General features: G+C 41.0%; 1 protein-coding gene across 2 annotated transcripts; it reads right to left on the bottom strand.

The window, feature by feature from the left end:
* Positions 1–29609: 29609 nt before the first annotated feature.
* On the bottom strand, positions 29610–67495 carry ATP6V1C1 (ATPase H+ transporting V1 subunit C1). 2 transcript variants are annotated; one of them, XM_061171361.1, is made up of 14 exons: positions 67319–67495; positions 66277–66452; positions 53817–53987; positions 52469–52536; positions 47226–47311; positions 44536–44630; positions 42896–42987; positions 41620–41718; positions 39662–39730; positions 35349–35441; positions 35168–35261; positions 33421–33518; positions 32088–32214; positions 29610–30351 (listed from the first exon to the last, which is right to left on the bottom strand). In XM_061171361.1, exons 3-14 carry the CDS (start codon positions 53946–53948, stop codon positions 30256–30258), a joined length of 1149 nt encoding a protein of 382 aa, XP_061027344.1. In that variant the 5' UTR covers positions 53949–53987; positions 66277–66452; positions 67319–67495; the 3' UTR covers positions 29610–30255. The 2 variants fall into 2 exon arrangements, with proteins under 2 accessions (XP_061027344.1, XP_061027343.1); XM_061171360.1 differs by lacking the exon at positions 66277–66452.
* Between the last annotated feature and the right edge of the window lie 4594 nt (positions 67496–72089).

Here is a 72089-nt window from a genome sequence, read left to right as displayed (position 1 = left end):
CAGTCACCAGCTCCCCTCCTCATAGACAACCAATGTCATTAGATGATGTGTGATATTCCCAAGATATTTTATGGATTTCATTTTGCTATATAAGCAATAGATTATACACACTGTTCTGAACCTCACACTTTTCCCTTGGGAACACGTCCTGTGGACCCGTCCACGGCGGTACGTAAAGCACTTCCTTGCTCTGTTTCCAGCTGCAGGGTTTACTGCTGTGTGGAGGAACCATGGCCCTGTTTACAGTCTGCTGCAATAGACTTAACCACGTTTCCATTCGTGGAGTAGCCAAAAAGCCGATGCACTTTATTCTGAGCAAATTCCACTCCCTCAGGACGGATCTTGAGGCCCACCCGTGACAGTTAGGCTCCTTTAGCTGCAAGACACATCAGCACTCTCAGGCTGCCTTGACCCGTGGGGATTTATTGTAAAGACACTAGCAAGAAAGGAAACGGAAACAGCTGGAGAAGCAGGAGGCAGAGCAGCCCCGCCCAGGCACCTTTGCCCCCTCTGCTGGGAGGTGCGCCAGGAGCTACCCTTCCTCTGCCTCCCAGCCCTCGGCATCATTGGGCTCCCTCTGGTGCACCTGGGTCCAGACCTCCACACGGGAGAGGGCAGGGTCTCCAGCGCCTGGCCCCCGGGGCAGGCTTGGGGAGCTGCTGGCCAGTCAGCTGCCCCAGGAGCACAGCGCACCCCTAGCCCCCCCAGGTGTAGCCAGGCTGACGGGGTCAAGTGGGAGAGCATGAGTAGCCAGTGCATAAGGATCCATTTCCTCAGAATGGGCTTGGGACCCCTTACTCAGAGCAAAAGAGACTCCTTGGTGGCACCCCCTGCCTGGGAATCCCAGAAGTGCTCAGGAGGAATTTGCGTGGGCTGCAATTCCTGTTGAGCGAGTGAGGCCAGAGTCACAGAGTCCCTCTTGAAGTTACCTCGTTTTGAGGCCCAGGCTGATTCAGTCTACGGGGAAAAAACTGATCATATGGAACCACTTATCAGGCTTTCTAGCTTAAAAAACAATTTGACGAACCTTAACTCACCAAAGTCTCCTGAGGTAGGCATTATCGGTAGCATTCCCATTTTACAGATAAGAAAACTGAGGCTTAGAGAGGTTGCCCAAGATTGCACAGCCAGTAAACGAGACAGAGCTGAGACTCAAACCCAGGTCTTCTGACTCCAGTTTGCCTCCTTCTGATTCCTCCTTCTGATTCCTCAAGACAAGCCTTTTTGCCGGCTCTCCTTCCCCTGCTCACCTCCTGAATGTCGACACTCCCACGGTTCTCTCTCAGGCCTTCCATTTCTCCCATTTCTCCATATGCTCTCAGGTTATTCTCATTTACTTCCTTCCCTTGGTCTAATTCCAAAAGCTTGATGGCCCCCGGTTTCTCTCTCCAGCCCAGACCTTTCTCCTGAGTTCCATACCTTTATATCTACTATCCTACCAGACACCCACACGTGGCTGCCCAAGTTACCTCCGCTGCAGTGTTTCTAAAATGAAACTCACTTTCTCTTTCAATGGCTCCTCCTTCTGTGTTCGCTGTCTCAGGAGCAGTAGCTTCTACTTCTTAAGCATTGACCATGTGCCAGTCACTTTATACTGCCAAGATAGTATCATCCCACTTCACAGGTGAAGAAACCAAGGCTGAAAGGTATGAGCTTACTTGCACAAACTGTAATACTAAGTAGTTGACAGAGCCAGGATGCAAACTGAGCTCTATTCTGCATTGCTCTCACTGGGCTAGGCTGTCAGGTAACTGTAGGGCCACAGCTGTTCACTCTGTTAAACAAGCCAGAAGTCATGGGTCATCTTCCCACCTGCCCCAACCCCAGCTTCTCACCCTCACAGCTGCTCCAGAGCCAAGTCCATCCCCAGTTCTACGTCCTAAATGTTTCTCAGGTTGTCATGCCTTCCCTCCATTCCTCCATGACCACTCCACTCCCGTAAGTCAGCCCCTAAATGATTTCTCCCCCATTACTGAAATAGTTTGCTAGTTTGTCTAGCTAGTAACTAGTTTGTCTAGCTAGTAACTAGTTTGTCTAGCTAGTAACTAGTTTGTCTCTACCAACACCCCCCACTTCAAATCCCCTCTCCCTGAGAACGGGTTTTCTAAAATACACCTGATTATTGCCCCTAAGAGCCTCCAAAGGCTTCCTATTACCTTGAGGATGAAACCCCAACTCCCCGTTCCTGCCACAGCCTGTCCATTCTGGGTCTCTGCAAATGCCCATGGCATCATTAGTAAAAATGGCTTTATCTCTTGCAGGTTTCCACTAAGCCAATATGCATACACCCTCATCACACATTGCACTGAACCCCGCCATCTATACTGTATGCCAATGAACTACAGAATAATGCTGCGTGAGAGCCATTTGTATGCAAAACTGAGAAAGGCTGAAATATGCAGGAACTATTGACAAGTCTACAGTAATCCATCATGCTATTATTTGCAATAGAGTGTGTTTATGTTGTCTTGGGTACCATGTAATTTGGTTTTATGAGTGTAGCCAATTAGACCCAGGATGGCAGGATGTGAGTGTTGCTGAATGATTTATTACTCCACACCTCAGGGAGAAGTGCACTTCATAAACTATCCAAAACTGTTCAAGAGAGAGCATGATTTGTGCTCTGCAGGCAAAGCATTCTGTTGTATGCACACTAACATATTAAAGGCTCAGAAAAACCCAGCAATGGAGAAAGTAGAGCAATTTTGTTCTCAGGAATTTTGTTCACAGTTTTCTCTCTGCGCATCTATCTAGTAATATCTCCTGAAAGCATTTTCCCTCCACAGATGTTTGGGGGAAGCACTGGAATGGAATGCAGAGGCCCTCAAGGCTTCTGGAATTTCACCTACTCTGATGTCAGGATGCAAGTGCAGACCTGCCACTCTCTGCCTGCAACAGCTCTGGTTAACTCCTGCTGGTCCTTCAAGGTTTGGTTCAGGTGTCACCTCCTCCTAGAAGCCATCAGACACACAGACATACACACACATTTGTGACATGTAATCATACGTGATCCCATAACACCCCTCTCTCATAACGCTTCTCTGTATTTTCTATTGGTTGATAGAAAATTCAGCTCAGACTAGAACCTGAGGAGAACGTACAGGCTCAGGCATCCTGACCGCAGCAGCTTCTACCTCAACCCCTTGGGTTCAAGTTCAGCAGGAAAGCAGACTCCCTCAGCGGGCCCACCTCATCAGTCACATGTCCACTCACTGTGTGTGGGGAAATTAGTTCAGGATTGTTAATACCTGTGGCCTGGACCACAGGTGCCACCTCTGAAGTTGAGAGGAAGCAGCCTCTCAGGTACGGGATGGTTTCCAAGAGAAAAGGTGGGGAAGGGAGGATATGAGATGGCCCTGAACTACCAGTGCACAGCCCAGAGCAAACACAGCCAGAGTTCTGTTTACTTACCGATCTCCCCTGGCTGACTGAACTCCGGGAAGGTGGACCAGGTCTCAACTCCATATCCAGCCCCAGCACCTTACCTGGCATATGTTGTTTGGAACGAATGATAAAATGGGGACACAAAATGTTCAAAGCAAGACTCCTAGCTTGAAAGAGTTTATGGTCTAGTCCAAGAGTTAGTATTCGTACAGTAAAAATCAATGAACCATGACAGGATGACAGGATATAAGTGCCAAATGAGTGATTGGGGTATTGTCAGACAGAGCACAGAGGAAGGGGACCACAGAAACCTGCCACCGAAGCCCTACTCTCACTAGCCCCCAGGCCTCAGGAGGAGATTCAGGCAAGCTACCCCTGCAGGGGCCTGCATCCAGGTGGCTGGCTTGCCCCTGGGAACCGGGTTTTCCAACCTGTTTTTGAAATTCTTGGCTTTGAAATCTGAAACCCTAGGCCTCTCCTCTTGCTAACTTAAGATTCAACCTAAATAAAATTAATGAAAGAGAACAATGGTTTCTAGCGCCCCGTATTTAATAATTGTTTAAAACATGTCCCTATGTGAATATGTGTTTAGCCACAATAAAGAGAGTGGGCTCTGTTGATCCTTTTATTTCCAGGAAAGGAGGCTCTAAGGTTAATCTATCTAACTATAAGCTCTTTGTTAAGAGAGTAAAATTCAGTATGGTATGAACAGAAAAACATCTTGATTCTGACCACTGCTTCTTTAAGCAACTGCTGTCAGGTTGTTCTTCCCTGTCCCTGGATGAATTCCAAGAAAAGTCCCATAGATTTTCCAGTCATTCTATTTATTAATGAATAGTCTCCTTTTTCGAGTATTGGAAAGTCCAGTTCAGTCTACCTCAAAGCTATAACCCCACATCCAGTTTACAATTCAGGCCTGACTCAGGCTAAGAAACTCAAAATAAAGGAGGAGGAACACGGTGGACTTCTCCCCAGTGCCTCACCTTGCTCAAATCCTCTTCTGATCCCTCCAGACTTGGAGCAGAGAAGGGGGACAGGGAATGCCAGGAGAGTGCTTGATCAGTGCAGCTGTCTGGAACCAGTGCCTGGGTATGTCCTGCCCGGACGCTTACTCGTTCCCATGGGGAGCTTCTGCAGGTCCCTCGGAGATCCCGCTGTGAGGACGTACTGGACACAGGTGCTGCTCCTCAAGCTGCCCACTTACAACGGCTCCCAGCCCTGGCTTCTGCCACCCACCCCACCCCGAGTCACTCTCTTGGGGTCACCTTGCCTTGCAGATGGTCCTTTGGGGCAGAGTCCCTTTCAAGGCAACTCAGCACCAGCTCTCTTTTGAGGGTCCTCCCGCCGCCATGGAAACTCCCTCCTGAGCCCTGCGGTCCTGCGTGCAGCTCACTGCAACGCATCCCTTTCCTCGGCCCGCCACCCTAGGCCACTCCAACCAGGCTCTGTATCAGTGGCTCAAGTATCAGTCCCTTTGTCCCTCCAACTCTGGAGGGTACCTGTCGAGCTCTCTGTGGGCGTTTTGAAGCCTCCGAGTTTCACTAGGCTTCTTGTGGGGACCGGGGGTGGGCGGGGCTGGAGACAGGGGTGTGAGGGGAGAAGCACCTGCCCCATTCCTGCACAGCTCTCACTCTGGAGAACTCCTCCCTGCCTGTCTCTTGCTGGGTCCCCCAGCCTCATCTTACTTAGTCTCCAGGCAGGTGATGGGCTAGCGGTCTCAACACTGATCTCATAATCTCTTAGTGAGGCCTAGATAAGCAGCTTCCTATTTGTTTTTCTTTTTCTTTGGGGGTCTCTGCTGAAACTCTGAACCAACAGGACTAGTTAGTTGCATCTAACACCCTGGTGCAGGATTCACAGCAGGCTTTCAAACGTTTCTGCTGCTCCTCGCTGGCACCCCAAGAGATGGACAGGCCAAGCTCGTCATGAAGATCCTCCGGTGTGACAGATGAGGAAAGTGGAAATGTGAGTTACACAGCTACAAGCAGAGGGACGGGGAGGCTGAACCCAGCTCCTGTGACTCAACCTGCACGCTCTTTCCGTGGCAAGAGGCCAGCGTGTGGGGCTGGAAGGATCCCCCAGTGGCCACCTGGGGGCAGTCACCAGCATGCTGGTCACTGCAGCCCACAGCCCAGGCAGGGGGGGGACTATGGAGGCCCTCTCCTCACTCATCACCTCCGGCCATGTCGGCCTTCTGACCTTTCTCCAGACACACCAAGCTCTTTCTCCTGCTAGGGCTACCAGAGCAAAGTACCACAAACTGGGTGCTAAAACAACCGAAATGTATTCTCTCGTGGTTCTGGAGGCTAGAAGTCGGAAATTAGGTGCTGGCAGGATTGGTTTGTTCTGATGCTCTGAGGCTGAACCTGTTGCATGCCTCTCTCCTCTCCGGTGATGGCCAGAAATCCTTGGTGTTCCTTGGTTTATAGATGCATCACTCAAATCTCTGCTCCATTACTTTCTTCCCCCACACCCTCATGGAAGCCCACACTAAAGACAGATGGAAATCTGATGAATGTACAAAGGCCTCTAAAAATCTCTCTAGGCTCCCAATCTGATATCTGCCGGCTCCATGATGTCTATTTTGAAACACTGAATTACAATTCAGACCCATCTTCCTCTGCCTGACCCTTAATTGAGGGTGGTAACCCGGTCAGGGAAGGGCGATGTCCCTGCCTTCGCCTAGCAGGAGCGATGGCTCATGTGACCGAGAGAGAGGCGTGTTTTCTCTCTACATTAAGTAAACACCGACAAGAGTTAGGTGATCTTCCTACACCCTGCACTGCCTTGTTCGGAGGAAGGATTTGACTTAACCAAATACAAAACCTGACAGGTGTTTCTCCCAAATGAATCAGTGGGGAGGAGCTGAAGTGACTTTTCTTTTTATTTAAAGAAATGTAATATTTAAAGAGAGAGTTCTATTCCCCCTCCTTAGGGAAGGGAGCCCTTAATTTTCCCATCAACTCTGACACGTGTGAATCACAGCCCTTTCCTTCTTACAAAAGCATCATGATTCCTCACCAACCCTGCTAGCTGTGGGCTGCGCTTTATTCTTCTGACAGGGCAGGCTTTCCCCAGAGAAGAACGCTGGGAATACACCACTCCCAGCTGCGTGTTATTACGAGCCAGGCCCCTGTTTACTTCTTCTCAGAGATCACGGACGGACTAGGATAACCTTAGCGCCCGTTTGAGCTTGTGACGTATTCAGAGGGCTCTGCAGAAGGGCTATGCTCCCATCATCATACGAACCAGGTCACCTTGGATGAGAAAGCAAACTGCATTTTTTTATTTCAAATTTTGTGCGTGAAGAAAAACATGATTAGTTCTTGAATTAACTTTACTGAAGTATACATTATATACAATTAACTACACCCATTTTATGTATACAGGTTGTTCTGATAAATGGATACACCTGTGCAACCTCCAGCCTAATCAAGACATAGAACATCTCCACCATCCCCCAAAGTTCCCACGTGCCCATCCGCAGTCAGTCTCACCCACTTCCACCCCAGGAAACCATGGAGCTGCTTTCTATCACCATAGATTAGTTTGGCTTATTATAGAATTGCATCTAAGTGGAATCACGTAGTATATACACTTTTGTGTCTGGCTTCTCTAGCTCAGTATGATGTTTTTCAGACTCACTAAGGTTTTTGCATGTATCATCCATTTAGTTATTCTAATGACTGAGTAGTGTTCCACCGTATGGATAGATCACAGTTGTCTTATCTACTCACCTGTTGATAGGCGTTTGAGTTCTTTCCAGGTTTTGGCTATCGTGAATAAAACTGCTATGAACATGAATGTACAAGTCATTCTGTGGAAATATGCACTCATCTCTCTCACACACCTACTTAGAAGTGGATCAAACTGCTTTTCTAAGAATTCATCAAATGTGATGAAGCAGACCATGATGAGGAATTTGGGGGAAATCTGAACATTGTAAGTGATTTATAAAAGAAATTATAATAGTGTAATACAGTGAAAATCCAAATGATGTGGGCTCCTGTAGGATGGGTGATATGACAGCAGGTACGGAGAGTCCTGGAGTCCAGGGATTTAACAATCCCTTGTTTTTCTCCAGTCTGCATGAGCTTGGAGAAGTCCCTTACCTTCTGGAACCATCACAAAATGAATATCTGATCCTTCAGTGAGCTTTAAGATCATCTATTGGAAAATGTTGGATCCTCTGAGAGAACTTTAGCTATAAAAAGCCAAGGTGGTGTACACTGTACTTACAAATATGGACTTAATGCAGGAGGTCAGGCACAGAACAGATATATGGTGGGTACTATTGCGAAAATATAACTAAAAACAAAATCTTCTCCCAACCCAGAAATTCTCTCCACAAAGGTAGTGGAGAACAAAATCCGTTTTGTTATTGAATAAGCATTAAACCAGAAGGTGATGCACGGCACAGGCAATCCATCAAGGATTACAGAGGCAGAAAGAAATCTCACCCTTTTAGAGAGCCACACAGATACAACCCATGACATACATGTTCTCAGGATAAACCATCACTGGTCCTCAAGTCAGAGGACTTGACAGCACCATTGGTCACACACAGTTCATCCTAACTTTACCTGGTAATTGGGGTGACCAGTTAGTTAGCTAACTGACTTTATCCAGAGGAAAAACAAACTTCTCCTGCTTCATGACAGGAGGTTGTTTTGCAATTTAGAGGGAGGGAGGCTCCTGGCCTCCCACCTAAGCTGGAAGACAGGGGCCATCTCCCTTGGTGTTTGCATTTCAAAGAGGTGCCCGAGGAAGACGTCCCTGGGTCATAAAAGGGACAAGATGCCAATCTAGTCTTTAAAAGGACTTATATATCTCTCAAAGAAGGAAGAAAGTACTTACAATGACAAGCTTTCTGAAGTCAGTACTCAAAGAAAAAGGAGGAAAGGGAAATCTCTTCCTTTATCTTCAACAGGGAAGATCGAACCTCTTGTTTTTAATTTGCTTTTGTCCTGACAGTACACAGTGAATGTTCCTTACAGTCATGCATCTCCCAATCTGGGGCCTCGGGGTTTGGGGTGAGCCACCCCAAGGCTCCTACCCCTGCAACCCGACTCACACAATGGCCTCTGTGCTTAGTGTTCTCTTCCGATCTCATCTTTTCCATCTCTAACTCATTTTTATTCATGAGCTCTCTTCTCCTAAGAAACCACCCTCCTTTTTCCTCCCACTGCTAGCTCAAGGGTCCCTGCAATCCTTCTGAAGCCCCAGAAAAATCCCTGATTGGCCCCTCACCTCCGGAGGCCCCCGGGTCAAGGGCGACATAAGCGTCGCAGGGACCCTGGGGCCGGGCACTGTTTCAGTTCCATGAGTCAGTCTCTGTGAGGGTCGCAGAGAAACTCACTAGCTCCAAACCCGGCCATGACCTGCACACCCTCTTTCCTGAGCCGATTCCCCTATCGTTCTGTCTGAAAAGAGACATCTGTGAGCTGCCTGATCCAATTATGGCAGTTGCTTTCTCTCTAAAATGCCACCAATTTCTAAATGGTTTTAACTGAAATTGGGTGACTTCCCTTTCTAATTAACTCAAGTGGCCTCTTCGCTGACGGTGACGGCTATAATTACACCTCACTTCACTCTGAAAGGACTGTTCAAATCTGGGGAATGTGCAAGGTGACCTTTTTATCACCCCTTGTTTATCTGGGCTTGGTTGTGGGGAAGAGAAGGAAGGACACTACTGGGCAGATGTGGTTTTACCCCCTTGGCTGTGAGGGCTGCGTTGTGACCTACGTGCGTAGTTCCATGCATTTCCAGCCCGCAGAGACTAGCTGACTCGGTGGGTGCAGAGCCAGAGAGTTTGTGTTTGGTGGTGTGTGACACTGCGGGAAGAGGAAGGCGGTTGATACTGTCATTATTTAAAATCACTTCCACCCACTGGGCTGAGTCACTAGAACGTCACTGCCTGGGATTTTGCATCAGTCTCAAAAATATACCTCTGCAGAGCTTTCCACGCTCAGAAGCATGCCCGTTCTCTCACTCAGGCCCCCTCAAAAGGAAGCTGCATGGATCTCGCGCACAGCTACTCCCTGTCAAGTGCCTCACCTCTCCCTCTGCATCTTCCTGACAACAGTGATGCCGCATGTCTGTGCACACTTGACGTGCCAACCTGAGCTCTGAGGGAGGTGGTGCTATCCCCCCACTTCCACACGCAAGAAAACGAAGATTACAGGAGCCAGAGAGCAGCCGGGGCTGGAATCCGGGTTTCCTGCCTCCTGGTCTGATTCTGAACCAATAAGAGAGGTAAAGGGAACTTTGGGTCTGAAAACATGGACCCTCCCTGCAACACACACATACACAAAACGGACCTGCAGTGGCCAAATGAAAAGAGACGAAAATCCACTTCGGCTGAAATGATTTGAACACTTGACATTTAGTTTCAGATTTCAAAACAAATGAGACCATTTCCTGTTTTTCCTTCTACCCCACACTATGATAAATATTCTCTCCCTCCAAGCCCAGAACAAGAGCCTTCCTATAAAAGCTTGGCTGGTTTCCAGGATACTTGTGACTATTCACAAGGAAAAGAAGGATTTCCCAGCAGTAAGTTCTAGTGGTTCAAAGAAAGCAAGCTTGGGGAGAGCACTGTGTGACTTTGGGCAGTTGACCATGACTCTGTCTCTGGTTACCTACAGTTATTATTATCCCAGGGTTGTTATGAGAATTAAATGAGATAACGAATGTAAACCACTTAGTACAGACACTTATTAAGCCTTCTATAAGTGTTGATGATAATGATATTATAAATTTTCAATAATTATCTCATGCTACATATCTGACAGATACTAGATACTGTGAATGACGGCTCTGGTCTTACTTTTTCTGAGCACCTTCTATAATGACAGCCCTTTAAGATATCCTCTGTAAAAGATATTTAAGCATGTATCTTAAACTCTACTTCCAATAACGCTACCAAGGGACTTCCCTGGTGGCGCAGTGGTTAACAATCTGCCTGCCAATGCAGGGGACACAGGTTCGAGCCCTGGTCCAGGAAGATCCCACATGCCGCGGAGCAATTAAGCCCGTGCGCCACAACTATTGAGCCTGCGCTCTAGAGCCCGCGAGCCACAACTACTGAGCCCGTGTGCCACAACTACTGAAGCCTGTGCCCCTAGAGCCCGTGCTCCGCAACAGGAGAAGCCACCGCAATGAGAAGCCCGCCCATGGCAACGAAGAGTAGCCCCCACTTGCCGCAACTAGAGAAAGCCCGCGTGCAGCAACGAAGACCCAACGCAGCCAAAAATAAAAAATAAAATAAAATAAATTAAAAAAAAAAAAAAAACGCTACCAAAACAAATCTCCTACAATGCAAACATTTATTTTATGTTTGTCCTATGGGTAACTGGAGCCCCCTACTGTCAGGGGAGCCCTAACTACCTGGTTTTGGGGTTTTTTCCCATTCAATTCTCAAACTCCTAGGAACCTTCTAGGAGTCCTGGAAAGGCTCAGGAGGATTGGTTAACCATGACAACATGTCCCACACTGCTAAGAACATGAGAAAACCAGCCCTCTCCATAGTAACAGGGCATGCTCTCTAAGAGTGCGGTAAGGTGGGATTTCTTGATGCTTCTTGAGTACTCTAGAGCTTCCCCCCCCAGATAAAAGCCTCCATCCTCCTCATCTCCTCCCAAAGAGCTGAGCCCCCTCTTGCTGCCCTTCTGTACCTGAGGTGTCTTGGGGGCTCTTTGCTGCATGGATACCAACCAGAACTACCCACGGCAGACACCTCATTGTCCCCACTCTGCCCTGCTCTGAGGAAGGGATGGAGCCCGGGAGCCTCCCTCGGCCTCCTACCCTTTAGAACAGCGGTCCCCAACCTTTTTGGCACCAGGGACCAGTTTCGTGGAAGACAATTTTTCTACGGACTGGGGTGGTGGGGATGGTTTCGGGATGATTCAAGCACGTTACATTTATTGTGCACTTTATTTCTATTATTATTACATTTCAATATATAATGAAATAATTATACAACTCACCATAATGCAGAATCAGCGGGAGCCCTGAGCTTGTTTTCACTTGCCACTCACTGATAGGGTTTTGACATGAGTCTGCAAGCAACTGATTTATTATGGTCTCTGTACAGTCAAACCTCTCTGCTATGATAATCTGTATTTACAGCCGCTCCCCAGTGCTAGCATCACCGCCTCAGCTCCACCTCAGATCATCAGGCATTAGATTCTCATAAGGAGGTCACAACCTAGATCCCTCGCATGTGCAGTTCACAGTGGGGTTCTCGTACCTATGAGAATCTAAATGCCAGGACTTCCCTGGTGGCGCAGTGGATAAGATTCCAAACTCCCAATGCAGGGGACCTGGGTTTGATCCCTGGTCAGGGAACTAGATCCCACATGCATGCCGCAACTAACGGTTCACATGCCACAACTAAGGAGCCCGTGAGCTGCAACTAAGGAGCCTGCCTGCCACAACTAAGACCCGGCTCAACCAAATAAATAATGTTTAAGAAAAAGAAGAATCTAATGCCGCTGATGGGGAGCGGCTGTAAATACAGTTGAAGCTTTGCTCGATCGCCCACTGCTCACCTCCTGCTGTGCGGCCCTATTTCTATCAGGCCACCGACCAGTACCGGTCCGTGGCCTGGGGCTTGGGGACCCCTGCTTTAGAAAGTGAGGTCTAAAATAGGCAGTGGAGGGATCCAGTCACATGACATTGGCAAGGGCTGGAGTAGAGACGTGCCATCTGCACAAAATTCAGACCAGCACTCCCACTGCTGATGAGTGGCTACTCAAATGAAAAGTCCAGGTCCATCTGTTTGGTCATCTGGGAACTATAATAATAACATAACAACAGACAGACAGACGTATACAGCACTCTGTGCCAGGCGTGGTTCCAAGCACATTACGTGTATTAACTCTTCAGTCCTCTCCTCAGGCCCCAGGATGGGGAGAGTCTGAATTCCTTCCAGGTCCTGGGGTAAGGAAGCATGGCAGGTAAGAGGAGGAAGGAAATGAGCGAGCTTTCTCTTTTCTGGAACATCTGCGGACTTGGAACCCCTCCCTACCTGCTCTGAGATGTTCTGGCTTGACAGCGATTCAGCCGATCTTGTACTTCAGAACTGCAGCATCTCCACGTATTTTCCTCCGGCGATGCCTCGTGTCCGTCCCAGCACCATCACCAGACCACCAGGTGACCCCGAGGTTGCACTTGCCTTCTCTGAGTCTCAGTTTCCCAGGTCATCGTCAGCGCCCTAACCTAAGCGGCTGCCTCCATGTCCTCTGGACCCAGAAGAATGAAAGACCCTCTATCCACAAGGAAAGGTCCAAAATGGACCCCTGAGCTGCAAAGTAAATAATATTTTGAGTCCTTTCAACATTGCCAAAGGAAAAAAACAAACAAACCCATGAGTTTTTCCAGAGTCAGAATTTTTTCTTTTGCTTTGTATCTCCTACAGCTAACAGTGACCAACACACAGTAGCCACTCAGCAAATGTCTACCCTGGAAATGAATGAATGATCTATTTGTCCCACTGAGCACACTCCAAACTCCATTCAAGACTATCAAGGTTCAGTGCGTAGTTGATGAGGAGCTGGTTGTGGGCATTTCTAACCAGAACACGGTACCAATACGTGAGTGCAGAGACTGTGGAAAAGAAATACGTTGACATTGTGGAATTATAAGATCCCTTGTTCACCTGCCAAAAACAGTTTGAGGGCAGATGTGTTGATGATGAGGGCAGAAACAGGCTGTCTTTTAGAAGCCCTGTCAGTTCAAGGATTTCCCACCAGGTCAAAATTTCAGAGAGATTCCTTAAGCGGTCAGTAATGGATGCTGGGAGAAGAAATGAAGCTCTAGCTGCTCTCAGTGCTGTCAAACCTACAGGATTCCCCAGAATGAGCCCCCAGCTGACACCAACATGCCCAAGAGAAAGACCCACAGAGATAAAATGCGGAAGGAGAGATGAACAGGTTGAGAGCTAAATCTGTTCCTGTGAAAGGTGGAGAGAAAAGTTACCCAAAGGGAAACTCATGGAGATCGTGCAGAGGCCTTATGAACGCATAGAGGGTTGAGGGCACTGAAGAGGCCAAGCAAAGAGGTGCACTTTTAAAATAACCGATGATAACTGTATGTCGTTTTGATTAAATATTATTATTTTACCAAGTTTTTTCAAATGCAAATTTTGGTTTCCTGTGTTTTGCAACAGCAAAACAATATTCACTGTCATATAGTCAATGTTACTGTAGCCTTTGAGGAAGAGGAAATGTACCAGAAGCTGAGTTCAAATGAATCCAAAGAAAATTCCATTGCCCAGTATCTGTGGCAATGCCTTTTGAATTTTCAAGATTTTCCGGAAATCCATACACATCAGGTGCTTAATGGGCAAGCAGTTAGCTTTAAAAGCAGGCTTCTGCTTTGCTGTCTACCATAGATAGCATCAAATAAGCCAAGAGGCAGGTTGGGACCCCCTACAATCAATTCTACTGGACACAGCATCAGCCAGTCGGGCTTCTGGAAGGGCATCAATGAAAAGGCATTTTTCTAAGCTCCCCTGGTCCAAAGCAGGGCCCTCCCCAGTCTGGCTCCCAACTAGCTCTGGAAACTGGTCTCCTCCTAGTTTGCCCGTCGCTCATTCCATTCCAGCCACACTGACATAAACTGTATTTATCCATGCCCAGCGATCTCCTGCCTCAGGGAAATTTGCACTTGCTGTTCCCTCTGCTGGGATGCTCCCACCCCATGTATCTATATGGCTCCCTCCTTCATCTCCCTTGTTCAAATCTCTCACTTTCTCAGGAACCCTGATATCCCATTTATAACTACACCCTTCCCCCCACATCTCCAGCTTTATTTCTCTGCATTGCACTTGTCATCTTCTTACATTCTGTTTTACTTGATTTGTTGGTTGTCTGTCTTCCCCTTCTAGAAAGTAAAGTCCTTAAGGGCAGGGATTTCTTTCTGCTTTGTACACTGCTATAACCCTAGCACCTAGATCCTGGCACACAGTAGGCTCTGAAAATATTTCTTAAATGGATGAAGCAAATGAAGAGTATTTATTGGATTTGAAAGTGACTTTACCTTTTTGACAGATCGCAAAGGGGCAAAGCTTAAAAAATTTTAAATGTTATTTGTGATTTTTACCCATGTCCTCCTCAAAATATTAATATTATGAATGTTTACCACAAGCATCTCTAAAAAGGCTACAGTTTTTAAAATGGATACAAGGCTTAAAATAGTAAATGATACTGTTTTCTTTCCTTCTTCTTCAATCTGCCTCATCCTCTCCACCATCACCATCAGCTTCCCCCACCCCACCCGTGCCCTCCACTACAACATATACATCCTCTTGGATGTTTCCCCACTTAAGCATCTAGACTATTTTGTAAATTGAAAAATACCATGATGGAAGGAGAAAAAAAAAGAGTCTGTTTTTAGTTTTAAAAGCCTAGGCCCTGAGAAAATTCAGAGCACAGAAAAATCATGAGTATGGGCCAGATATTTATACCCTCAGACCAGAAAAAGATTGTCCAGGCTATTGGGGGCAGAGACTGGGAGGACAACAGGAATGAGGGGGGAAATGGAGAGGTCAGCAGAGCCCGAGACAAGGGGCCCTTATACATGAAAGGGTCTCTGGTTGAGGAGCTAAGTCAGCATCCTCAGCCTCCATCCACCCTTTTGGTTGCAAGCAACATATCTGTCTAAAGATAGCTTAACAACGGAAACACTCAGTCATCTTATATGAAGTCGTTTTTTTTCTGGCTGCGCTGCGTGACATGTGGGATCTTAGTTCCCTGACTAGGGATCGAACCTGCATCCCCTGCAGTGGAAGTGCAGAGTCTTAACCACTGGACTGCCGAGGAAGTCCCTGAAGTTTTAAGAAAGAATTCTTCAGGTTGGTTTGGCAGCTTAATGTCATCAAGGACCCAGGCTCTCTCTTCTGCTATCTCAGAGGATTGGGGTTTTTCTTAGGATTGTCAACTCGTGGAGGCAACATGGCTGCCATGGCGCCAGGCATTACATCCTCATATAACTGCATCCAAAGAAGAATGAAAGGAGATGGGAGAGAAGAGTTCTTCTTGTGCATATTTCTTTAGCAGGGAGGAAAATCTTTCCTAGACACTTTTCAGCAGTCTTCTATTTACATCTTATTGATGAGGACTGGGTCACCTGCCCTCCCCAAGCTGCAGTGGAGGCTGGGAATGTCTGGCATATTCAGTCTCCATTGTGGGAGGTGAGTTCTTCCAACAGGGTATGAAGGGAAAAGGAATTTGAACAACTCTGTGGAGAGACAACCAACAATGTAAGCCACAACCTCCCTGATACCAGGTTGTCTGTCATCCACTAGCCATCCTCCACCCCACCATTAGACAGGGGGCACCTGTCTGTGTCCAAGACTTGGTCCTTTTCTCTCTTACACTTTAATGTCCCAGGACAGGCATAAAGGCTCTTCAAGGAGAGGAGGTCCCTAGACACTTGTCAAGGTGATGGAATTGGAGGAGGGAAATGTTCCACATTTGTACCTGGAGGCTAATGGGAGCACTTGCTCAGGATTCAACTCCTTGCTACCCCTTCAAGCCAGGACACAAAGGCCTCCTCAGCCCAGATCACACTAGAACATGGAAGGCTCTCAGCCACTTCAGGCCCTGCTATCAGAATGATCACTAGCAAAATACCATGAGAAGAGTGAATCCAAAATTGAATGTATTTATTTTGCAACTGGTAGTTTATACCTCTTAATCTCCCTCACCTATTTCTCCTCCCCCCTCCCTCCTCCCCTCTGGCAACCACCTGTTTTCTGTATCTATGACTCTGTTTACATTTTGTTATGTTTTTTGATTCATTTTGTTTTTTAGATTCCACATGTAAGTGAAATCATACAGTATTTATCTTTCTCTGTCTGACTTATTTCAGTTAGGATAATACCCTCTAGGTCCATCCACCTTATCACAAATGGCAACATTGCATTCCTTTTATGGCTGGGGTGAGGCCAACCACCTGTGGTCTAACAAGCCCTCTGGGTGATTCTGATGCACAACCAAGTGTGAGAACCACTGAAGGAAGGGTTGGGCAGAAAATGGAGGAAAGCAGTGCAAGAAAAGAGAAGAAATGATAGTTTCTGGAGGAAGAAGTGGTCAATGGTGACAAATGCAATGGAGTCAAGCAGAGCAGAAACTACATCTGATGAAACAGGATGGTCTCAATGACTTTGCCAGGAATAGTTTTTTCATGGATGGGAAAATTGAGGGTTTATCTGGAATTAAAAAAAAAAAAAAAAGGGGGAGTAAAAGGAAAAGGAGAGATCAATAGTAGCTGTAGAGGGACATAGAATCAAGGGAGAGTTTTTAGGATGAAAGAACAGAATTATGCTTATATAATACCAAGGGGAAAAATAAACAAGAAAGACGCGAACATTACAGGAGCAAAGTGCCAGATGCCTGTGACTGGATAGTAAGATCAAGCAGAGTGTTACATGTAGCGGGGGCAGGGAAATACTGGTTGGAACACGACATACCTTTCCAGAAATGGGAAGGACAAAGGCAGAGAGAAGTCCGGAGGTGTTGGAAAAGCGACAGTGTTTAGCACTTGGCATGATGCCTTGTACCCAGCATGCTCTTAGGACTAACAAGCCCAATCACTTCAAATTACAGTAAGTCCCCTACATACGAACCTTCAAGCTGCGAACTTTCAAAGATGCGAACGTGTGTTCACATGTCCTATCACGAAAGTTAGTTCATGTGTCTGGCGTACACTGTCACGTGTGTGCATCCTCTACAAGTGGCTGTGCTTTTGTGTACTTTACTGTACAGTACTGTAGAGAGTACAGTAGTACAGTACCTATTTCAAGCCCAGGATGTCCAGAAGCAAGTGTAAAAGCAGCAGTGATGTAGCTGGTACTTTTCAAGGTATTGTTCTGTAAGGTTAAAAATGTTTTCTCTATTTTTTGTGTTTGTTTTTTATGTATTATTTGTGTCAAAAGTATTAAAAACCTATTACAGTACAGTACTATACAGCCGATGGTGTTAGCTGGGTACCTAGGCTAACTTTCTTGGACTTATGAACAAACTGGACTTACGAACATGCTCTTGGAACGGAACTCGTGTGTATGTAGGGCTTATGTAAACCCGGTGTGACCGCTCAGTGGCTGTGTGGCCTTAAGCAAAGCAACTGACCTCTGAGTCTCAGTTTCTCCCATCTGTGAAAGAAGAGACCAGATCTTAAGCAGAGATCAAAGGGGCAGGAGTTGGGAAGGGGCCTTCAAAAATAGGAAGATTTGGAACGATTCCTGTGAGGAATGGGAGACAGAGACCAGTAAAAAGAGCATGCACAAAACATGGGAAAGGGTACATAACCAGGTTGTGAAACCAGAGTGGTTGTAAAACTTAAAAATAATGTTCCAGCTCTGGACTGAGATTCTAGTCCTAATTTTGGTTCAACTTCTGTACATATCAAACAACAAAAAACCCCAAGCCCAGGACTGTGTGGTTACTGAGAAAGGAAGAGCTGCTTATAATGGATTAATTTTATGTATCATCTTGACTGGACCACTGGGTGCCCAGATAGTTGGTCAAACATTATTCTGAGTGTTTCTCTGAGGGTGTATTTGGGTGAGATTAATACTTAAATGGGTGGACCTGAATAAAGCAGACTGCCCTCCCTAATGTGGATGGGCCTCATCCAATCAGTTGAAGGCCTGAATAACACAAAAGGCTCAGCTCCTACAAGTAAGAGAGAATTCTCCTGCCCGACAGCCTTTGAGCTGGGACATCAGCTCTTCCTCATTCTACAGCAGCTTATGGCCTTCGGACTCAAACTAGGACATCAGCTCTGGAGATCTGGGACTTTCCAGCCTCCATAATTGTGTGAGCCAATTCATTATAATAAATCTCTTCATAGAGTATCTATGTGAGTATCCTATTGGTTCTATTTCTCTGGAGAATCCCAACGACTCGAGTCATTGCCTCACTGCGTGATTTTACCATTCATTCGCCTCAGCTTCAGAGAGGATTTTAAATGGCCGCTTAGCATCATGAAGCTTCGGGCAAGTAAGCCTTTCAAGTTGCAAACTGCAGTCCTTACAGGAGAAAAAAGCAGGTTCATTGGAAAGGGGTACTGAAATGGAGAAAAAAGGAAGACAGAATAAAAAACAGAAGAATCACCAAGGTGAAACAGTCAAAAGGGATCCAGAATGTTAAAAGATTGTGACCAAACAAAATAAGGCATGAAAGACAAGCAAAGGCATCAAAGAAGGAAAAAAAAAAGGAAAAAAGGAGAAGTCTAATAAACATTACTGTGGCCTTACAATTTCAATGTGTGATTTAAGGAGTTGTGGGAGACGGATTGAACAGGAGAGTTAACTTTCCCAGACAGGAGGAACTGAAGCTGTGTGCCTGAGTGTAAAGATAAGACCTTTCCAAATCATTTATTTCAGAAAAGAAATTCTGACACGGGGGGCAAGCAGCCCATTAAAATCTGTAAAGCTGGGCTTCCCTGGTGGCGCAGTGGTTGAGAATCTGCCTGCCAATGCAGGGGACACGGGTTCGAGCCCTGGTCTGGGAAGATCCCACATGCCGCGGAGCAACTAGGCCCGTGAGCCACAATTACTGAGCCTGCGCATCTGGAGCCTGTGCTCCGCAACAAGAGAGGTCGCGATAATGAGAGGCTCGCGCACCGCGATGAAGAGTGGCCCCCACTTGCCGCAACTAGAGAAAGCCCTCGCACAGAAACGAAGACCCAACACAGTCATAAGTTAAATAAATAAATTAATTTTAAAAAAAAATCTGTAAAGCTTTGTGGAAAACTTGACACTTCCTTTCAACTTGAGTACCTAATTAGACAGGCTCCATTCCAGAACTAACACTAGCACTTCTCAAGCAATCAATTTATATCCCAATGGTCACACCTCTCCAAAGAAAGAATGTTAGGAATTCGATAATAGCTGAGCCAAATGAATACCTTAACTGACTTAAGAGGCAGGGGCAAGAGAGAAGTGAGAGTAGCAACAATCTATATGATAGATTTATCTAATAAATTAATGAGCGGTGATCACAGCTTCTTGTCTCCCAGCAAAAGGCCGTAACAGCTTGAAGCAAAAGGACAACTTTCCCCCGTCATGAATGTGGAAATGAGCCATACAGACATACTGGGGAAATGGGAAGAAAACCAGAGGGCCTCCCACCCACCACAAGACCCCTGTTGTCATCTATTGGCTATTGTCAAAGGGCTGCAGAGTTTGCTCGTTATGTATCAAATAGGATTTAAACTGCCAATTAATTTTATAAACACGTGATGACTAGGATTTTGAAGAAATCAGGGCAGCTGCGAGAGAAATTAGTCATAAAGTTTACAAATTACTAAATTCTGCCTGGATCTTCGTGGACTTTTGCAGGAGAGCACCGAGTCCCTTTGTAGAGCACTCTTAAAGAGTGACGGGGTGGACAGCTTTGGGGTGCACAGTCTGGCATACTTGCTAGCATAGAATGTTCTCAATAAATGCACGCACTGGGCTTCCCTGGTGGCGCAGGGGTTGAGAATCTGCCTGCCAATGCAGGGGACACGGGTTCGAGCCCTGGTCTGGGAAGATCCCACATGCTGCGGAGCAACTAGGCCCGTGAGCCACAACTGCTGAGCCTGCGCGTCTGGAGCTTGTGTTCTGCAACAAGAGAGGCCGCGATAGTGAGAGGCCCGCGCACCGCGATGAAGAGTGGCCCCCGCTTGCCGCAACTAGAGAAAGCCCTTGCACACAAACGAAGACCCAACACAGCCAAAAATAAATTTAAAAATAAATAAATAAATAATAAAAATAAAGGAATTCCTTTAAAAAAAAAAAAAATGCACGCACTGGATGAACCCAGTGCTGACGATGAATGTGCCAAACACGATGTAAGGAATGGAGGTCACAAACACATGAGTAAGAACACTGCTGGGAGATTCTTGAAAAATATAAGTCAGACCCCACAGCGGGTTCCCTCTGTTATTAGAACCAAATCTAAGTTCTCCACCATGGTCTGTAAGACCCTGCCTGGCTTATAATGGTGGACAGTCCCTCACTCGCTAAGCTCTTGGTCAGAAGCTGCACTGACCTCCTGCTACTCAAACCCTATGAGCTAGTTCCCTGTAGGGGCCTTTGCACCTGCTGTTTCTTCAGCCAGGGAGTCTTTCCCTAGTTCTTCGAGTGCCTGGCGTCTTCTAGGGCAGGTCACCACCCCATCCAAAGCAGCTCCCCTCACCCCCTCCCAGCCCAGGTCACTATCACCTCACAAGGTCAGAGGTGAGAGACCATACTTGTTTTTGATGGGTTTATTGCCTTTCCACCAGAGCAGGTCAGAGCAGGTCAGCTCCAGGCGGGGAGGGTCCTTCTTCTCATTCAACCTCTTTGCCCCAGCCATGTATTCACACCTAATAAACATTCCGCCCTCGAGGAACTTGTAATGTGTGCCCTCGGTGAATGGTTGCTGAGTGAATGAATGAACTAAGGAGACTCTTATCTAGAGGAGTTGTCAGTGACTTATATACTAAACCAACAGAGAGAGATCATCGGATCAGTCACGTCTCACACAGTCTATCTTCTCCTCAGAGACTGCTGGGAAAGAGTGCTGACTGTGGTCCTGACAACCGGTGATATCAGAGTTCCCTGAAACAGATGTGTGACAGCCCCGGAAATGGAAGTGGGGTCTGCTGCCTGCTGCAGCTAAGTGCAACTGGGATGATGAGTGGAACAAAGGAAAGCACAAAAGATAAAGACACTGACCTCAGAATAAATAGCAAGAGTACTGAAAGGACTAAAACCCTGAAGTGCAAAACTCCACATCTTTCATTAAGCGGAATTCAAAGTAAGTTTTTTAAACTACATTGATATAAACATATGAGCAGACAATTCAAAGAATTTGTAGAAAATTTAAGAAATCCTGGCAGGTTTTTTAAATTGAGAAATAATACCTGTATCATAAAATGCAGCCTTTTAAAATGTACAATTCAGTGGGTTTTGGTATATTCACAAAGCTGTGCAACCATCACCATTATCTAATCCAAAAAAGAAACCCAAACAAAGAAACCCTATACCCAATAGCAGACAGTCCCAAACCCCTCCCTAACCCTAAACCCTAACCCCTCCCTCTCCCTGGTCCTTGCCAACCATCAATCTTTCTGTACCTTTGGCTTTGCCTATTCCTGACATTTCATATAAATGGAATCATACAATATATGACCTTTTGTGTCTGGCTTCTTTCACTTAGCATAATGTTTTCAAGTTTCATCCATGTTATGGCTTTTTGTTCCTTTTTATGGTTGAGTAATATTCCATTGGGTGGATATACCACAATTTGTTTATCCACTCATCCATCATAAGTTGAGGGGCACGTGGGTTGTGTCCACTTTCTGGCTGTTATAAATAACGCTGCTATGGACCTTTGCGTACTGGTTTTTGTGAGGATGTAGTTTTCAGTGCTCCGGGGATTGTACCTTGGAGTAGAATTGCCAGTCACATGATCCTGGTGGGGTTTTAATGGGGGAATTTGCTTCAAAATAGATGTAGCAGGCTTCCCTGGTGGCGCAGTGGTTGAGAATCCGCCTGCCAATGCAGAGGACACGGGTTCGAGCCCTTGTCTGGGAAGATCCCACATGCTGCGGAGCAACTAAGCCCATGCGCCACAACTACTGAGCCTGCACTCTAGAGCTCGCAAGGCACAACTACTGAGCCTGCATGCCACAACTACTGAAGCCTGCGCGCCTGGAGCCCATGCTCCACAACAAGAGAAGCCACAATGAGAAGCCCATGCACTGCAACGAAGAGTAGCCCCCGTGCACCGCAACTAGAGAAAGCCCGCACGCAGCAACGAAGACCCAACACAGCCAGAAATAAATAAATTAAATAAAATAAATTTTAAAAAACATAGAAAAAGAGCAATGTACTTTAAAAATAAATAGATGTAGCTAAAGAGAAACTGATTTCAATTCACATTAGAAGAAACAAAAAAGAAACAAACATCAAATACTATTTTTTTAAAAAAAGGGATAACAGTAACAATAAAAAGAGCAGTTAACAATGTTGCCATGCGCCCTCCTCTGTGCCATGTATCTTGCTAGGAAATTGGTACATATCATGAGGTTTAATCCTCACAATAATCCTACAGTGTTATAATTCTCTCTCTTCTACAGATGAAGAAATGGGTTCAGACCCCAGGATGTCAGGCTCCCCAAGATCACGCAAGAAGAGAGCACAGATCTGAACGTGGCAGGTGTGCCTGGCTCCGAGGGGCCAGCGGAGACAGCAGACCACTGGAACATTCCTCACCAGCACCCATGGTCTAAATTCCCCATCAAAGAGACTCCGATCAAATTAAAAAACAAACATTAAACAATATTCTGCTTTTGGAAAACACGTAGAGAAGCTAAATTAAAAAGAAGGAAAACATCCAATTTGCACAAAGGGACATTATTCTGTGGGTATGTGAGCTCTTCAGATCTGTGAGCGGTGAGTGGACATTCCTCTGGCAGCGGTGCTCAGGTGGACTGAGGGTGAGCAGGGCTGGGGACAAGGCCAGTTAGGAGGCTGTCAAAGCAGGCTGGGGAAAGGGAGGGCTGGGAGTGGAGGAGAAGGAAGAGGAACTTCGAGAATGCTGGAGTGCCTGGATGCAAAGGATGAGGGAGACAAGGAGCACAGAGCAGAGGTGTGCGCACGAGGCTGGGGCAGGGAGGAGCTTGGCTCTGGATGTCATCCCTACCTCCTGTGGCCAGTTGTCCTGCCACTGGGCTCAAGAATGAGGCAAGATCCTTGCCAACACATCACTCATGAAAACCACCAACGCACAGGGTGCCCTCCCGTTCGTACACAACTTGCCTCTTTCCAAGGCGGCTCTGTAAAGTGCTAGACTTCTTGCTGGAGACCTGAACTGTTCACTGTTTTATGAACCTCTTAAATTCCTAAAAGAGTCAATAGAGACAAAAAATGTCATTCAAGATACATGTACTGATCGTCCCCTTGAAGTCTCCCTGCAGGGTCTGGCACGGCGACTGTCCTGCACACAATGAACGCTAAGTGAGCACAGACTGACAGAAGAAATTACATTCCCATTAGAGCCGCACAGCTGTGTTTTCAATTCCGCTGATTCAATATTTCCCATCAGAAACAGCTTGTGGTGTTTCAATATTGCAACTGGTTTACCCTGGTGCACATAAAGGCACAAAGTATATGTAGTTGTCTTTTGTGATCAAAGAGAAAGCTGTCTGTGCAGCAATCTGAGGCCCATCAACAATGATTCAGAAAGCAATCCTTTCCTCTCCTGGGAAATTAAATCTGGCAATCAAAGTGAAGCTAGGCTGGCTCTGCCAGTTAAGAAACAAAGAGAGCCAAAGGATATGCGGCATACTGGAAACTCAAGGGCAGAACAGTTCATTACTGCAATGTGTCCAACCAGACCCGTGCTGTCCAGTGTGGTAACCACTAGCCACCTGTAGCTATCCACATTAATCAATGTTAAGTAAGATTAAAAACGCAATCCCTTACTCACACCAGCCACATTTCAAGTGATCTATGGCTACATGTGGCAGAGGCTACACTGGGTGGCAGAGATACAGAATATCCATCACCATAGAAAAATCTCTCAGACAGTGCTGAGCCAGACCAGCCATGTGGTCAGATCTGAAAAAAACATGGGTCTATTCTGTACCCACTGACTGATATTATAGGTTGACTTTTCTGGACAGATATCCTTAAGTATGTTTTCAGACTTTGGATGTGACAGATCAGTAAAATACTTTTTCTCATTAGGGGCTGCCAAGTTAACATTTTGTCAAGTAAGGCTGCCACCAGATTACTAGCCTGTAAGGCCCATCATGGCACACATCGTGCCTTTTTACTGCCCAGCATCATATCACCTGTACCTAAAACAATGCCTGGTTCATAGTATGTGCTCAATAATTATTTGCTAGATAAGTGATTATACATGCACACATAGACAGACATACTTACTTTTTTCATTTTATTTTTGGTGAAAACTTTGTCACTGACTGGCACCAGTCACCTGAAAGGTGTTTGGGTTCTACAAACACACACACACACACGCGCGCACACGAGGCTGGATTAAGTCACAAAATGAATATATGAGTCATCTAACATTTTCTGAGAACTTTATATTAATAAAGACTTGTAACAAAATATTACAAATCACAATGGGCTTCTCTAAATTGTATATTTCATAACCAACCATGGGTGGAGTGAGGGGAAGAAACTGTTTGCTTTTCAAAGGCACCAGAGTGCCCTCTTGTGGTAAAAGAAAGTACCCGTGTGGTCACAATTTTTATTTTAAAAAACAAGTTACTTTACATTTCTAGTAACACATTAAAACCTGTACTGACCTGTAATTACTCTGAGAATCAGCCCAAATATGTATGCCAATAGTTAACTGTAAAATCTGGCAAGTTGTGTTTGTGAAAAAGATAATTAAGAATGATTTATCACAGAACTATCCAACGGGGTCATCCACATACCTAGGAAATAGTGTCATGAGAACTGCTCTTTGGATTTGACATTCTGGAGTTTCTGTTTATCCTCTGGTTTTAAAAAAACCCTACTTTCAAGTTCAAGGCAGTGTTGTACATACAGTTTATTCCTCTTTTGGTCTGACATCAACAATAATCTTTGTTGCATCCAACTTATTTTCCACTTTTATATTAATATCCTTTTTCTGTTGTTTCCTCATACAAACTATTCTTTAAAACTCCGTGTTGGACAAAGGATTAATCTGCAAAATATATAAACAGCTCATGCAGCTCAATATCAAAAAAAGAAACAACCCAATCAAAAAATGGGCAGAAGACCTAAATAGACATTTCTCCAAAGAAGGCATACAGATGGCCAAGAGGCACATGAAAAGCTGCTCAACATCACCAATTATTAGAGAAATGAAAATCAAAACTACAGTGAGGTATCACCTCACACCGGTCAGAATGGCCATCATCAGAAAATCTACAAACAATAAATGCTGGAGAGGGTGTGAAGAAAAGGGACCCCTCTTGCACTGTTGGTGGGAATGTAAATTGATACAGCCACTATGGAGAACAGTATGGAGGTTCATTAGAAAACTAAAAATAGAATTACCATTTGACCCAGCAATCCCACTACTGGGCATATACCCAGAGAAAACCATAATTAAAAAAGACACATGCATCCCAGTGTTCATTGCAGCACTATTTACAATAGCCAGGACATGGAAGCAACCTAAATGCCCATCGACAGACGAACGGATAAAGAAGATGTGGTGCATATATACAATGGAATATTACTCGGCCATAAAAATGAACAAAATTGGGTCATTTGTAGAGACGTGGATGGACCTAGAGACTGTTATACAGAGTGAAGTCAGAAACAGAAAAACAAATACCATATATTAACGCATATATGTGGAATCTAGAAAAACGGTACAGATGAACCGGTTTGCAAGGCAGAAATAGAGACACAGATGTAGAGAACAAACGTATGGACACCAAGGGTGGAAAGTGGGGGGAGGGGTGGGGGTGGTGGGATGAACTGGGAGATTGGGATTGACATGTATACACTAATATGCATAAAACAGATAATAAAAACCTGAAGAAAAAAAAAACTCTGTGTTATGGTTGTGCTTTTACACTTTATGGGCAGTGATAAATCACACCCAAAGTGGGTTTTCAATTAAAAGATAAAAATGTGACTTTGATCATTTTAGATGGTTTTTGCAAATTTCAACTTGATACTCTATGGCCTTGCAGGGGTAAAGGACACCTACATTGCTCAGTTCCAGCCAAGGCAGAACTTTCTGGTTCTACTGATCAATGATGTAGGATGCTTCTTTGGGTGACAGGGTGGGAAAAAGTGACTTATCCATGATGATCCTATTAAGTGTGGTCCGTGTGAAATAGAGAAGAATCACTATCTGAATAAGACCTGAATAAGATGCTCACAAATTCTAAGTCAACAACCCCATATGGGGGCGGGAGGTAGGAAGAAGGATCTTTAAAAGGCAGTCTCAGATTGCAATTGGCTGACACTAGCATCTGAGCCTCCTGGGTGTTTGTTCTTATACAGTATTCCTCAGATGTACTCAAGAATGTAAACCACAGCTCTATACAGTTTAGCAATGAATTTGCATTTTTCTTAAATTCTGCAAGTAAAGAACTACTGTGGATATACTCAATTTCAATAATGAGCAACTGTCAGGAAATGTCCTGTTTGTGTTTGCTGACTGCCTTTTGCTTCAAGCAAACACAAACAGGACTTGTAAACTTTTTTCTTCTTCCATTATCTTGACCATTCTTGGTATGAAGCGTGTTGTCCTGTTTCTCCTCAGTTTCATTTTCTTCTCTAGCTAAACAATCCCAGGGGGTATTCTCTACTGCTAATCACTTCCATGGTTTTATTCTGTTTCCTTTTTCTCTCACAAGTCATTGGGCTCGGATCTAAGAATATTCTAAGGATAATCCGCCAGTAAATAAAATAGTTCTGATGTGTCATATTACTTTAAAAAAAAGCTAGAATTACATTCATATATTAATCTAAAGCTATTTATGCTAGAAAAATAAAGACCATAAATAAGTTTATATTACAGAAATGGGTGAACTTCAATTTAGAGACAAGAACTAAATTAGCAAAGTTTTCAACACGTTTCCTCTAGAACATAATACTATTACAGACTTTCTAGGACAAACCATCTCTTACTGATGTTAACAGGAAACAATAACCACATTTTTCTCTAAAGGTCAGCAAGGTTTTCATTATAAGCTGTTTCATAATATTTGTGTATATGGTTTTTAACCTTGTGTATGTTACCTTAATTTCGTCTTTCTTTTTTTTTTTTTAAAGAGGCAGCCAAGAATGAAGGAGAATAAGCTCATATCTCGATCAATTTCTTTTATTTCCAACACTTGGGACTATTTAATTTTAAAGTGAGAGCAAGAAAAAGTTCACATCTGCCGAGTGTTCGTTACATACAGAGTATTACTTTAAAGGTACTACTTGATACGTGCTCATTCAACAAGCTGTACAGAGTGTGCTCTACCCAGAACACACAGCGCCTGTTTAAGAGCAGCTCCAGCATGTAGGGAAATCTTCCAGGTCGAATAACGTAGTCTACAGAAACTAGCACGGAATACCTGGGGACGTCGTCACCGCTCACTGACAAAATGTTCTGGGCCAAACACTGACACGATTCGGTATCTGATGACCCACACCCCATGCCTTTTCTACATCACTGTCTGTCTTGGACTAAGGTTAAGGAACGTGTTTGCCTCGCTTGTTCAGCGCCTAGTAAAGATGGGAGGCATGACAGGAAGGAAAGAGCCCAGCAATCGGAAATCTTAGGTTCAAATTCTGACTCCAACTCAAAATTTGTGAGTTTTAATGAAGAAATCACTTAAACTCCTTTGACCCTAAGCCTCTCCTGGTACCACGGGTACTGCGGGTCCTCCCAGCACCAACACCATGGGGAAGGGAGGAGGTAATGGGGGTGAGAGCACCAGGAGAAGGGTCTCTGTCAGACACTCGATAAATGTTTAATGACTCTCAGAGCTACCTGAGCTCCATCCTAGAGGAGAACCAGCAGACGCCAGAGCAAACAAAGCACGGCAAGCAACCGGAGCAGGCCCTCCCAGAAATGACAGCTGCCATCAACACGGACTGCAGCTCAGAGACTCTCAAACTGCTTTAACGTTGCGCTACAGACACAGACTGTATTCCTTACCCCACCCCCACCCCCCACCCCCACCCCCCACACACACACATCACTACTTCTAACCTTCAGACTCCACAATGACTCACGCCTTGAAATTCCCAGGTTAAACCCAAGTGGAAAAGGAGCTACTGGTCCTCCTCTAGGACTGTCTGCCCATGAATCAAGCTCTCCTCGTGCACCACTCCAAGCACTGGATGGGCCGCTGGATACTCAACCCGACAGACTAGGAGGTGGGCACTCTAGCTACCCCATTCTACCAAGGAGGGCGCGAGCGCTGAGACCACAGGGCTAACTGGTAGCAGAGCTGGGGTCTGGCTGCAGAGCTACTCACGCAGCTGCTCTGCGTCCCAGAGAGAAATGATAATCAAAGTCCCATAGTTCCAAACATATGCTGGAATTTTAAACCTGACACAATCCCCACCTACTCCTATCACAATAATACTAAAGTCTAAGAAAAGCCTTCAAGTCATCGTGTGGACCTAACAATCTTTTAATCATCAAAACACATCCCCCCATGATAGAGATTATACCCGTTTTACAAACACTAAGACTCAAAGAACACTTGCAAAAGAAGACAGAACCAGAATTGGTTGACATCAAAACCAAAACTTTTCAGCTTCCTCTTATCCAAAGAAAAATTGAAAATAAAACTGCATTCCAATCATGTCTTGAACTGAGAATTCTGACGATAACTTGGCAGTTATGTCAAAACTTTAAATATATATACCCTATGATCTACCAACCCTACTTCCAGGATCTTTCTTACAGAAATACTACTACGAATAAACAAAGACATGTATACAAGGATGTTTACCGCAACAGTGCCTGTAAGAGCAAAACCAAAAACAAGGTGAATATCCATCCAGTTAGCTACACTGTAACACAAATACATGATAGAAAACCACTGTAGCCAGTTAAAAGAATGAGGTAGCTATAGACACACTGACAAGATACCCTGGCTATACTAGTAAGCAAAAAAAGCAAGTGACAGAATATGTGCGATATGATCCTATTTTTATTTAAAAATAAACTGTGTGTGGATATATATGTTGTAGAGATACAGGAAAAGGCCTGAAAAACTATGTAACTTCCTTGCGAAGAACAAACTTAGGGGGTAAGAGGGCTTGTCTCTCATGTTTTACTTCATAGAAGTCTGGATTTGTTTGAAGTTAACAATTACTTTTGACGTAACAGTATACAATTTTGAACTAAAACGGATTTGAGAGGCTAATTTTCTAGATGGAATACGGTACTTTAGAAATGCCCTTAAAACGTAAATTTCTTTCTCCCATTTACAAGCCTGTGAGGGCACAGGAAGGGGAGCACTGCCACAAAATCCTCTTTTAAAAGCTCACTCAGGATGCTAACCTAAGTCTCATTTCAGAGATTTGTAAGGTTAGCAATGTCTCTTTTCAGACTACATCAGAAATGACATCAATGTCAAGATGAAGGCAAAATTAACAATCTTAAAAAAGAAACATGTAAAATACTTAGACAAAACAAATGACTAAAACTGCAGAGTTCTACTACACTTTATTCAAAAATTGGCCCTACCTCCTAATTGAGAGACCTGAAAGTCTAGTGTCCAAATGTAAATACCCATCACGTGTTCAAAAATAATCTTCAAACTTGAACCGTAATCTTTGGAAGTTACACACACCACAATCCACCTTTGCACAGGTAATTTTATTCTCTCCTGTGGGTGTCAATAGCGCTCACAGATTGTAATTTGAAACATTCAGAAAGCACATACCTGAATATTGTCACATTTCTTTACATCATGATTCAATAACTATTAAACAATTATGTCTACTAAATACACTGAACAAAATGGTATAACTGTTTACACCATTCCCTTGTACACAAGGCTTCTGTCACAACAGTAACAAATGGAATTAATGCATACCACAATATCGATGAAGTAAGACCTTCTTTTTAAATAAACTATCCTGTTTATAAATAAACTCTGATTTTTTTTTTTTAGCACACATTTACAGACCTGATCAATAAAAAGAAACAAGACATATAGTTTCCTTTTAAAAACAAAATGTTGACAAATGGACCACTACGAGAGAACGCGACTAGGAAAGGGGGTGAGAAGCAAGCAAGGGGTAAGAGAGAGTTAAAAGTACAGCCAAACTACAATCTATGTCTGTTAGCAAACACCGACACCGACACGAGGGCAGGGCTATCTGGGGGGCTCATTTTACTTGAATTCCAGCAAGTTGCAATCGATCTTGTAGTACACATAGGGGTAATATTCCTGTTGACTCAGGTTTAAGCCTGGAATATCCATAGGAGCCTATTGAAAAATCAGATGATTATTCAACTAAGTACTTAAAGAAATTAAACAAGAAAAAAAGTATTACCATTCATAGGCATACCTTGGAGATACTGCAGGTTCTGTTCCAGACCACCACAGTAAAGCAAGTGGTTTCCCAGTGCATATAAAAGTTATGTTTACACTATACTACAGTCTATTAAGTGTGCAACAGCATTATGTCTTGAAAAACAATGTACATATACACCTTAATTCAAAAATACTTTATTGCTAAAAAATGCAAACCATCATCTGACAACGCAGGGTTGCCACAAACCTTCAATTTGTAAATTGAAAAGTGCGGTATCTGCAAAGTTCAATAAAGTGAAGCATAGCAAAACAAGGTATGCCTGTACCTTCTTAATGAACATCTACTCTGGGCTAAGTTTATACATTTTTGCTAATTTAATCTGAGTTTGGCATTGCTAACTCCATTTTGCAAATGAGAAAACAATCTCTGAAAGGCTGACTTGAGACGTCCCTGGTGGTCCAGTGGTAAAGAATCCACCTTACAATGCAGAGGATGTGGGTTCGATCCTTGGTCAGGGAACTAAGATCCACATGCCACGGAGCAACTAAGCCCACGTGTCACAACTACTGAGCTCACGGGCCCTGGAGCCTTCGCGCCACAACTAGAGAAGAGAAAATCCACGCGCCGCAACGAAACATCCTGCATGCCTCAAGGAAGATCCCGCATGCCACAACTAAGACCTGATGCGGCCAAAAATAAATTTTAAAAAATAAATAAATAATAAATTAATCTTTAAAAATAAATAAATAAATAAAGGCTGACTTGCCCTAGGAAACAGAGTGAGTAGTAAAGCCAGATTGAAGCACTCTCTGCCCTCAAAGCCTGTGTGTGTTTAACCGTCACCCCACCATCCTTTCTTATGCATACTGTATAAAATTACTTCTTTAATCTCAAGCTTGGTGTATTGAGTTTAGGAGACACATGGCTTATAAAATGCTGGATAAAAATAAACTAAGTGTGATTTTTACAGACACCACTTATTACATATGCATGTTATAAGAATTTACTGGTAGGAAATTATGTATCAAACAGTTAGACTTCACATATTATCAACTCTACAAAATGTAGAGTCATTTCCTGCATTTTCTTCTATCAAAAAACCCTGATTTTTTTCATGGGTTCTAACTAATGCACATGTGAAATACTGCCATCCTAAACTAAAGAGGAAAAAAATCAGCAAGATATTTGAATCAAAAACCTAAAAGCCTATTACAATTTTAAACAACAGCAACAACGAAGAGCACACATACTGTTTGTATCTTTCTGTTTAAAAAGAACACATAAACACATACCATTTTAGAGAAATGATAGTTCCCTTCAAAATGCTCATCTATTGACTCCACTACTTCTACCAAATAAAGTTACAATAACTACTTATTTTCTTGCTCTCTGCAATTTATAACTTTTGTAAATAACTAGTATCACTGGTTTTGTGTGTATTTCTGCCGCTATAAACATCGGATCTACAGCAGGATAACAACTGGCTTTTAGAAATACCAAGAAGCAACTAGTAAAATGGGGTAAACAAGGTAAATTATTTGCTAAGCTATCAGGTAAATTAATTACTAACAAATTGAGACTCTTAAAGCAACTTTCAAAATGTTAAATAACATCTTATCTTCTTCCAATAATTTTTTCTGAAATTCATCCAGTTCCTCTTCTACCAGGCTGTCTAATAAATACTTACATCAATAATAGCTGCTGCACTGCTATCTAGATGTTTATACAATTCATATAATACTTCTCTTAGTTTCTTCATTGTTTTCTTACTGGGCTGAAGGAGCATTGCTTGGAAGTTCACTGGCAAGCCATACCTTATAAATAAGCAGAAATACAGGATGTAACACAAGCAAACATATGCAGAGATTTTCTTTTTAAAGCAAATACTCTCATACTCTTCTTTAATCACAGTTAATGGGGAAAGGGTACCTCACTTTAATGACCATGTTTACAAGTTCAACTAATATACACAGAAACTCAAACCTTCCCTGGTCCTCAATGTCCATTAGAAATCTTTCTTTAGGATGAGAGCCAACTGTCTACTAGGAATTACTTTTAATTACTCTTCAATTTTTAAGGTAATCTATGAATACCCTCAGCAGACAGTGGTAATATGTAAACTTAGTACAGTGTCTCTAGGTATCTGCAGGGAATTGGCTCCAGGACCCCTGTGGATACCAAAATCCACGGATGCTCCAGTCCCTTATATAAAATGGTGTAGTATTTGCATATAACCTACACATATCCTCCAGTATACTTTAAAATCATCTCTAGATTACTTATAATACAATGTAAATGCTATGTAATTAGTTGTAAGTAAAATTCAAATGCTATGTAAATCGTTGCTAGTGCTCAGTAAATTCAAGTTTTGCCTTTTGGAACTTTCTGGAGTTTCTTTTTCGAATATTTTCAATCCACGGTTGGTTGAATCCATGGATTCAGAACCCAAGAACATGGAGGGCTTTCATGATAATAAACAACATGAGATTACTACCCACATCTACTATGAAAATTCAAAGAAATTTGCAAATAGTGAGCATGACTGCAGATAAGCATTTTGAAATATTTCTAATATGAGCAACATGTACAGAGGATCACAAGATGACTGAGATTTTAAGTACCTCAAAATAAAAAAATATTTTAGGTTAATTGAAATGAGGACTTCAAATAAGGCATCGTTAGGTGTACTGCGTACCAAACTACATGTAAGATATTTGAATGATCTTCTTTTAAACAAACACTGGCTAATATTTCATAATCTACATTTAACTTAAGTACATAATAAGAAAAGAATCAGAGAGCACAGCAGCGTGATCTCTTTCTTCAAACCCGGTATTAAGGGACAAGACCAACGTGCACATAATAAGCAGTATGACACTGACAATCTCTCCCTCACGATTGGCCCTTTGGTTTCTCCAAATCAATTTCCTATTAGTAGACTATGTGTTTTAATAAAGAGGTCCAATGTAAAGGGATCTATAAATTCTTTAGTTCCAAGTTTCTCAATTAACTTCCTTTACCTCAAAACAGACTCAACAAAAACCCTCAACGCTTTTACATGAATCCACGCAATAAACGCCTCACTGAAATTCACTTTCAGCCACCGTACAAGTGGTCCCTAGAGAAAGAAAGAAAAAAAAAAAAAAATCACCACAAATTTGGTCCTGAAAATGGCAGTTAGAAATTAGATAAATCAAGTATTTTTAAAGGAGCAACTATCCAGTAAGAATCTTTAAGAGCATTAAATCACATTATAATTCACTTTAAAAATGTTTCATTATTCTCATTATCTTGGATACTTTACCTTAAATTAGATGAAAAGATTAAGCCACTACTCTGTAACCTAAGTAGATACAAAAATCCATTGAATCTATTCGCTACACAGAAAAAGGTATATATATATATATTTTTTTCTTTCTTTTTTTTGGCCACACCACGTGGCTTGTGGGATCTTAGTTCCCCGACCAGGGATCGAACCCACGCCCCTTGCAGTGGAAGTGCAGAGTCCTAACCACTGGAGCACCAGGGAAATCCCAAAAAGGCCTATGTTTTAATGAAAGTCATTTAAAGTGACACAGAATATAGAAGTGTCCTTCTAGAGGTTTGAAAACCAAAATATAAAAATCTAAATTTACTATCCAATACTCTTAAACATTTTATACATTTAAAATAGAATTCAATTACATACAACTTCTCAGAAATAACGAAAAATAGCTATGTAGTAAGTCATTTAATATCCCTAGGTGTTAGTTTTCTCATCTGTAAAATCAGGGGGTTGATCTAGATCCCTAAAACCTGTTCATCATGTTCTAAATTTTTAATGGTTCTATTATGTAGTATAAATTCTTTCTGAATTTAGTTATTCAGTACTTCTAAATAAAAACACTTCTTTAAAGAAACAAATTACAAATAACTTATTACCACCTCTCCATACTTAAAAGACACACATGATCAGTTCAGCTAATAGTTATTTAGATAACATTATTAGGCTCATTTGGATGTAACAATTAATTTACGCAAAAAGGATAATACAACAAGGTGAAAGTCTTTGGTTAAAATTATCTGTTCTTTAAAAGGGATCTGGACCTCCCTAACAAGTTGGTTTTATTCGACATTACTCGGTTAGGGTTAGTTTTCTCCCAACTGAGATGCAATGGTTTATAAAATACTTGGAAATAATTTTAAATGGAATGTGCTTTTATTTCGTCTTGCATTACAAGAGAAATACATTTTCACTCATCATGTTTCCCCTTCCATACAAGCTTCAGTCTTCACAATAATCCTGCACTTGAGATGGCAAGAAAGTCAACACCATCTTTCACTCACAATTCCATCCCTGTTCTCCATTGTGCCTAGAACATACTAACTCACCAATGGTTTAAATACAAATTCCTCCAATAAAAGACTGTATGCAGCGTTAAAAAAATCTGCCTCAAAAAATGAAATTTCTTACTGAAGAGAGAGAACTACTACTTAACTAAAATAACCCCTCACTATATGGGTATTAATCAAAACACTGCATTTAAAATTAATTTCTGATATGGACTTAGGGGGGTTAATTTTAAGATAATATATTTTAAGATAAGGATTCACAGATCTCAGTTTGCTTAGAGAAAACTTATTTTGATTATTTAGTAGAAAAAAAAGCTAGAATCAAATGTCTTAAAAGCAAAATCAGAAAAGTTTTGTTTTCTTTTAAATTAAAGAAAAGCAGTACCACTTTTTCTTCTGCTTAACACTGAATACTAAGTATTAAAAAACGCATACAAATTGCTTTTTCTTGTCGGTAGAAAGCCTGTTCATTTCTTCTTTGTCTGCTTTCATCTCCTCTTCATTATACTGGAAGTCACGAACGATGAATCTAAATTGGGGGGGAAAAAAAACCAAAATTGTCCACACCATGTATAGGTGATCTAACAAATTAAAAAATAAAAAATAATAATCTTACTTGTTTTCCCTGGCTTTGTGTCTGAAGTCATCAACTGCCTTCCTAAACAAGGTGACATTACACAGGTAACTGTCTTGGTCCTCTGAGAGAACACTAGAGAAAGAAAGACCAAGTCCATTTAAAGCTTTGTATTTATTGCTCACGTTCATATTGTGGGCAGAATTCAGAAACAGGGGGAGGAAGAGGAGGGTATGGCAGCCCTTCCCAAACCACTTCAGTGCTTTTCATCTGTACTGCCTCAACACTGAAGACACTCAGTGTTTATGATGTTTTCATTTACGGTGCCTTAACAGCCCCCTAGTGCATTTCTTCCTAACCAACAAAATTAAACATTAAATCAAGTAAAGCATCCAAACTCAAGAATCATGCTTTTCAATCTGTATCAGCACTAGGCCAGCCAAGGAAAAATTGTCCAGCACCTGGCTGGTTTCCAGACTCGCCTTACTTCCTTGCTAAACACCCTCTTCTCTTCTGGTGACTGAATTCTCTCTTCCTCTCTCCAGTCCAGCCCTGACCCATGAGTCCTGGCCCACCCCTTTTAACTTGTGCCCTCTCAAAACTATTATCCTGCATTCTTGTTCCCAGTGCCCATCAGATCTAAAGCAAGGTAGCTTACAAAGTGGACAGAACTCGATAAAAAACCTTTAACGATCCTCAGGTTTGCCAGAATTGACTCAGTAATGTGCAAACTGATTGGGATCAAAACAAAGCCAAGAGACTTCTCTGGTGGCCCAGTGGTTAAGAATCCACCTGCCAATGCAGGGGACATGGGTTCGATCCCTGGTCCGGGAAGATCCCACATGCCGCGGAGCAACTAAGCCCGTGCGCCACAACTACTGAGCCTGCGCGCCTAGAGCCCGTGCTCCGCAACAAGAGTGAGAAGCCCACGCACCGCAACGAAGAGTAGCCCCCGTTCGCTGGAACTAGAGAAAGCCCACATGCAGCAACAAAGACCCAACGCAGCCAAAAATAAATAAATAAATAAATAAATTTGTTAAAAAAAAAACACACAACAAAGCCAAATCCAACTTGACAGGCTATCTCAGATCCTAACAATATTCCACCACTATCATATTCATCTTTTAAACTTATCTTAACCTTAATTGATCTTTTTAACTTTAGTACTTTGCTGTTTTGAAGGTCCATGCAAACAAAGCGGTGGGGACCAAAGATGTGGACAACGTCAAACAGCAGGTTCCGTGACAGTGAAAAAGATGGAAAGAAGACTCAGGTTCAAGAGTTGGGTTACAGTTTAAGATTCCAGACGTAAAGCCTCTCTAGAGGTTGAGGGTGAGGCCAAGGGAACAGCTACAGAAATCAAGTGGAGATGACAGTCCGTGAGCTGCAGGCTGGGTCTCCAAACTCACTCTCTTCGTTTAGTTCTACTGCTGTGCAGAAACAGTAACACTACCTCCTCACACCTGCAACCAGGCCGAGAGGAAACTGAAAGTCAATGCTTTCCGGCTGCCTCACGGCATTTTCAGTCTCCCATGCGAGTGGCAGTGCTTCTGGAGCTTACTAGCTCTTCCTGCTGCTTCTGACTTCTTACCTCTCTCCTAAGACTCAGTCCTGCCATCTGCTCTGCTCCCCAATCAACCTACCCACTTCATTGCCAAGGCATCTTTCCTGCTTTCCTTCATAAAAGTTATCTTTGCAACCCCTGCTCCAAAACACAAAAGAAACTTTTCTTTGAACAATGGCTAGTGTCGTTTTTCTCTAGGCCTTCCTCGCTAGGATCCTCTGGTTCATCTGGAACTCCAGCTCCCTGAACAAAAGCTTCTGTGAAGCACCAATGAGTTTGTGGTGCTGTTTTTCCAACAACAGAGAAAAGGCCGAAGTCAACCAGTGACGTAACCCAACCAGATTATCTTAACAAGCAAAAGTAGGCAGACAAACAGCTAAGTGGTAATTCTGAAAGTACAAGTGAAAATCACCTCTTTCTGAACAGTTTTTCCAACAGAAAGAAGCAGAACAGCAGCTCAGCCTCTCAGCTTCTTTGGCCTTTAACTCTGACTTGGCATTTATACACATCCCTGCACTTAACCACCCAATGATGGCAATATTTCACATGGTCCAATCTTTCAAGATTTATGTAGAATATTTTGCAAATAGCTAGATTTTGTGTGTTTTTTACGTGAAATTATTTCTTTCAGGTTTAAAGATGGTTGTTTTCAGTCTATTCTTCTTCCTCAAAAGTCCACTTTCATCTTCACTGCTTCCAAGAGTAACCACTCAGGTATTGTGCCAAAAAGCAACAAGTGACAGTATTACTACTTATAATTCACTTTAAAATAAAGCACTTAGAACAATGACCAGCACATAGTAATCACTCAAAAATGTTAGTTATTATGATAAGTGAAAAATCCAACATCAAGTCACAGAGATCTTTCCTAAACAGAAGTACAAAATTCCAGACTAACCCACTAAAACCTGTCTGCCCCACAGTGAACTAAGCATCCTCTTCAGGCGCTGGCTGAGCTACTGCATTGTTCTCAATGATTAAATTTAAATAACTTTTCAAGTCAATGATTCCAAAAGTCTTTAGACTGATAAATAGGTGAACAGATGTTTTCACTGAGTGAGGAAGGGCTGGGGACTCTCAGGTGGTCAGTGAGCGCTCAGGGGTCATGCAGAGGACAGGTATTGCCTATACTCAACTGTTGGCATATGAAATTTTTTTCCTTTTAACTACTAAAGTGATTTTTCAAAAGATGTAAGTCTGAAGCAATATTTCTAAAGCCCTTCTTTCCGAATAAACCTGGGCCTACACGCCACTCCCCTGGACCAGGCTCACACACCACAGGGTGGGAGGACATTCTGTGCACACTGGGTCCTTACTCTCCTCCTCTCCCTGCCCCCAAACATAAAGACAACCTCTGTGACTTTTACGGTCTCCAGAGCACAAAGGTCTAAGAAGGCGTCATCTGTCAGGATAAACAGCTTCGGAGGAAAACCAGCATTAAGACACAACCTCAATCTTCAGTTTACCATGTGAAGGGCCAGTGTGAATGGAAAGTATTCCCCCCAAATGGGAAAAAAATTCACAATGAGCACAGGTTTGTGGTTTCATTCTCAAAAAATCAACATTTGTGAAACTACAATAATCATATTACCTTCTATTTTATATATCTTATCAAGCCTTAAAAGAACCTCATAATGCGTACAGGGAAGGTGCGATGCTCATTTTACAAAGAAAATGAGGCCCAGAGAAGTTAAAAGACTTACCGCAGGTCACATAGCAAGTTGGTAGCAGAACCAGCAATAGAACTCAGATCCCTGGGTCCCGGACTCTTTCCATTATACTAAGCTACCTCCCATATGACACAATGAAACTGGAAAAGAAAATATTTCATGGGCCTGGCCTTACTAACACCACTTCTTTACTACCTCCTAGACCTTTCTTTCACCATGCTGAGGGTATATATATATATACACGCTGAGGGATATATATGTATATACAAAACAATTCTTTGGGGGTGCATATACACTGTACTTAATATTTTCTTGAAGAATATCTTGTGTAGAATGGCAGAATGCAGGAAAAAATGACATGCTATGTAGTGTCAAGAGTGCAGGACTTGGAGTTAAAAGACCTGAGTTTTAGTCCTAACTTTGCCACTGCACACTTATACAGCCATATACGCTTTAGGCAATGACTTAACTCTTCTGCATTTTTATTTCTTCATCTATGAGAAAAAGTATGGCTGCCAAAACTACTTCATGGAATTGCTGCACATATCAAATTAGACTGTGAATATTAATCCATAAGTTTAAAATTGCTTAATAAAAGTTTTGTTTTTTTTTTAAAGGAAAGTACAGATTCAGTAGAATCTATGCTTACTGGAAAGTGATGGTAAATATTTGCAGATCAACAGAGTACCCTAGTAGTCATTTTGGTGCACTTCCTTTGCAAGATAAATGAGGAAATATAGACACACAGTAGGCATACAATAAATATTGAAGGAAGAATTTTGAGAGTGTAGCACAGCAGAAAAAGTACCACACCAGAGATCTGGGTTCTAGTTACAGCTCTGTCACTAATGAGATGTGTGACTCTGGGCAAACCACGTCACCTCTGTGGCCTCAAACTTCTACATCTATAAACATGAGTGGGTTGATCAGACTGTACAAAGGTCCTTCCAGGTCTACAGTAGCTAGAGTTAATATAACTCACTTATTTTTAAGGTGAAAATGATGGCTCCAAAACTGTAAAATTTACCACAAAGGAAAGATAAAGATATCTCCTATTCCAACATCCAAACTACCAAAGGAATTCTACGAAAGAAACAGGCTTTACAAAGACTACTACTTACTTGCTAGACCTTGGAACCACCATTTCAGCTAGTGTTTCATACTGCTTAATCCAGTCATTGTGGTTTAACCTGCAGAAAAGGTACAATTAAGTTACTGGAAGAGAAAAACAAGTCCTACCTTCCTGCCGAGCCCAGAAAGAGAAAAAATTATGAGACAAATAGGAAATCCAACTATAATAGGTATACCTCAAATCTATTTAACAACAACAACAAAAAAATCAAGTTTTCTACAGAGAATGAATTTCAAATACACTGAGTGGTAAAGCAGGAAATACAGCTCACCATCTCTTACATCCAGTAACTATTGCAAAAGAGGCACATTCTAGAACTAAGTTTGGAAAGGAAGCAAAGCAAAATACAGATTCTAAATTACTTTCCAACTTTAGGGTTGATATACATTATTACCTCACTAAAAAAAGAAAAAAAGGAAAGAAAGAGAGAGAGAGAGAAGCCATGCTGAAATCACTAACATTTCTATTCAGTGGCCATTATGAAGAGCTGGGTAAAACCACATTTACCAAAAGCACAGAGTACCAGGAAGTGCTGAGTAAACAAAGTGACAGTAAACCAAGCTGTCACAGATCACTGTGCAACAACCTTCTCTAGAGACCACTGGCTTTTGTCGGTGTGGCGAGAGATGATTATATATGCAGTACAAAATAAAGAATTGTAGTATCTATAGCCAGGATAGTGAATAATCCATTATACAATGTATCCTAGGTCCTATCCGAGATTTCAAGTACAGTGCACAGAAAACTATGAAAACTTCTGGTCTTAAACACAAATTTTAAATAAAGGTTGCATGAGACAAATTTTTCATCTGGGCAAAGGTTATTTTCCTGCATAGTATGAAAACACAAAGACATTGAAATTTTTTAGAAATAATCAGTGTTCTAGTATTCTGCAGTAAGGGGGGAAAAGCAGAAGTCAGGTAATACTGTAGCCACTGAAATTCAATGGAGGTCCTTTCCCACCCCTTTCCAGGAAGCATCGTTTTCTAATATTCCCAGTGTCCTAACCAGACAAAAATGGAGAGCACAGCAAAGAAAGATTTCATGAATAATGCTCTGAAGAGTCCCCAAATCTCCCATCCCAGTTTGGATCCCCCGAAGATTCCCTGATAGTGAGATTTTAGTGTAAGTCAGAAGTGAAACCATTAACAGTGTCTCTTTCCTTCTCTCCCTCTCCCTCTCCCTCTCTCTCTCTCTCTCACACACACACACACACACACACACACACACACACAGTTCTAATCTTCCAAAGGTTTCATTTTACCAAGATTACCAAATATTAATTAAAACAGAAGGCCTAATCTAAAGGAGATTTCAAAGGATAGTCTAACCCAGCAAACTATGCCCATAACCTGTACACCTGTTTTTGTAAATAAAGTTCTACTGACACACAGCCACGTCCATTCATGTACACACTGTGTGTGACCACTTTCAGCTACAACCACAAAGTTGAAGTGGCAGAACTGAGTAGTTGTATCAGAGACCATATGCCTTGCAAAGGGTAAAATACTTACTATCTGGCCCTTTGCAGAAAAAATATGCCAAGCTTTGATCTAATCCATCCTTTGTTTCTTATAGGGCTTAATTCATCCTAACCAATCATCAAATATTTTTCAGAAAAACAAATAGCTCCCTGTTTTGAAAAATCTAAGAACAATATTTCTTTTAAGTCCAATAATTTAGCATTATTTAATTTTTTAATGGGCCAACTCTACTAAGCAAATTTTGATCTGGAATATCAATTCATAATTGACAGCTCTATTACCAGGTTACGAACTAAATTCTACTGTATGTGCCATATGAGTACATGTTGGTTGACAGAACAAATGACAAGGTGATACTCCCTTTACACTTGGGTTTATGGAAAACTTCAAATTACAATATCAGACACTAATATTTTTCTTGTATTTTAACAGGTAAAAACCTTCTGTAATAAAAAAGACATACTTGGGAACCACGACCAGTAATGTGACGAGATACTCTGAGTCAAGCACAAAGTCATCCTTCTTCACAATTTCTGCTAGACTTCTAGTTAGCAAACTTCCTCTGAGGAATAAGAAAAAAATCATTAGGCTGATAATTATGTGCTTCCAGAACACAAGTAAAGAAACAGCAGGCTAATTATAGTCACATATACTATATATACATCTCAAGAGAGGGATTATCCTGAGTTAACATTTTATTTTATAAGAAGTCAAAATTTAGCTGAATATTTCCCACATCCAAACCCAAAGAAATGTAAACATTTTATCAGAATTTGCCTCTAGTGTCTCCCTTTGTGTTTGCTTTAATTATTATAACTCAGCTCTTCTCTTGATTACATATATAGTATCTTAACTGAGAAAGTGTTATTCATTAGGTATCAATTAAAGTCTACCTCATCATAATTATGAAATCATATCATCTAAGCACAACCTTTGATTTTCCTCCCTCTCCCTGGGTATCAATTTTGGTTAGTTAACCCAATAGTCAACTCTTTTAACACAGTCTTCATTTGGTCTCCTAATACATTTCACAGTGAAAATGACTTGCCCTGTTTGCACCACTGACAGTATCCAACCAGCTTTCTCTCTGGGATATGAATGCTGTGAAATGTATTAGGGAGACTCAAATGAGAGACTGTGTTAAAAGATTGACTAGTTGGGGTTAACTAACAAGAGATTGATACCCAATGGAGAGGGAGGAAAATCAAAGTTTAGCTTATATGATAATAATGTCAAGAATTAGTGATGAGGTAGACTTTAGATTGAGTACCTAATGAATAACAGCTTTCTTCAGTTAAGATACTATATATGTAATCAAGTAGAAAAGCTGATTAAAATAATTAAAGCTAAACTACAAAGGAGACACTAGAGGCAAATTCTGATAAAAAGTGTAATTACATTTCTTTGGGTTTGATGTGGGAAATATTCAGCTAAATTTTGACCTTCTTGATAGAAGAATTAGTGAGCTTTTCTCCATGAAGTGAAAAAACCACCATTTTGATTATAGAAACAGCACAAAGTGGAACTTACTAACCCCTAACGGTAGTTCATTCAGAGTATGCTAGAGTGCTTCCCCAATTCTTTTTTTTTTTGGCTGTGCCATGAGGCACGCGGAATCTTAGTTCCCTGACCAGGATTGAACCTGCACCCCCTGCAGTGGAAGCACAGAGTCTAACTACCGGACCTCCAGGGAAGTCCCTCCCAATTTTTAATTATTTACATATACTTGACATGCTTACGCATTCTTTCGTTCCAAATTCTGAAGATTCCCTTTCAGGTTGTTATATGCGGATGCTCGAGATTTCAGGTCATTGTCAATCTGAGTCACTCCCTTTAAAGAGAAAAAGAGAAAAAGGGAAAATTTTCCTAAACCTGCCTCTACTAATACAAAGTAGCTGTGCTTAAACTTTAAAAAACAAAACACCACTAGTTCCTGATGTAAAAATATTCTATTATTTTAAAAGCATGGCTTTAAAGGTCATTAAAAAAAAACCTACTTCATTTTTAATAACTATGGTAATTTTCATATAATCTTTTCTATTAAAGATAATGTTTTAGTCTACATGTATTTTAATTATTGTTACTATATTACTTCTTAAACCATGTAAATGGAATCTAGGCCACTGGTTACAGAAATGACTAATTAAAAGGCTTTAAAACACAAGTCTCAAGGATTAATTTCCAAAGGAACTAAATCACATAGGGCTTTGCTGTTCACAACACCACTACTCTTCCACAAAATATTTTTGCAATAAAATTAAAATTATGTTTGAATTTATTTATAAATGTTACACAAGCTGATTTTTCAAAAAGATGATTAAAACTACTAACAACTTAGGGAGAAAACACAAAGCAGTAGATTTAACATTTGAAGAACTAATTTCAACTCAGCTCTACCATCATCAGCTGTGTAGCACTGGGGTAAACTACTTCACCTCTCTGAGCCTCTTTCCTCAACTATAATAGTATCAGGAAGAAGATGACTAAATCCTTGATAAGGATCAAAAGAAAACAAGGCTCAGTCATAGTAAGAGCACCACTTTATATTATCTGACTACTCATTTTCATTAAATTATATGATGACTTGAGTTAAAATCCTTGATAGGCTATTCATTTACATTTAACCATAGAGCACAACGTACAAATAAAGCCAGTGGGAGCCAAGGAAGTCTGTCCAGATGATTTAAACCATACTTTTCATCCTAGCCAGGTCATAGAAATGTTCAAACAATTAATAGGTCCTTGTCTACTGCCTCATTATAGTTTCAGGTAAGACTTTTACATTTTTCTCTCAAGCTCAAGGACTTTGAAACACAAAAGGAGCTCTTAATTCAGTGAATTCATGGATGGGCTTTAACACCTGTGGACTCCCTGAAACTGTACATAAAATCATGTGGTACAAGAATACGGGCAATTTTTCTGGGTAGAGAATCAATACTGAACATCAGAAGGGAAGGTGTCAGAGAACCATAAAGTTTAATCTGAATCAGTACTGTACATAAACATACTTAAGTGACCATTATCATACATCTGAATGATTCATAAATCTCTAATCTATTCCAACTTCCTGTTCTATGTGATCTCAATTACGCTTCAAATTTATATAAATAACTATAAAATTTTAAAGTTACTTTTCTTATTCAAACATTGTTGATGCAACATTTAACTTAACTACCTAAATAAACTACACAATTTGGATAATGTACACATGAAAGTGTTACCTTTTGACACTTTTTTTTTTAGTAAAATTGTAGTAAGTCACATATAATTAAGCTGCCCTGTCAAAACCTAAATTAAAGTATTTAATAACTAAATACTTATAAAATAAATAAAGCCACTATAAATCAATGTGTCCTACCTGTATCATTTTTTATCTTACCTTGGCAATTATTTCAGAAATATTTTTCAGGGACTGCTTGATTGGATATTTAGCCATGTCCCATTGAAACCTTGTTATATAAGTAACCAAGTCAACTGAAATAAGGGAAGAAATTAATTACTGAGGAGAAGCAATAGAATTTTTTATAGTTTGCTACACAGTAATAGGTTTTAGTGCTGAAACTGGCATTAAGAAAATCAGTAAAGATGTCATCATTTGTGAAGAGTCCTGGTTAAGTAAACGTGGAACTGTATTAAGTAACATGGATTAATCAAAATTTTTACCTTGTAATCTGACTGGATCTCTTCTCCTTACTCAAAATTTAATATATATTAAAATTTTCCTTTCTAATCTGATGACTTAATAAATGGAATATGTACATACCCATGATATGCCTCATATGTAGAAGAAAGAGACACAAAAAGATTAAGAATCTACTTCAGGGGATTCCCTGGTGGCACAGTGGTTAAGAATCCGCCTGCCAATGCAGGGGACACGGGTTCGAGCCCTGGTCCGGGAAGATCCCACATGCCGCGGAGCCTGTGCTCTAGAGCCTGCGTGTCACAACTACTGAGCCCGCGCACCTAGAGCCCGTGCTCTGCAACCAGAGAATCCACAGCAATGAGAAGCCCACACACCGCAATGAAGAGTAGCCTCCGCTAGCCTCAACTAGAGAAAGCCCGCGCGCAGCAACAAAGACCCAACACAGCCAAAAATAAATAAAATAAAATAATTTAAAAAATAATGTATTAAAAAAAAAAACTACTTCAAACTGTCTCCTCAATAAGTAGAATTTGACAAAAGTACGTTCTTTCTTTGCAACTTACCCAAATTGAAAATGAACTTGTCTGTTAAAACCTTGTGATGACTGTTTCTAGGAGTCTATATTCCAGTAATCTTCAAAACATGGACCTTTTCACTTTCAAATGAAAAGAATAAGAAATGCAGAGCCAAAGAGACACTCAACACTAATTCCCTGGAAGTGTGGTAGTCAAGATGACTTTACTCCTCAAGTCTGATGGGATCAAGGTCAGGGAAACCAAATGTCAATTATGGTTAACTGGCAAAAGTAATTCATACCAAAACATCTTCTCTCCTCAACTTCTCCCTACATAATACCAGAGAGTCAACAACATAGATGGTAACTCCAAAAGCAGTTTTGGATGCAATGCCCCCTAGACTGTCATCCCCCATTCGGCCTCGCAGACTGACCGCCCTAGTTCATCAGGTACCTAGAGACCAGTGAAGGCACCTAAGTTGTTCACACACCTAACTTTCGTCCTGCCCCAGCCGCACGTTAACAGACACAGTAAGCAGCTCAGGATCGCTATTATTAGCAAAGAGCAAAAATAAATTACTAAATTTTTTTTTTACTGATTAAGTACTTCTGAGCATCTATTATTTGCAAGGAGAAGAAATGAGATTAGAGAGACACTGGATTTAAAATACAGTGACTGTTGAGAGTTTAGCCACATCTCCATACTGCTGCCTCAGCATCCATTTCTGTGTGGCCAAGTGGCCTACAGGGGCCTAGAAGCTATACTAGATAACAGCCTACAATCACAAGTAGAGGTAAGCTCCTGATATGATTTCCCTGATATGAGCCTATGATAAGCACTCTCTGCTGCTGCCCAGGGCCTCCCCTGCTAGTGTACCCTTTAGATAAGACCCCCTCGAAGTTAACCGAAGCCCTCCTTTTTGGTTTGAATCGACGAACCTGGACTTGGCTTGGGAACCCCAAAGCACTCCACCCACGGACCCTAATAAAGGCATGTGCCCCAGGTCCCGCCGCTCTCCCTCTGCCGGCACCCCGCCTTGACCTCCCTGCCTTGCCCCCCTCCTCCAGGACCTGTGAGTAATAAACTTCTCTATTTCTCTTTCCCTTGTGGTCTTTTGTTGAACCGTGGCTCACCAAGCCATGACACCCCAGGGCTTTACTTAACAAACGTTAATTTAACCAAGTCACATCAGTGACCTTTATTTATCACAGTAGGCAATATAGGACAGAAAGAAAAAAAAGGGTTGTTTCTTATTATAATGATATATCACTAAAGATCAGCCTAATTGAAAATGAAGCAAGTGCTAAAGTGATATTTCAGGAGAAAACAACAAATGCAAGTACAAATGACAACAATGCGGTTGAAACCATCTTTATAAAGCCATTATTACATACAGCAAACTCTACGTAAATACTAGTTTCTAGCTATAGAGAGGTCGGTGGTAGACTCTTCTATGGGTACTAAAGAAATGTCACATTCAAATCTGAAGGGAGGAGGCATTACTCTGCAATAAAATTAATAATTTTTATTTTAAGGCTTTAGCAGTTGGATGCTATTAAATACAAAAAGCTAGAGAAAACAAGTATTCAACTGGAACAATGCTGAGAGACATACTTGGAAACACAGTTGTTAATGGGAGCTGACAAATAGATTCTGGAAAGAACTAAGGTAAATCTTTATAATATTGCTTTTGGAAGGATCCATATCATAAACTATATTATATATTATGTAGGATTGTCTTATGAGAGGTTGTGTTTCAGAGGAAAGAATGTAACTGGCAATATCACCAAATTCAGTAGTAATCATTCTATTTTAATGGCTTTCTATTGCATTTAATATCCTTACCTATAAACCTTTTTTAAGTCGTTCACTTTATAGAAATCAATTTCAAATCATGAAACATTAGCTTACCTCCGTTGGCCAACAGATTCTCCTGAACTTTATCTTTACTATCCTCCAGCACGTCAGCCATATACTGAGCCACTTTCTTAACCACCCTTGGGAGAAAAAAAATCAACAATCACTTTCAGGAAAACAACCTAAATTCCATGCTATACAATGAACACATTACATAAAGACACGAATTTGACTCTATTTGTTCCAATTACACTATCTGTATAATATAGAACAAATGGGTCCTAACTTCTAAAATAATGTTTTAAGGACAAAAGCGTCAAGATCTTATTATATACGCCTAACTCAACTGAGTAACTGTAGTTTTAAGGAGACCACATGCAATATGTTTACCAAGTCTGGAAAGAAAGTAGTGGAAAGCTACCGAGAATAAGCTGAAAAACTGGGCAACAGATCTCACTGCACTGCAGAAACAAAGGGGGAAGCAGGAGCTTTCATTCACCAGTTATGTGCTTCCCCTTAGGACAAAAGGGATCCCACAGGCAATAGAATACAAGCAACAGTAACAATGAAGAATGCGGTCCTACACTATTTATTCATTAACTATTTATTGAGCATCTACTATTTGAGAGAAACAATGCTAAAGAGGAAACCATGGTGCCAAAACTACTGAGGCACCTGCATATCACCTTGTCGATCCCTTCACTTTATAAATAAAGACACCCCCAGGTATAAAGAGAGTAAGTGACTTAGCCCCAAAACTCACAAAACCAGTTCCCAGCAGAGCTGTGACTAAAAACGTGGTGTCTTGACTCTGGAGTCTGGTGTTCTTTCCCCCATTCCTTGTCTGCCTCTGGGCCGTGGGTGGGATACAAAAGTATACCAGACAAAAATCTAGCTTCCCATTGCTTACAATCAAAATGGAGAGATACCAAAAAAGACGGATGACTAAATACAAAGCCATCTGTGGTGAGCGCCAGCTGAGATGACCAGGCTACAGACAGAAACGCATAAAGGAAAAAGAATTCACTTCCAGCTACTGTAATCAAAAAAGCATAATGGATCAGGAGCAGGGCAATGAAGGACAGGAATGGTTTTGAAAGGCTGATTAGGTGGGAAGAATGTATATTCTTGCCACAGGGCATCATATGAGTCAAGATCCAGAGAGATAAGAAAAGCAACGAATGATGAGGGGTCCAGACTGCCGGGAGTGTCGTGCTCAGGAGAAAGGAGTTTGTGCTAGGACGGCCGGCTGGGGCCAGACTGCAGGTAGATTGCCTCTGATGTCAGCCTTTAGGGAGAGGTGTAATATGGTCAAAACAGGACTTGGGACAATTTCTCCAACGACTTTGTGCTCAACAGCAGGGAGTGTAAACTGGAAGACAAATTAAGAAACTCCTGCAACATGAACCAATAAGGGCCAGAAAAAAGCAACAGAAGGACAAAATGTGAATGACAATCCTATGCGGAATGACCTCAAACCTAAGAAAGTGGAACAAATTCAGAAAAAAATGATGTAAGCCGTAAGTCTTCAACATGTTTAACTTGGGATTTGTCCATACACTTGGCTGTGTCTCCAAAATTCACCCATTCCTTCAAAGAAGACAAACCATTATTCCCATATAAGTTGACGAGCATCTTGTAAACAGAACCATCTGCTATGAACATTCAAAAATGTGCATGTTCACAACATTGTAAATCAACTATACTTCAATTTTTTTAAAAAATGTGCATGTTTACCACAGAAATAGTTCAGAGTATAGAACTGCCTGGTGTCAAATTTATCAACTTAACATCCCATAACTCAGACCTTGACAATCCCCCTATGCATCTCTACAGGAGTATCCATGACACATGGTGACCTTAAAAAAAAACAAACAAACAAACTGCTCTAATGATTAGATTACTGAAAAAGTATAAACTATAATTTACTCCACCACAATGTTCAGACTTTAAAAACTGGAACACTCAGTCATTAAGCTAGCATCTGTCAATTCTACCAAGGTCTAACAACCATATGATTTTTAAATTCCTCATATCTTTCGGGAAGACTGATAGAGACAAGACTGCGTAACAGTGCAGAAAAGAATAGCTGACAAACTGCATAGGCAACTTGCAATGCTTCTGACCAAATGAACTGCATTTGCCCTAAATACTTACTTCCCTAAAAAATGTGCACAAACCTTAAACTATACTCAGGACATCCCAGTGATGATTTAAAGAAAGATCTAGAGAGCTACTGAGGTGATTCATAAGGATCTAAGTAAGTGTTAATAATTATATTCTCAGGAACCTCCCTTCTCACTGTCCTCTTTGTTGTCATGACCTAACATTGCAATGAGGCTGGTGGGACTGCAGAAAGGACAATCACCTCAGAGGGGGGGGCGACCATGAAAAGTTTACTTAATTAAAAACCTATAATCAAGAAACCAAGAGACAAAAAACTGACTGATGGTAAGAACTGAGACTATCATCAAAAATTATTTTCACATTTGCTCTACTGAATGTATGGAATTATTAACCCTAAAAGCAGTTTGTTACTTTTGCTTTCATCCTCTCTTTTCCATTTTTATTGCCTAGTGCCTGCCCTTAGCTGACGTTTTCAATATCTCTTGCATAATCTACTGTAAAACTGGCCCCCAACTGGCCTTTTGCCTCATGAGTACATCTTTAGGTCTATTTATTTACTTACCACATGTTGTTATGTCAAAAGATCTCTCTGCAACACCTCAGCCTCTACTACCAGAGTACTGCATTATGGTGGTTCTACCAATTCAGAAAAGCATAACAGCATAAACAAGAAAACCCTTCTGCACAGATTTTGAGAATAAGTTCCCCTCTATTCAGGTCTGTTCCCTTAAAGCTTTAATCAGATGTACATTTCTAAGATTCTCCAAAATTCTGGTTTTTTACAAATTATACCTATTTACCTAAGCCCTAAGTATTTAGAAAGCTCTGTACGTCAAGAGTCAAAGGGACTGTAGACTGAGTCTGTCAAGTAATCAAAATTCAGAAAGTTATTAAGGATCCCATACCCATCTTCAGCTAAAATACACAGTAACTGAATTTCAAGTGACTAAACCTGTAGCCTAGAAAAATCTTCTAATGTAACTGAATTTTGAAGACAAAAGCATCACCAAATAAATCTTCAAATAAATGGCATAACAGCCCATGTTCATGAATCAAAGACCTAATATGTCAGGATGGCAATACTGCTCAAATTATCTACAGATTCTACACAATCCCCATTAAAATTCCAGCTGACTTTCAGCAGATATTTGACATGGTGTTCCTAAAATTCAAATGGAAATGAAAGGAACCAAACAGCCAAAATAATCTTGAAAAAGACAAAGTTAAGTTGGAGAGCTCACATTTCCTAATTTCAAAACTTACTACAAAGCTGCAGTAAAGAGGGCAATGTGGTACTGGCATAAGGACAAGAATATGGAATACAAGTGAGAGTCCAGAAATGAACCCTTACATTTATGTTCCATGGATTTTTGCAAGGGTGTCAGGACAGTTCAATGGAGAGAGAATAGTCTTTTCAACAAATGGACAACTGGATATCCACATACAAAAGAATGAACATGGACTTCTCCCTTACACCATATACAAAATTCACTCAAAATGGATCAAAGACCTAAATGTAAAAACTAAAACTATAAAACTCTTAGAGAAAATACAGACATAAAACTGTGTGACCTTGGATTAGGCAATGTTTTCTTCCATACAACATCAAAAACACAAGCAACAACAAAAAAGAGATAAATTGGACATTAAAATTAAATGTTTTGTGCTTCAAAGGACACTATCTAGAAAGTGAAGACGACCGACAGAACGGAAGAAAATATTTGCAAGTCATATCTGATAAAAGAGTTGTATCTAGAATATATAAACAACTCTTACAAGTCAATAATCAAATGACCAATAAGCCAATTAAAAAACAGGCAAAGGATTCAAACAGACATTTCTCCAAAGAAGAAACACAAATGGCTAACAAACACATGAAAAGATGCTTAACACGTTATTAGCCATCAGGGAAATGCAAATCAAAAACACAATGAAGGGCTTCCCTGGTGGCGCAGTGGTTGAGAGTCTGCCTGCCAATGCAGGGGACACGGGTTCGAGCCCTGGTCTGGGAAGATCCCACATGCCGCGGAGCAACTAGGCCCATGAGCCACAACTACTGAGCCTGCGCGTCTGGAGCCTGTCCTCCGCAACAGGAGAGGCCGCGATAGTGAGAGGCCCGCGCACCGCGATGAAGAGTGGCCCCCACTTGCCGCAACTAGAGAAAGCCCTCGCACAGAAACGAAGACCCAACACAGCCATAAATAAATAAATAAATAATTTTTTAAAAAACACAATGAAATTCTCTTTAGTATCCACTAGGATGGCTATAATCAAAAAGATGGATAGTAACAAGTATTGTCAACAATGTGGAGAAATTAGAACCTTCGTACACTGCTGGTGAGACTGTAAAATGGTACAACCACTTTGGAAAACAGTCTGGCAGTTCTTCAAAATGTTAAAAGTACAGTTACATTGACCCAGCAATTCCACTCCTAGGTACATACCCAAGAGAAATGAAAACACATGAGCTCACAAATACTTGTACACAAATATTCATAGTAGCATTATTCATATGAGCCAAAAAATGGAAACAACCTTAATATCCATCAACTGATGAATGGATTAACAAAATGCAGTATATCCACACAATGTAATATTATTTGGTAATAAAAAGAAATTAAATGTTAATACATGCTACAACACAGATGAACCTTGAAAACATTACACTAAGGAAAAGAAGCCAGTCACAAGAGACCACATATTGTATGATTCCATTTATATGAAATGTCCACAAAAAGCAAATGCATAGTGTCAGAAAGTAGGTTAGTGGGCAGTGGGGGTTAGGGAGTAACTACTAATGGAAACAGGATGTTTATGATAGTGGCAGGGGGATGAAAATGTACTAAAATTGATTGTGGTGATGGCTGCACAACTCTGTGAATATATGAAAAATCACTGAATTGTACACTTGAAGTAGGTGAACTGCCTAGCATGTAAATTATATCTCAATAAAAATATTAAAAGGAGTCACCATTTTCACACGTCTAACAGGTGTATTTTATTGTACGTTAATTGTATCTTCATAAAGTTGATTTACAAAGAAAAAACAAAGTCATTGTTTTCTAAAACCATTCCAATAAGCAGAATACACATGTGATAATAAACCCAATGCCCAGGTAGCCTAATAGCGACTCTCATTTTGCTCTAGTCTATGCATATAAATACATTACCCTTCTACAAATGCATCCAGTTTAGCCAGTTCATCCGACAAACCAACCAAGACGTCCAGTGTGCCAACCTAGAAGGGAAAAACAACATTTCATTACTGAGATTTCATCCTGTTTTTTTTTAAACAAGGTAATACAACATCTTGATTTGAAGGGCCTGCAAATCTTAAGTTCTCCATATTTTATTTCATAATATGCAAGTGTGGTTAAAAAATGTTTGCTAGACACTGCAAAGCTGTTTATATGTACAAGATAATCCTCTAATTCATGGGCACAACCACCACTTAGATGTGAAGATTCCACAATAGCAGGCCTGTGCCTCTGGTGGTCCTGCCCAGTGGCAGTGGATCATTTGAAGTCATGGTTTACAAAAGCAGCTCTTAAGCAGGGGTCCAGAGCTGTGCATCAGAGCGTCTGTAACTGAAATTGTCGTGTTTTTTTTTTTAAAGGAAACTTTATGATCATTATTATTTTTGGCCGCACCGCATGGCACGCAGGATTTTAGTTCCCTGACCAGGGATTGAACCCGTGCCCCTGCAGTGAAAGCATGCAGTCCTAACCACTGGACCACCAGGGAATTCCCTGTAATCGAATTTGTACTCAAAACTGTGCATGTGTAAATGAGCGTGTTTTGGAAGAAATGTCCACAGTCTATATCAGTGTATCAAAGGAATTCATAAGTCCCAAAATACTAAGAACCAGTGGTTTTAAGTATTTCTTAAATGAGTGTTGTATGTAACTGCCTCATTTGGTTAACCAGAAAAATATAAGTATCATGATCTTTTCCATTCTTTACAAAAGTTCAGTCAACCGATTACTGGCAGCCTGCTTCACTTAGAGGCTGCTAGATTACTGATGTTTAATAAATGTTAAATAGATAAACTAGATTAAATAACTAGGATAGATTTGCCAAGTATAATTAAAGAGGTGCAATGGTAAAACATTTACAACATCAGTGAGTATTACATGAATTTAATAACAGAAAAATGGATTCACTGTGATATTTAAGAATACATAGTCCCAAGATTTTTCACTTCTAAAAATCATATTTAAGTAATACATCGAGTATTTTCATAAGATTTCTCATTAAAATTTAAATTACAATTTAGAAAAGCACAAAAGTTTAGGAAAAATGTTATTTTGTTTTGGTAGTTTCCTTCAAGACATCTCAATTTCCTTATTATCTAAAATTTGAAGATCAGAAAGAACAAGATAAGTTTTAAATTATGCCAATCCCTAGAGATGAGAGTTTTCTTTTGAAGGAACCTGGATATCTCGTTTCTACCAAAAGGTAAGCAGAGACAACTGTCCTCTCCTTCATGATGAACGATTTTGCACAGCACAGTTTTACCTTTAAGTCAGGAATGTTGAACTTTGAAGTAACTGCAAGATTGTTGTTCTTCGTAGTTGCCGCATGCAATTTCTCCCATGTTTGCTGACATGTTTTCTCCCCAGGAGCTGATATAAGCCAGAACTCAGTCATGTTGGTTACCAGATATTTCTTCCAAAATCAATAGAGACTCTGAAATGTAAAACAAAACAAACTAAAAGTACATTTAATATCACTTGTTTCTAAATTATTTCAGAGTGATAAGCATAGCCTGTTGCAAAACTATCAATAATTCAACACTGGCATACAATCCTAAGCAAAGTCAAATCTACTTACCTGGATGTAAATCCATATAAATGGTAAATGGTGATTTATTTATGATACTAGGAAAAAGAGATGATAAAGACCTAATACATGAAGTACATAATTTTTTTAAATTACAAAACATCCTAAAACGGGAATTAGTCAAGAAGTGAGACTACCCAAAACATCAGCCACCAAGAGTTTCATTCCACAAAAGAAGGTGGGAGAGTCACAAATTTATAGGTTTATCTTAAATTTTTAAAACATAAAACCAAAATAGCAAGTAAAAAAACATGCATAACTCTTACCTTTGAAAAAGAATTGAATCAATGCATTTGAACAGTAGCCACCAAATAAATTTGCCACATCTGGCTTAGCAAATCCTACAAGGTCAGCCAAACTGGTGGTTAATTTTCATCCATATTCAATCTAAGGGAATCTCCTCAATCCCTAGCATATACTTAGTGGCCATCAAATGCTTACAAATTTGCAAAAACAAAAAACAAAAAAAAAAACTTGCCAATCAACCTTGTAAATCAGTCTCTTATTTAAAATATGACTTGGGGCGGGAGGGATGCATAATACAACACTACTGGATCTGAATTAAGAGGCTGTGGATCTCCCTTTCCAGAGTTCCATTAAGACACAACCAACCCTCTTCCACAATCTTTCTCCCTCTCCCCTTTTCCCTCTCTCCCTGACACGCAGGCACGCACGCGCGCGCGCAGAGAAAAAGAAAGTCCAAAACCAAATCTACTCAGAATCTAAGTAGGTAAAGCACACAAACACAGAAGAACTCATAATATAATAGTGTCATTATTTCTACTTCAATATGCTTTCATTAGAACCACCATAAACTTTCTACTACCACTGCTTGTTTAACCTTTCCTGAAATTTGGAGTCTTAGGTAGAAGATAACGATCTTACAAAGTCGTCCTGATAATCAATCAAATAATGAATGTGAAAGAACTTTGTAAATTTAAATTTCCATTAAAATGTAAAGTATTATAGTTAATCGCAATGGACTTCCATAATTTCAAAAGGCAACTGAAATTAAAGTAATCCTACCGGGCCTCCCTGGTGGTGCAGTGGTTAAGAATCCGCCTGCCAACGCAGAAGACACGGGTTTGAGCCCTGGTCCAGGAAGATCTCACACGCCGTGGAGCAACTAAGCCCGTGGGCCACAACTACTGAGCCTGTGCTCTAGAGCCCGCAAGCCACAGCTACTGAGCCCACGTGCCACAACTACTGAAGCCCGTGCTCCTAGACCCCATGCTCCGCAACAAGAGAAGCCACTGCAATGAGAAGCCCGCGCACCACAACAAAGAGTAGCCCCCACTCGCCACGACTAGAGAAAAGCCCGCACGTAGCACTGAAGACCCAACGCAGCCAAAAATAAATAAATAAATAAATAAATAATTTCTAAAAAAATGTTTAAAAATAAATAAAGTAATCCTACCAGGTCATTACACAATTGAAGGTGACCTGAACATATATGCCATTCAATATTCTTATTTTTTTTCTAACTTCCATTTCAAGAGCATCTACCACATACTAGGTACTGCTCTAAATGTTTTATACGTTATTATTTCAATTAATCTTCCTAACACCTCTACGAGATACATATCATCCTCCCCACTTATAGATTTTTTTTAGAAATTTATTTATTTATTTATTTTTGGCTGCATTGGGTCTTTATTGCTGCACACGGGCTTTCTCTAGTTGCAGTGAGCGGGCTTCTCATTGCGGTGGCTTCTCTTGTTGCAGAGCACGAGCTCTAGGCGCACGGGCTTCAGTAGCTGTGGCACACGGTCTCAGTAGCTGTGGTGCACGGGCTTAGTTGCTCCGCAGCATGTGGGATCTTCCCGGACCAGGACTCGAAGCCGTGTGCCCTGTACTGGCAGGCAGGTTCTTAACCACTGCACCACCAGGGAAGTCCCCCACTTACAGATTTAAAAACATACTCAGAAAGGTTAAACTGGTGAAAATACAGATGGTGGTATTAAATGAATCTCAATAATTGTACTCTAAGATGATTTTTTCCAACATTACTAAAAAGGCTGCACTAAGAGCTGCACTCTCTCAAATGGCCAACAAACTAAACACAGGATTAATAGTGATGGTAAGCCCAGACAAAGCACTCAGCCTGGCCAGAAAAACAGTATCTGATGACCTGCAGATCACCTCCTCTCCCTGCAAAACGGCAGGTGACAGAATCAATTGTTAAGGTCTTCCTTATGATACTGTTAAATTATCTAAACTGCAGCTTCTTCAAAGACTGTAACCATATGAGCTATTACAGTAGATGTCACTATCATACCACTTAGAGTTCTAGAAAATCTTTTTCAGCCAGCAGGTTTCCGAAGGATTTCAAGAAATATAGAAAGAGGACCATATTTCCTCATTTATAAATACCTGCCTGACTCTACTGAGCTTTCATCAGGATCAAATGAAATAATGTCATGGTAATTCTAAACAAAACTAGAGTCCCATCCTGCCTCTAAAGGCTGTTCCCAGTGTCCCACATAGGAAATATCTTGTTTACTTACTATCTTGTAAATGCCACTATTATGCATTTATCACACTATTCTGCCTCATTTTTTTCATAACATTTTTTCCTCTCCACCTGACTGGGAAATCCTGAAGGGCCAGAATCATACCTTCTTTTCTGGTGCTCTAAAAACCCAGCATATACAATTCCTGCCAACAGCAGGGACTTTATGAATAAATAAGAGACTTTATGAATAAGTCCTTGTTTGTTTTATGAATAAATGAAATATAATTATAACAATGACTCTGAACCAATCAAAAAGTCTGATTAGAGAAAAAAAATAAGGGCCAAGAAAAATATTTAAATGTTTTATAAAGCTTTTTTTTAAAATTTAGTCTTTCAGAAAACAAATCCTAACCTTAGAGTAGTATATAAATTAAAAATCAGTAAAGCTGCAGATTACTAAGCCTTTGTCTTTCGTTATTTTACAGGTGAATATAGAAGAGAGGGATTGAGAAAGAACCTGTTGGTACTTTCGGCAAAGCCATGGCCTCAATTCTTCTATCCTCTGGTCAAAGCAAACTATATAAGAGGAGTCTGATGGGAAAGACAAGCGACTTAAGTATCTAAGGGTAAATGTAAGAACTGCCTATGAGAAGAGCATCAATAAGTCTTCTGCAAAATCCCTGTTTTCTTGTCCATTGTTATCCTGTCACTTAAACAAGTTACATAAAAAATTTCTCTTTGAAATTGAAGTACAAGTTACGCTCAGTTCCAAAAAAACCCTATCTTTGCAGATGAACATATTTGGGGGGGGGGTCAAAAAATGAAATCCCTGTTGCTAAACACATTTCCCTTTCTGAGCCACACAGTCAAAACTGGTGTCCACTGGTTATCATCTCACCAAAGGTCTGGACACCTCCACTTCCGCTGACTGCTTCAACTGACTTGTTTTTATGCCTAATTATTTCCCTTTGTTTCATCGTGTATACTGGAAGTCAGGCATAAATATAGGCAAATCATATGTTAAGCAAAAGAGAAAATGATTTAGAAGGCATTCCTCAAGACTCAGTTCAAGGTTTAAGTCCCTCACTTATATGTGTGTATACAGTTGCTCTCTGATGATCTTATTTATACTCAAGGCAATTCCAGTCTAGATGCTGAACACTATTCCAAATTGTATCTCCAGCCTAGGCTCCTCTGCTGCATCTAGAGCTGTACCCAACAAGTCTCCACAGTTGACTACAAGACATCTCCACCTGGATGTCTCCAAAAAAACCCAACATTTCTAGTCAAACCCCTAATGGCTTCCCCCAAACCTGGTCCTACTCCAGTGTTCCCTGAGTTAGCACAGTACCCCTGCAACATTAGACAACTATCAATAGAATTGTCAAATGTCATCAAGACAGCAGCCAATACTTATTGTGCACTTCTTATCTACCAGCACCAGTCAAAACACTTTACATGGATTAACTCACTTGGTATATCGCATGGATAGTAGTTACAAATGAAGAAACCAAGGCACAGAAAATGCCTCATATATTACATGAAATATATATTACAATATGTATCATGTCATATATCATATGAGTGCATATATTACATGCTAAGGATGAATGTATTATATGCTCTCACAGCACCTTTTAAGTATTTCCCTGAGCAACACTTTTTATTGATGTCTTTCTACCAAATAAACTGCGCATTAGGGTAGGTGGAAACCATGATAGCTTTTGCTCACAACCGTACTCTCAGTACCTGGTACAGAGGCTGGTATGTAGAACCTCAAAAAGTATTTGTTGAATATTCTTGAATGAATAAGTAACTGTGAAGATTAAGTAAGATAATAAAGTTAAAATACCTGGCTTATAATTGGTTCGCTCCCTTCACTTCCTCCGTATTTTTTAAAAAGTCAATTTCATTGAAATATAATTTATATACAATAAAATGCACCCATTACAAGAGTACAGTTTGATGAGTTTTTGACAAACATACACACCTGTATAACCACCACCAAAATCAAGATTAAGAACATTTCTGTCTTCCCAAAGCCTTCCCTCACACCCAGGCCCAGTCAATCCCTGCCCTACTGCTGGCCCTGGGCAGATGCCAATCTGCTTTCTGTCACACTATAGATTCATTTGGCCCGATCTAGAATTTCATTGTAAATGGAAGTGCATGCTTCGTACTCTTTTATATCTGGCTTCTTTTGCTCAGCATGTCTGTGATATTTGTCTATGGCCTGTGTATCAGTAGCAGTTCATTCTGTTTTATTGCTTAGTGTTCCATGACATGAATGTACAATGGTTTGCTTATCCATTCACCTGTTGATAAGACATTTGGATGGTTACTGGTTTGGGGCCATTAACAATAAAGGTGCTATGAATATTCCTCTACAAAGCTTTTGTGAAAATACACATTCATTTCTCTTGGATAACCATCTAGAAGTGGAATTTCTGAGTTGAATGATTAGCATATATTTAACTTTATAAGAAGCCACCAAACTGTTTTCCAAAGTAGATGTAATATTTTATATTCTCATTAGCAAGATACACAGTTCCAGTTGTTTCACATGCCCACCAACACTTAGTGCTGTCAGCCTTTTTATTTTCAGCCATTCCAGGGGGTTGCAGGGGAATCTCACATTTCCACAATGACTACAAAGTTCAGGATCTTTTCATGTTCTTATCAACCATTTGTATATCTTCTTTTGTGAAGTTTCTATTCAAATCTTTTGTGAAATTTCTATTCAAATCTTGTGCCCAATTTTTTAAAAAGCTGCATTGATCTTACTGAGTTGTAGGAATTTTTTGTATGATCTTGATACAATTTGAGAGGTAGGTGTGTGTGTGTGTGTGTTTCTTACGTACTTTCTCATGTCTTGCCCTTTCTTAATAGTGCTTTTGAGTAGAAGTTTTCAATTCTGATGTCCAGTTTACTGATTTTTCTTTTATAATATATGATTTCCGACATAAGAAAAATCTGCCTACCCTCAGGGTCACAAGGATTTATCCTGTTTGGAGTTCAGAGAGATCCTTGAATCTGTGTTTATAGTTTTCAACGTTCATCCATTATTTTCTTCAAATTTCTTTCTTGCTTCTCTTTCCTTTTTTTTGAGACAAAAATGGCATGTATATTAAACCACCTGATATTGTCCCACAGGTCACTGAGCTTGCATTCACTTTTTTAAATTGTTTTCCTCTCTGGGCTTCAGTTTGGATACTTTCTTGCTACATCTTCTAGTTGGCTGACCTTTTCTTTAAAGTAATCTATTTGTCTCATGAAGTGAATTTTTCGCTTTAGATGTATTTTTCACCTTTATAAGTTCCATCTTTTAAAACTTCTCTTTCCTCATTATGTTCATGTTTTCTGTTAAATCACTGAGCATATTTACAATTCACAACATTAGATTGTTGATCACTGGATTTTGTTTTCTTCCTTTTAAGAATGTTGTGCTTTGTTCTGATGGTTACCTTACTTGAGCTTTAGCATGCTTCATTTCAAGGCTTGTTTTTATACTTTGTTAGGCTAAGTCTAAAGCTTTACTCTAGAGCTAATGTAGCCCTTCTACTAAGATCTGACCATCTGGGGATTCCATGGGATGCCCCAGGGATTCAATAAGGTATTCATATGCCTTCTGGCCCCATGAGCTCTGGCAACTGTCTAAAGCTCTCTAGTCATTCTTTGCCGGGCCTCCTACAGAGAGAGACTCCTTTACAGATGGGGTTTCTGTCTAGCTCCCGCCTGTCAGCCAATCCAACCCGCAAATTCTAGCCAGATAAGCCTTCCCCAACTCCAAGTCTCCTCAACTCAGCAAGACCAACATGCTCTGCTTGGTCTCCTCTAAACCATGGTCCAGAGAGTGACTCCAGGCAGAAAGCCAGAGGGATTATAGAGCTCATTTCATTTGTTTCCTGTCTCTTGGTTCCTGTATTACCTCTGTTGTCCAATAACTGGAAGCAGTTTTTTCATATATTTTATCCAATTTTCTAGTTGTTTATGGTGGGAAAGCAAGTATGGTACCAGTTATTCCACGCTGGCCAGAAGCTGAAGTCTCCTCTAGTTTTGCTGTATGTATTGTTCCTGAGTTTTTGGTTTTGCTAGGGATTCGACCACAACCTCCCAGCCCCTCAGCCCCATGCTTTAACATTTAAAAGAAAACAGGATTAACAACAATGAACATGAGAAATATAACAAGTCTAGGCTGAAAGACTGTAATAATACTATGTGTGGGAAGAATGGAGCACTGCTTTGGCAGTAAGGTGGACAAACGTTCATTTCCGTTTAAAAAAAAAAGGACAGATGTAGCTTGAATAAATGTCCTACAAATATGTGTCATTAATTTTGCAAATGTATAGCATGCTCTCATGATTGATAAAATATAAATTCATTTAAAAGCATTAATAAAGATATAATAACTTGCCATCATTAATATTTCCTCAATCTAAAATAATTATATATCACAGGATAACCCAAAAAAGTTCTGCAACTTTTTTAAAAAGGGACAATTTCTAGAAGGCAGTTTGTCAATGTTAATCAAAAGCCATAAAAACGCTGACACAGCTTTAAGAAAGAAGACTATATATAGGTATAAACATTAAATTGTTAAAAAAAACTATTAAAGATTATCTCTTGGGAGTGGATTATGAATGTTCATTTTCATTCTTTCTGCGTATTCCTGTTTCCTAATTTTTTATTAATGAATTACTACAGGTAAATGCCAAAAAAACCCCACACACTTCATTAAAAAAAAAAAAAAGTGGGGCAATATCCTCACACTTGAAAACACTGAAAAGTTTAGAGACCGTTAAATGGCATGGCAACAAAGAACCCTGGATATAAGTACAAAAGATAAAGGCAAAGCCGGTTAGTAAAGCTGGTTAGTAGTAGCTGTGTCTGAAGTATGAGATCAAGGTTGGTAAACAGCCTTTTTATCTCACTGGGAATTTCAGTCAGAAAGAACCTAAATGCCAACTTCAGGAAGCGTAGTGTAACGGCCACAGCACTGCACTGAGAATATGAAGACTTGGAATCTAATCCCAATTCTGCATATCATTGTCTGCGTAAATTTCATTTGTAAAATGAGAGGACTAGATTACCATATCCAGGATCCTTTTTTGCTCCTATATTCCATGAATCTATACTGGGTAAGACCCAGGACTCTTTTTTTTTTTTTTTCTATTTTCTTGTTAAGTCCCTCAAATAAATCAGATGATCGGACAGGTTTCAGAACCACTATAGTAAAATAAGCATTTCCATGATTATATAGTGAGTTACATAGTAAATGTTACAAGAAATGGCAAATATTCCTTAATAAGATGGCTAAATGTCATACCATCATTATCAAGAATCACGCAGTATTGTTAGTTCTATAATACAGGAATGATTTTTGTTCTATGGAGTTCAGAAACCTTAAATACATGAACCCACTTTTTGCATGCTTTCTATGGCAGCTTACAAACTTAAAAAGTGAAAAGCAATATATGAAATCATGTACAGAACAATACGAAATCTGGGTAAACTACTGCTCTGCTCAAGAAATACACAATTTTATTTCATTGATGAAGGACAGACATAGAGGATTTTAATGCCCTTCGTACAAATAGGTGGTTTTGTGACCACAGTGTTAGAATCCGGATTCATGCCCAAAACTTCCTGAAAAACTTTTCCAGCACTAAAAACATTGCTCTAGGTGATGGGAGGCTGAGTTACTCACAAAAACATATGCTCCTAGTCCTGCTTCTGCTCAGAAATAAAATTCAAATCTCCCATTCTTCACAGTCATCACTACTAATGTCCTTTGTCTGAGTTTTTCTGCCTTATCTTCACAATGTTCTGACCTCCCTTTATCCATCTTTACCTCAGGCCTGCTTGTAGTCTCTTTCTTACTTGCCTCTGCTCAACAGTCCATTTTGCAGAAAGCAACCTCTCTCCTCCTATTTCAACCAACTCAAAATTCTCTTAACAAAAAGATTTCCCCAACCAAGTCCAACCACGCACCAAATCCATTCATATAATCCCAAACTATTTCTCCCTCAACCCGCATGTCCACTGAAATCCATGTAATAGACTGCATTAAAACAAACATCTATTTTACATTTTTTTCCGCCCAAATATCTGTTTGATTGTAACTGCTTTCAAGTTAGGGTCATATCATTCATCAAATGTTTTAGGTGCTTAAATTCCCAGAACTGTGGTAAGAAGCAAAACAAAATGTACTCCCTGTCTTGAAGGAGCTTATACTTGTGTGTGGGGGGGTGTGTATGTGTGTGTAGGTCTCTACGAGTAGGTAGGTCTGTGTGTGCAGGGAAAGGTAGGAGGAAAACAATGCAGATGACAAAATAAAAAAAAAAAATCAAGGCAGAATACACTGGAGGCACAAGAGAAACACTAGTCAAATTTTTTAAACACTTCTATCTTGTCTGACTGCAATAAGTATTTTTTTGTTTTTAAAGCAGTAACAACTCTTTTTCAAAATGGAAGGAAGGAAAAGAGAGAAGAAAGGAAATCCTGGGTCCAAAGCTCTGAGATTGTTTATTTCATTACTGTATCACCCACTTATGAGAATTTAAAGGCGGTGGATTATTTTCCTACCGCAAGCGATCTGAATGTAAAATAAAAAGAGTAAAGTAGTAACTATCACAACAACACAAAAGGTGGGGACAATAAACCCAAACAGCTACTAGCATTCCTTCTGTAAATGAAGGTATGACCCTGACCCAGGATAGGGGCAACCCTGTAAGTGCTCCAATACTTAAGTCCTTTTAATGCTTTCAAGGAACCAATATTTTAGTCTCTGAAATGCAACCACCTTTCACAGTAAATTAAATTTCTCAATAAAGGCTGAAGGTGGTCTAAATGCAAAACAACTTCCTTTTTCTGTCCTTGAAAATACCAAGTTGTTTACTAAAGTGACTTATTTCAACAAGCACAAGAAGGCATACCTCAGATATCAGTGAAATATCACATAGCCTTCCAATTGTGACACATCAACTTTTAACAGAATCGATCAGTGCAAAACATTTACCACAATCCATTCATCTTAAAAAGTTGCTACATCCTTCCCCTAGAGATTTTTAATACTATACAAATAAAGAGTAAGAATAACTGTTTCCTCTCTGAATGTTAAAATTCTAGCCTTCAAAACAGAAGCATCTTAACTGGGATTGTGGGAGGGACTTGCTCACAATAAAACTTGTTTTAAAAGTTTCCAACAACAATGGGGGATTTTACCTTCCAAGAGAGACTTTCATGATTCATACAGAAGGAAATTTTTAAATTATCAGGACACACACCTTCTTTAAATAAATCTTAACTTTTGTGTTGTTTTGTTTTCAACTGAAACTGTACCTATAAATGCTCTATAATCCTTTTAAGGATTACCTGAATTTCATGCCATAAATATACTGAAATATGAAAGACAATTTAATCTTTAATGTATTTTATAAACAACTGCCATCTTTTTATTTTACAGTTGGCTAGAAATAAATGTGTAAGAACCAAGCCTTACTTAGGCATAGATGCTGATCATAAAAAATGAAACCAGCTAGAAAGGTAACAACTCATAACACAATGTTAAAAATCTCTTGCAATTTCTGCTAAAGCAAGCTGAATCGATAGGCAAGGAGGGCACTGTACCCCCATTACTAAAGGAATCATCAGAAGCTTCTGAGGGCCCAGAGACTTTCTCTCTGCTACAGGCAACTCAACATTGACCCAGGGAGCAAACAATTCCTTCCATGCCAGGCAACTCCCTGATTCTACACTCACGGCTCCCAAAACGTTACTTCCCTTCTCTTTCAGGCTGTTATTTTATAACAGTGACTGGACCACAACACCATGTTTTCCACTAGAAGGTGCTGATATCTCTAAGACAATGTATTCTAGCCTGAAATTCAACAAGCCAAAGACCTAAAACAAGCTTGTTGCCCCCAATTCATCACTCAAGTAAGCTCGAGATCCTGTTTCCTGGTAATGACAACCACTTATTGAATATGTGCTATGTGATTAGCACTTCAATATGCTAAGCAATTTTGTAGTTGATTCCTTCAAAGAAGATGGTATCACCAACCCCACTTGCAGATGAGAGAACAGTTAATGAAATTTCTTGCCCAAGGCCACAGAGCTAGTGACTACATACATTTTACTTGCTAGTTTATTAAAACACTGCTCTTAACCTCTATATCCCCATCATCTAGTAGAGGGCCTGTCACTAACAAGCACTCAGATATGTGTCCAATAAATAAAGGATGGCACCACATGGGGTGTTTCACAACCAAATGGTACCTCTCTTCACCAGGAGGAGTTTGGAAATGTCTGGGAGCATTTTAGGTTGTCCCAACGTGGGGGCCACTACCACCATTTAGTGGATGGGGACCAAACAAGGGACAGTCCTGTCCAAAATGCCAACAGCACCCACTGAGAAACACTAAACTATAGGCTGGTTCACAAAGAAAACCTTTCATGGTAAAGTCAATCCACCTGTTAACCAGCTTAATTTATAAATAACTTCCTATTCATGGATAGTTTGCTTAAAATATCTTAAAAGATACATCAATCTCTTTCTATAAAACACCATTTTTGCATTTACCTGCATTTTATTTTCAAGTACAGAGCTAAGGCTCCATCTTCTATCCTATGATATAACCAAAGTACATCTCCTCCACTGCCCACAGGGCTCCTCTTGGAACTCAATATATGTATAGCGGATTTGCTACACATTTGGAACAGGATTTTGCTTCCTTATCAAGAATACAGTTTGAATTTTCTAGTTCCAAGGTTCACTCTTGTCAAAGGGAAATTTTAGACTGCCCTGCTTCACTGCCTGAGCTATCTTTCCAAGGTCACCATGCTAATGGTTTCTACTATGTCTTCAAAACATCAGTGAAATGTGAACCGAACATGAATTAGTTTATAACTAAAATGGTATAAAATTCCACATCCAAAGGGTGAAAAAGGTTTACTCCAGCACATAGATCAGAATACATACAAGAATAAAATTTAACTAGTAGGTATTTGGTCAAAACTGCAGCAACGCCTAAGCAGGCTCACGTGCAAAAAGAAGACTGACTACTTGGGGACTGGACCACAAGAAGATCCTTTGGCAAAGGTTTATTTTGGCGTACCAGCTTTGCTCTTTAGCCAATGCAACTATTTCGCAAGCTGTGGAAATAATTTCAGAATCAAATTTTTGAAGCCCAAACGTTTCTTTTTAGGTAGAGAAAACTAATGTAAATAAGGCTCTTAAGACTAATATGCCAAAAAATAAAAATGATCATTTCCTGCCCAGTTCTAAAAGCAGTATTACACTAACCACCTAGTTCTCAGCATTTACTTTAGTCAGATCCCGAGTACTGTTTCTTTAGATTTTATCTAGTCCCTGCAAGATACACCAAAAGAGAAAAAGATCCGGGAGTTCTGAGACACAAACCCGAGGCTCCGTCTTCAGCACAATTTGAGACTTGCTTGTTGCCAAAGAACCGTGATTGACAAGCTGAGCGCCTTTTGCCCACCTTGTTGCTCATTATCTCCTCCAGCTGAACTGTAAACCGAACCGCTTCACCCAAGCTAACAGAAAAGCAGTTTTTAAAGCACTGACCACCGCTGCCAAATCCCTTTGAAGCTGTCCTACTCAAAAAAGTTCACCGAAAGTGCTGAATCAAAGATTACAGTGCACTACGAAAAACTCACCCTTCTCTCTAGATGTAATTGTGGTTAAGTACTGTGCAGGTAATCGGCAATCAGAAGACGATGGAAGTTATGCTAGACTTAGACACATCACTTGATGTCCATTTCTAGGTCCAAGGGTCTAGATAGGTCCCTAACTATACAATGAATGGCATTTTCATCTACTTTCTCTCAAAGACCTGTGAGAACAAAATAAACATGAAAGGTAATTCCTGTGACTATTGTTCAATAAAAGATGTTCCGGAGTAGATGACAGTACCAAAGGATAAGTTTGGAAGGCCAAAACAGATCTTTGCAAAGGAGTCTCCCCTCAACCCCCAAATGATCCAATCTCCCCTGTGTACTTCAGGACTGCTTTGGGGGTAGCTATAACTACCCGCAGTGAAGGGTGCAAACAGAATCTAACCAAACTTTCCTTCCCCTTACTCCTCTGTTTCTCAGGTGATTCAATTTGCCCGTGTGATTCTCCCCTCAAGTTCCTTTTCAGGGGTTTCTTGCCTACCCTTCCCCCATTCTAATAAAAAGTGGTTTCAGTTCTCTGGATTCTCGTTCTTTCCCCTGCCCACAAGGACCCTGCGTCCTCTCTGAGGGGCTCCTAAACCCTTTAAACTGCCACCCCCATACTCGCAAGCGCGTACACCCAGTGGAGGCTCTCGCGGTCGCTATGACCTCACACACACCACCCCGGATCCTCATCTGGGCCACTCAGTCACCTTTCATCCCCCCCAATCAAGGGGACGAGCATTCGCTGTGACCCTCACTCCAATCCCAGGAGAACTATCCCAGACCCGCAGTGTTTATTTCTGCCTCTGCCACTGAGTACCCCCTGGGGCCCTTTCTCTTTTTCCCTCCTTCCTCTTCCCTAGAGAACCTAGGCCCAAGGCGGCCACGAACCCGCACCAAGAAACCAGACACAGCCGCCCAACTGGCTCCAACGCCTCAGCCTCGGCCCCCGCGCCCGCCCCCATCCCTCCCCGGCGGCGACCGCAGCGCAAGCTTCGGCCTGGCCGGGGCTCCCCAGCCGGTGTAGCCATCGCTCACTGACCCAGGGAAGTGTCAAACGAGGAAGTGGCAGCAGTAACAGGTACAGAGGTGTACAGCCTGGCAGACGTTAACGGCTCAGCGCTCCATCCCTACCCGACCTAAGCTCCGGGCTCACGGCTTCCTGGACCCCAGAGCCCACGAAGCAAGTCACGTGCCAGCCGGAGCAGTCAGCTGACCGCGGCGCACGCCGCTCCGCCTACGCGCGCGCCACTGCGCAGCCGCCGCGGCCGAGCCCTCGGAAAAGGGGAGGGGAGGGGAGGGGAAGGGCGGGGAGAGGGGAGGGGGGAGGGGGAGGGGAGGGGGAGGGGGAGGGGAGGGGGGAGGGGAGGGGAGGGGGGGAGGGGAGGGGAGGAGGGGAGGGGCGGGCCTAGGAGGCTCCCGGGGGATCCAAGGAGACCCAGGAGTCGCTGCTGGCGGCCGCTGTTCCGCGATCGGGTAGGGTTTCTGCCACCATCCCTAAGGTTATCCCACTTCTTCAGGTTTCTGCAGTTTGGAATTTGTCTCCAGCCCCTACACAGGCTTCTCCTCTCGGGGTTTTCTTCGGACAGCCCGGTTTTCTGAGTAATATCCTTAATAGTTCACTTCGGCCGCTGATTCACCTTTTCCTTCCAGTCCACTTCAGGTTAATTCCATAAATGTTCATGGAGCATTTACTGTGCGATAGTGACTGTGCGATTTCTTAGGATTATCTGCTGGCGTGAATCACTCCTTGCAGGAGGGAGCCTGTTATCTAGTTCAGGGGTATGTGAGGCGTGTGATAAACATCATAAATAGTTGGCACCACATTAGATAGTGGGAAACCAAGGAAGGTTACACGGCAAAGGCATGGACAGGAGAAATCATGTCCTTTGGGGGAAAAAAGGTAGCAAGCCGCTCTTTTGAGCCCTGCATATTTCATTGGCTGGGGAGGTAGGTGGTATTATTCTAATTTAGAACATAGTTTTAGAAATGGTAAAGAACTTTGTGATTTTCTAATTCAGTACTTTTATATTTACAAATGGGGAAGGTGAAGAGCCAGAGGTCACAGAGCTGTTTAGCACAAGAGAATAGGCATACCTGGTTTTAAATCCTGGTTCCACTGCTGACCAGCTGTGTGACCTCAGGCCTGTAAACTTCAGCTTCTTCACCTGTAAAATGGTGGTAATAATACATCCCTTATAGGGGTGTTGGGAAGATTAAATGACGTGTACATTTGGCATAGTGCCTGGCACATACGAAACACCCAGTAAATGGTTGCCATTATTACTATATATTATAGGACCCAGGTTTTCTGACCTATCTTATGCCTTTTCTGCTGTTGTGTCCCTGCAGAAATTCACCACAGAATTTCTTAGAGCCTTAGTAATACATTGGACAAAAAGTAACAACCAACCAACCTATCCCCAACCTGATGCTTTTCACCAGTTTTGGGTGATGTTCAGGCAATTCCAACAACCAGTTCTGTAACACAACTTTGGAAACTTGTCAGGAATTCCAAGGGCTTTATCTGGCATCACAAAAGGTGGGCCTAAAGGCAATGTTTTGTTAGATCTGTACTGTCCAATACAACTTTCTTCAGTGGTGGAAATGGTATTCTGTGCTGTCCATATCATATCCACTAGACTTACATGGCTCCTGAGCAGTTGAAATGTGGCTAGTGTGACTGAAGGACTGAATTTTAAATTTTATTTCACTTTAATTAATTAAAATTTAAATACCCAGAGGAGGCTAGTGACAACTGCTTTGGGCAGTGCAATATTAGGGTCTGCATTTAAAACCTTTTGGTTTCTTTATGTTTGCATATGGCCCTGAAGCAGAATTCTCATGTCCATTTCTTAATTTTTGAACTCGAGTACATCTACTTCTGACGTCCAGACACTTTACAATGTTTTAAACACCATGTTATACTTGAGAGGCAGTATAATGTAGTGCTCGATAAACGTTAGCTCTAATTATCATTAGACCTAGCATATCTCATTTAAAAATCTAGCAAACATGTTTAAAATAAGCAGGGCATGATTGCTTTCTAATGGCTTCTAATAGTTAGGGAACGTATTTTACAAAGAGCGGGGAAGCTTGCTTTTTGATACAATGCATAGGAGCATCCTAGGTATCTAAGTATGTGTAACAGGCATGACACACCTTTTCCTCCATTTCCAGGTATCTAAATACTCCCCATCTGGAAGCACCTTCTAAGGCTTAAAGCACTGAAAAAATGTGTAGAGAAGATTTTTTTTTTTCTCATAATTTTGTCAAGGGAAAAAGATAAATGTTTTAATGAAACAAAGTGGGGAAAGTATTTGAAACTACTAGCACAATAGGAATCAAAATCATTTTTCACCCCCCTATAATATTAAAAATATCTTGAAAGTTGGTACTGATATTCCTCTTAGAAAAGGAAATGTCCTTGTTTAGGAAAATACTTTGATAAACTAGCATAGTGGAAGATAAACTGAGAGCTTGGGTAAATGGAGACAAAGAAACAAAAGACATAACTAAACTAGTTTCCAATAGAGATTGGAAAGGAACAGAAATGGGGTGGGGGCGTGTTGGAATGTGAGGAAGGCATAAGGTGAAGAGAGCAGAGAAAGAAGAAAGCAACACGATAAAGAACTTGAAAAAACACGACTGTTTAGAACCCTGTTTGAGATCCCTTCAATTGCTATGATGTAAATCCATTGCCATCTGCCCAGACGTTTAATGAACTCAAATGCTTTAATGAGCTATTTTTTTTTGGTAGAAATTTATGGTATCCAGGTGACATTATATAAAGATCTCAGACAAATTAATCAGAACAATACTAAGACCCCAACATGCAAATGAACAAAAAGCACAAAAAATTGAGAAAAAAAGAAATACCACTGGCTAAAACATATAGGAAATGTACACTCTTACTAGTGCTCAAAAATATAAATAAGATAGCAAATATAAATATTTATCAAAATAAGTAAATAATATATAAAAATAAATATGAATAAGAACCTGTATTAGCAAAGACAGAAATATGTACATAATAGCCAGTGCTGGTGATGGTGTGATAAGACCGTCTCTTACAGTGCTAGTGGAAATGTAAACTGGTACAACTTTTATGGTCAGCAATTTGACAGTATGGATGAGAAGCCTTAAAAATGCTTATTCCATTTTGATCCATATTAGGATGGAAATAATGGAAAAGGTAGGAAAATATTTATGCAAAATATATTCATTACAATATAATGTCTGTTTTCATCATCAACAACATTAAAGATTTAGTTGAAGAACTAAGCCCCAATGAAGATGAAGCATTGAAAATGATTTGATGTATATATCTGGAATTTTTAGAGTATAATGTTCAGGGTTAATGAATAGGATACACTAGGGAATTCCCTGGTGCTCCAGTGGTTAAGACTCCGTGCTTTCACTGCTGAGGGCCTGGGTTTAATCCCTGGTCAGGGAACTAAGATCCCACAAGCCGTGCGGCACAGCCAAAAAAAAAAAAAAGAAAAAGAGTAGGATACAGTAGACCAGTGGGTCTCAGCTAGAGGACATTTGGCAATGTCTGGAGACGTTTTTGCTTGTCACAACCTGTGGGGAGAGAGATGCTACTGGTATCTAGTGAAATCAGAGTAGAAATCAAGGACGCTGCTAAACATCCTACAATGCACAGGACAGCTCCACAACAAAGAATTATCTGATCCAAAAAGTCAGTAATGCTGAGGCTGAGAACCCTAGTACTAGACCCACAGGTTCTCAGAGTCCCAAATTCTTGACGAACAACGTAGTATATAATACTCTCAGTTTTTTATCTGTGAAACTGAGACAATATTAACCTCTGTTGTAAGAATTACGTGGAATCATGTAATAAGTTATGGTCACACTGCTGCTTTGAGATGTCAGCTAGGCTCACTCACTAGCTAGGAGATTGGCTCCTGTATGCCAGCCTCTCAGTGAATTCCTAACTCGTCATAATCACAAATTTCTACGTATCATGTCCCTTGCTTGGGAAGAATAGAAACAGAAAATTTTTTTTCAATACATGCCAAATATTTACAGAATCACGGCTTTTTAAAACATGTTTTCATTTATTTCTGTTATAACAGTGAATACATATTAATTATTTAATAATTAGGTAGCATAGATAAGCAAAAAGACGAAAAACATCACCCATTATTCTATGACTCAAGATCACTAGGGTACATCCTTCGAGAATATTTCTATTCAGATGCATGCACGTATGCCACCTGTGCCACAGGCTCAGGGCAGCAGGTGGAGAGGGTCTGTGTCTAACCTTCCGCAGAGCAGGAGTCAAGGACATCTGTCCTCCTGGTGCCCCAGTTACCTGCCGGTGACCAGGGTCACCACTAATGCCTCCCCATCCATGAAGCCGCTCTGAATCCCAGAATCACATAGGACAACAATAACAACAGCTGGACTTCAAAAGCACTTAGCTTTGTGCCCAACACTCTTCTGTGCTTTGCGTATAATAACTCATTTAATCCTCACAACAACCCTTTGAGACATGTATTACTATTATCCCCATTTTACATATGAGAAAACTGGGGCACAGGGTGATTATAATTTGACCAGTTAGGAAGCAGCAGATCGGAGTTCTGAACCCGGGCTGTCTGGTTCCTGGGTCCATGCGTTTAACCTTGTATCATAAAGCCCCTCTTTGCACTGTTTCTTAACCACACTCCTTTTATACTCTGAATTCTCATGGCACTTTTATGGCATTTGGCTAATTTCACTTACATTTTATCAACTTTACCAAGACCACCTTTTGCTCAGAGAGTCTTGAGTGTGCATTGTACATA

This window comes from Eubalaena glacialis, chromosome 17 (genome assembly GCF_028564815.1).
Source record: "Eubalaena glacialis isolate mEubGla1 chromosome 17, mEubGla1.1.hap2.+ XY, whole genome shotgun sequence".
NCBI classification, from domain to species: Eukaryota; Metazoa; Chordata; class Mammalia; order Artiodactyla; family Balaenidae; genus Eubalaena; species Eubalaena glacialis.
This window is presented reverse-complemented; position numbering and strand designations above follow the sequence as displayed.

Bases quoted from the DNA above. Each gene is read 5' to 3' on its own strand.
- ATP6V1C1 (XM_061171361.1), bottom strand. From the start codon at position 53,948: ATGACTGAGTTCTGGCTTATATCAGCTCCTGGGGAGAAAACATGTCAG. The intron at 42,988-44,535 runs GTAAGATAAAAA...TTCTCTTTAAAG, and splicing joins TTTCTGAAATAATTGCCAAG to GGAGTGACTCAGATTGACAA. The intron at 41,719-42,895 runs GTAAGCATGTCA...CTTATTCCTCAG, and splicing joins AATTTGGAACGAAAGAATGC to AGGAAGTTTGCTAACTAGAA.